The 72,089-nt window shown below is 43.2% G+C and overlaps 2 protein-coding genes across 20 annotated transcripts in view; one reads left to right on the top strand and one right to left on the bottom strand.

The window, feature by feature from the left end:
- LOC146565164 (disks large homolog 2-like) overlaps positions 1-15,055 on the top strand; it is a 190,237-nt gene extending 175,182 nt beyond the window's left edge. For all 10 annotated transcript variants that reach the window (XM_085288055.1, XM_085288054.1, XM_085288052.1 and 7 more), the window contains 11 exons: positions 736-850; positions 1,205-1,381; positions 5,974-6,049; positions 7,538-7,634; positions 9,058-9,108; positions 10,245-10,346; positions 11,057-11,080; positions 11,712-11,884; positions 12,113-12,222; positions 12,315-12,406; positions 14,732-15,055. In XM_085288055.1, coding sequence (XP_085144181.1) covers positions 736-850; positions 1,205-1,381; positions 5,974-6,049; positions 7,538-7,634; positions 9,058-9,108; positions 10,245-10,346; positions 11,057-11,080; positions 11,712-11,884; positions 12,113-12,222; positions 12,315-12,406; positions 14,732-14,838 — 1,124 coding nt within the window. In that variant the 3' untranslated portion in view covers positions 14,839-15,055. The remainder of the gene's footprint in view (positions 1-735; positions 851-1,204; positions 1,382-5,973; positions 6,050-7,537; positions 7,635-9,057; positions 9,109-10,244; positions 10,347-11,056; positions 11,081-11,711; positions 11,885-12,112; positions 12,223-12,314; positions 12,407-14,731) is intronic.
- A 9,700-nt stretch (positions 15,056-24,755) lies between these two features.
- Positions 24,756-68,232, bottom strand: amot (angiomotin). 10 transcript variants are annotated; one of them, XM_085288041.1, is made up of 14 exons: positions 68,166-68,230; positions 60,054-60,113; positions 58,593-58,650; positions 55,237-56,227; positions 52,377-52,998; positions 51,893-52,037; positions 48,754-48,846; positions 45,814-45,959; positions 37,589-37,738; positions 34,894-35,090; positions 33,478-33,606; positions 32,233-32,465; positions 31,882-32,136; positions 24,756-28,203 (listed from the first exon to the last, which is right to left on the bottom strand). In XM_085288041.1, the coding sequence occupies exons 1-14, from the start codon at positions 68,190-68,192 to the stop codon at positions 28,070-28,072; spliced, it is 3,240 nt and encodes a 1,079-aa protein (XP_085144167.1). In that variant the 5' UTR covers positions 68,193-68,230; the 3' UTR covers positions 24,756-28,069. The 10 variants fall into 10 exon arrangements, with proteins under 10 accessions (XP_085144167.1, XP_085144168.1, XP_085144169.1 ...); XM_085288042.1 differs by lacking the exon at positions 68,166-68,230 and adding an exon at positions 67,332-67,584; XM_085288043.1 differs by lacking the exon at positions 68,166-68,230 and adding an exon at positions 64,175-64,254.
- Between the last annotated feature and the right edge of the window lie 3,857 nt (positions 68,233-72,089).

The raw sequence follows: 72,089 nt of genomic DNA, 5'->3' as shown, positions 1-72,089 counted from the left end.
GTATTATACAGCAGCTTGTGACACTGTCCTGCTGCTGATGTGCTGAAATGGGATAAATGCCTTTGTTTCTATTTTCGTAGGTCAGGTATGAATGCATGCTGCTAATAAGAACCCACTGCAAAGAGATAGGTGTTTCCCTTTCTGTCTACTGCTGACACACAGATTTGAGATGTGTGTAGACACCAGGGAGAAAGAAACCAAGACAATATAAAAAAGTGGAAACTGAGCATGAGACTGAACGTGCAGACAGTTATAGAATATCTGTTAGTCAGCAACAGCTGCTGTACACTTCTCTTCTTGTTTCTTGGCCCAAAGCTTAACTCCTGAACCTTTATAACTAATAAACACTGATGGCACAACATCAGTGTTTATTAGTTATCAAGTCCTCAGACAAGATACTGTGTGTGTTTCTGTGTGTTTTAGATGAAAGCGCTGCATAAAAGTGAGCGAGAGACAAAGCGTGACACTGATAATGCAGGATAATGAGGGCAGCTGAAGATATATACACAAGAGGTGATTATAGAGAGGGAACAGCAGGTAACACAGCTGCAGTGATCACACAAGGGAACCAAGGGAACTAAAAGGCCTGATAATAAACAGAGCAGACGGACATAACCTTACAATGACAGTTATACCTTAAACAATATCTAAATGCAAATTCCATTAAAGATAATTACTCAAGACCTTATTGGTGTCAGACTGTCAGTGCTGATCCACGCTAACCTTGTCTTGTAGAGTACGGACGTTTTGAGGCCAAAATCCGCGACCTGCGGGAACAGATGATGAACCACAGCATGAGCTCCGGGTCAGGATCCCTGCGAACCAATCAGAAAAGATCACTCTATGTTAGGTTGGTCTGTTTTGGATTTTAGATGGTTGTGGTGAATTCAAAGAATGCAGAAAATGAAAAAACATCCATTCTGCAGTCAGACATCCCAGGCTAAACAGCAAAGCTGCTTTTGCGTCGTTTACTTTTGTAAGCTTGTGTGTCTTCATGCACAGATGTCTGACCCTAACTAAGATGAAGATTTATGCAGATATTTGAGATGTGTGACTGAAACAGAAACACATTCACTATTTACTATAGTAACTATAACTGCTGAAATCCTGCATCTAGTTTCTCTTTGCTAATTTAGAATAAAAGTCACTTACTGCAAAGAAACAGGGATTATTATTTTATTACTGCTCTTCTTTCGTGGAATAGGGCACTTTTTGACTATGAAAAGTCAAAGGACAGCGGTCTTCCCAGCCAAGGGCTCGGCTTCAGGTTTGGGGACATCCTGCACGTCATCAACGCCTCCGATGATGAGTGGTGGCAGGCTCGCCGTGTTACTCCACATGGTGACAGCGAGGAAATGGGCGTCATCCCAAGCAAGAGACGGTAAGAAGTGAATACACTAATGTGTGAACATACTATTGACTAGTTTCTTCTAAACTAGTCATTATCCAAAAACAGCCTGTTTTTGATTCAAGTTTATTTATAAATCACCAACAACAATAGTCCCCTCAGGGAAGTCAAAGAGCTGAAGACCTTCGTGATAACAAAAGCCAAAACGTAACGTATCCCAGTCCTGAATAACACTGGCGCAGAATCAAATTCATCTGAAAGGCGTCGATACAGCAAACAAAGCAAAAGTGCCAAAAAGGTGTTTTCATTATCAAAGAGCAGAAACCATTTGTCAAATGTGGGATTTTTGTTTCTTCGCTTTAGGTTTGAATTGTGATTCGTGTCACAAATATGTCGTATGTTCCCCCAGTCATGTCTGTGTTTGCTCGCTTCTGTGTGTCTCGTCTCCTTTAGTCCATGTTTCCCTCCTAGTGTTTCATCCTCGTCTCCCCGTCTCTCTCTCACACATGTGTGTTCTCCCCTACTTGTCTCTCGCCCTCTCTGTCCTCCCTCTGTGCCCTGGGTTTCGTCAGTCTGCATCTCAGTGCGTGTTTCTCGCACTTCCAATTTTACTTTGATAGTCTCCCCCAGGTGTTTCCTCTTTGCCCTGATTCCCTCTTCGTTTACTGTCTGTGTCTCCCTCCGTCCAGTGTCGTGATTGACCCTTCTCTCAGTGAGCTACATGATGTAGTCACCTGACATGGGTTCACCTCACAGGTGAGCCTGTCAGGGTTCATCTGTAGAGTTTCTTGCCTTCTTAATGACGTTGGGACCATCTGTTGTGTTGTGCAGCAGTCAGGTTGGTGCACAGCTGACAGGCCTATTTGACAACTGCTAGAATTCATATTATGGCGAGAACCAATCAGCTAAGTAAAGAGAAACAACAGTCCATCATTACTTTAAGAGCTGAAGGTCAGTCAGTTGGAAAACTGCTAAAACTTTGAATGTGTCCCCAAGTGGAGTCACAAAAACATCAAGACTACGATGAAACTGTCTCACATGAGGACGCCTCAGTAAAGGAAGACCAAGAGTCTCCTCTGCTGCTGAGGATACATTCACCCGAGTCACCAGCCTCAGGAATCACAATCACAAGCAGCAGCTCAGATCAGAGCCCAGATAGATGCCACACAGAGCAGCAGCAGACACATCTCTACATGCTCAGAGCAGACTGTGTGAATCAGGCCTTTATGGTCAAACAGCTGCTGAGAAACCACGACTAAAGAGAAGAGATTTGTTTGGGCCAAGAAACACGAGGAGTGGACATCAGACCATCTGTGCTTTGGTCTGATGAGTCCACATTTGAGATCTTTGGTTCCACCTGCCGTGTCTTTGTGACACAGAAAAGGTGAGCGATGGTCTCTACGTGCATGGTTCCCACCATGAAGCATGGAGGAGGAGGTGTGTGTGTTTGTGTGTGTGTGTGGGGGGGGGGGGGGGGCTTTGCTGGTGACGCTGTTGGGGATTTATTCAAAACTGACGGCAAACTGACCCAGCATGGCTACCACAGCATCCTGCAGCCACAGGACAATGAGCCCAAACACACCTCCAGGCTGTGTGAGCTGATAGCCCGGCCTCCACAGTCACCTGTGGGTGGCTATAACTTGAAAGCAATCCAGGCATGAAGGGGGGCGACTTTGAGGAATCTAAAATATAAAACATGTTTTGAGTTATTTCACACTTTTTTGTTTACTACATAATTCCTCATGTGTTCATTCATAGTCTTGATGCCTTCAGTAAGAATCTATGACAGTGCTGCCCAATCCCAGTCCTCGAGAGCTACTGTTGCCCCCTATATGCTATCCTGCAGCTTTTAGATGCATCCCTACTCCAACACAGCTGAATCAAATGAATGGCTTGTTATCAGGCCTTTGCCAAACATGATGGCATGCTGAATAGGTAATCAAACCATTTGATTCAGCTGTGTTGGAGTAGGGATGCATCTAAAAGCTGCAGGATAGTAGCTCTCGAGGACCGGGATTGGGCAGCCCTGATCTACGATGTAAATGGTCAAAGAAACATAAAGAATTAAACGTGTCCAAACCTGACTGCTAGTGTGGGTGTTAGTACTAAAGATCTCACACGAGTTTGGATCTCGGTGACTTCGGCCTCAAGGTCTGCCTCAATTTTCTGAAAATCTTGTGAGTGTGAAAACTCTAGAACAAAGACACGGGAGTTTGAAAGTGATGCAACTGGTGTGTCCACCAAAAACTTGGTGACCTTGACCTCAAGGTTAGAGGTCCTTTTGACAAAGCATATAGTTAGGCCTGGATCAGGTGACCGTGAATCGGCCCTTAGTTATGCTGCAATAGGCTGCTGGGGGACTCCCATGATGCACTAAGCATTTCTCCTTGTCTCGCCCATTTTCACTCATCATGGGTTAATAAACTATAATTAAGCATTAATGATTCTTGATCTCTGGCTCTCTTTGTCTTGTCTCCCTTCCCTCACCCCCCACTGTCACAGCAGATGGCCCTGAGCCTGGTTCTGCTGTTTCCCTCCCACCGTGTATCGTCTGATTGTTGGGATTTCTCTGTGTTATTTAACGGTCTTTTCCTTACAATATAAAGCGCCTTGAGGTGACTGTTGCTGTGATTTGGTGCTAAATAAATAAAATGTAACTGAATTAAAAAAAACAGAAGTCATTATTTTGAACTTGAGAACAAAGCGATGTAGGTTTTTTAAATTCATACAAGGTGAATGTGGATGCAACAACTAGGAGCTTTTCTGTTAGCTTTGAAGTGCTCCTGTAATTTCATTCAGCAGTGTACAAATGCAGGGCCATGATACTGTATTTGGACAGCTATTAATTTGTTGTCCCCTGAAGGAGCCTTTGTTAAAACAAGCTTAAAACTGGGGTTTTTTCAACTTCAAGTACTTGCAGGTGCTCAGTAAGCATCAGGAGTGAGGTACTGGTAAGATCAGCAATACTGGAGAAAAGTAAAAGCATTTAAAGTGGGCTGACAGGATGAAGCACACAATGAACCCAATTCAATAAGCAGTCTGTTACCACACACCTGATGTTTGCTGATGTTTAGCTGTGGTCACTGGAAAGGGCAGGAGTACGTGTAAAACGTATATGATTTACTCATGAAAGTGGCCACTTTCTCATTACTTTCATATATTGTTTTAGGAAGTATCCAAAACATACAAGTTTCATTATATAATTTTTCGAGGGATCTTATATCTGTTTTCACTCTTATACGCTTTTCATACAAGTTTCACACAAGACAGACTTTGTAAGATTTATATATATATCTTTTCCATATGGGGTAGAAATTGTTAAGACTTCCTTCTTCTCCTCACAGTTGCTAAACTTTATACATACCAGTGTAGAATAAAAAGGGGATGTTTTTTCCTCTTCTGGTTTCATTATTTTAATAGGGCACTATTAGTTCATTAGAATCATATAACCAGCTTTGCATTAAATATATACTGAAGTTTTTGATCTTGCATTAGCCTTTGTATTACAGTGATTGTTATAACTCTAGTTTGATTTTCTACTTACAGGTACCAGAATAATATGATCTTTCATTGCAGATGTGACCATGATCAACTTATACATATTGCAGTTTGTTGCTTATTATAGAGTTGTGCTCAAGTTAATTAAGGGTTAAAAGCTACAGTCAGCATGAATGTCTGACTGATCTATGGAGGGGAAAGGCTTCGAGCATAGAGGGCCGCACGCGCCTACATACCACTGATATCATATTATTCTTTGTGGTCTTTTATTCAATTATGTTTTTTTGCTAAGTTTAAAGTGGTAGTTAATTAAACAACATTGATTGAAATATTAAATACCTGAGTCAGTTTCCGGGCTTTTTAGAGAATCAGTGAAAAGCATAAATCATCACTTTCATGTTTAATAATTAATGATTGAAATGAACTGAATAGCGTTTAGAAGATTTGTTAATTTGTTTGTCTTTTGTTAAAAGAGTGGTTTCAATAACTTCAGACACACCTTGCAATTGTGCTTATGATGAGTTGGCACTTGGTCTTTTGAAGGTCATAAGCTTCGTTCGGCGTGATGGTCCGGACTGATATATTGCAGGTTTTGACTTTGAGTGCAGAGGGCTAAATGCAAACATGCTTACAGTACATATAATACATATAATCTAGGAATGTGTCCGGCCTGAGGCCTTAACTCATTTGGAGTCTCACTATATTTTACTCTACTTGGTAACAGATGACCAGAGTCAATAATTAGCCTCAGAGACCCTGAGGGCTTGAAGTTTATTACCATGTTTGGAAGGTGTTATAGAAAGGAGAAGTTCTATGTCTGTTTGTAGCCATTAAAGATGTACAAGATGTACGATTAACTGTGACTAATGTCTGGAACCTATTTTGATCTGTCATTACGCATGAAGGGGCGTTCTAATACCCTGATTTTTACAAAACTATGGAGATGTGTTTTTTGTGATGAGATCTGAGGCTGTCTGCATACAGTTTCCATCTCCCACGGGTGTGACCATTAAAATCATCGTTTGACTTGACCTGGCCGGACCAGTGTTGTTATTGTGGTGTTTCTCCTGTCTCCATCCCCAATATTTTGAACCATAACACCAGCTGACTAGTTATTTCCTCAACAGGGTGGAAAGGAAAGAGCGGGCACGTCTAAAGACTGTTAAATTCAATGCCAAGCCAGGGTCGTTTGAGTCAAAAGGGGTGAGTACCTCGCAAAGTGGAAATTTCTATTAGTGCGATGATCCACAGGCTAGTTCAGATAGAACTGAACATGTATGAGAAGCTTAACCTGCTGTTTGCTTTGCCACACAAACAAAGTTAACACAGACAAACATTTTTATGCCTTCATGAACAAACAAGTAATCACTTCCAGTGCAGGCAAGTAAAGCTTAACTTTGGAAAAGTCCATCAGATCATTTCTTCTGTAAAACGTCTTCATTTGTATTTGTTTCAGTTCTCTTGATATTTTACGTGTGTGCTTTGATTTGCACCCTTGTTTAATCAGCCAACCTCTACTAAGCTTCAGGTCATGGACTTCCTGCCCCGACATTCTCCTGCCACATTTCATTTTTGGTTGCATCCAGTGATGACAATGTGCGCAGGCCCAGGGTTGTCTCCACCATACTTTACAGGTTTGTAAAGGTTTGCCAGGCTTTTAACTTCCAAATATAACACTGCGCATTTTCAGCTCCCCACAGAGCTTTGCTCAGTGTTGTAGATCATGCAGGAGTCTTTGGCTAGGTGAAGTCAGGGGCTTACTCATTTTTCCAGCCGGCACTGTGAGTGATTACTTGACATGAAAAACAAGCAGTTTTTTGTGTATAGTTGACTTCACACATGGTCAGTCAGGTCACCTACTGATCAGAAGGTTGGTGGTTCGATCCTTGCCTGCTCTAGTCTGCGAGCCAAGTATCCCTGGGCAATAACCCCAAGTTGCTCTCCGATGCATCCATCGGAGTATGAATGTTAGCTAGAGAGCACTTACATGGAAAAGAGTGAATGAGGCAAGTTGTGTAAAGTGCTTTGACTGCTCAGAGTAGAAAAGCGCTCTATAAGAACCATCAGTGCAAAAATCCTGACAATGCCACAAACCCTTTCTTACAGCTGTAGATGTGCTTCATTTATTAATCTTACCTCCCACAAGTCAAACCTGCACCACCTGTGAATTATCAGCTCAACTTCATTTTGGAAACAGATGTGGTATATTTACAAAGCATCAAGTGCAATATATTCTACAACCACAGACACACATCATACAGGCAGGTTATTTCAGCTGTCATCCTCTCAAATTCCATCTTTTCCTTCTATTACTGCATGTTTTTACGTGTTCTTATGGAACCTCTTTCTTATATTTTATTTTTCATGGCATGTTCTGGGTAACTGTCTTTCACTTTGCTTTTATTTTAAACGGGTGGCATGTCAAGAAGTGTGCAATCTCATACTGATTTATTTAGGAATACAGCAGAAGAAGCTCGGTCGTTTTATATATCGCTGTTGTTGTCTGACAGTCTTTGGTTGATCTCATCTATCTGTGGCCAGCTCGGCTCAAAGCTTCACATATTATTAGGTCAACTTAAAACACGCAGCAGTGATTCACACTTAACTTCTTGACATTCTACTTCCTGCAAACAGTTTTGTCTGCATGACAATGATACACCTGTTTGCCCCATGCTTTCTCTCCCTTCGCAGTCATTCACTGACAAACGTAAAAAGAATTTCATCTTTACACGAAAGTTCCCATTCTACAAGAACAAAGATGGTGAGCAGGATGGCAGTGATTCAGACCGTAAGTAAGCTCACAGACACATACGTGCTTTCATGCAGTCAGTGTAGGTCACACGTCAGGCCAGAAGGGAAACCACAGGTGTGTTTCCAAGTGTGGGAACCTCACGGAGACTCTTTGCAGTCATCCTTGTTTTCTGTCCTTTTCTGATGCAGAAATGCGATAATCACTGCTCTCATAATCACTGCTGTTCATTTTGTGGTGATATTATATGACCCAGTTTCCCTTCAGAGATCATCTAGGTACAGTCCAACATTTGGTATTTTGGCTCTCCCTGCTGGCCGCTCATTGTTTTGAGAAGGACAGATCTGTGGGCCGCACCCTCTGTCCTCATTTCCTCCACCTTTTGCTTATGTTGTGGCTGTCCTCCTTGCTCTCTTTCTTCTGCTCTGACTCTCTGTGGACGGCCAATAGGACATCCTGGGGATAGGTGATGATGGGTATGGGACAAAGACATTAAGTAAGTTGGTTGTTCTTCTGCCTGCATTACTGCATGCTGCAGTTGTTGGCTTTATCTTGCTTCTTGGTCCACTAAAACATGACATGTGGCAGAGGTTTAAAAATGTTCAATATCTGTATAATGTCATGTAAGGATTTCAAGTAACCATCTTTTTCTTGTATAAGACTTTAAGAATCGTTTAAAATGCATCAGAGGACAAATATTTAAATTAAACTACTGAAATCTTATTATACATATATTGGGTTAGTTTTTATGCTTTCGGTGGCTTGTGCCATTTATACCTTGGCACGTCTGTAATGTTTGCATTATCTGAGAACTGCATGATTTGTTAAGGGTCGCAGGTTCTGCAGGACACAGTTATGACCTTGTATTCGTCCTAAGGAGGAACCACTGGGATCTCTCACGACTCCACCAGCATGATCTTTGTTATTCCAGCCTCACTATGTGGATATTGTTTCATGCATGTTTGCATGGTGCTTTTGTTTTCGTTTATGAGCATAGCAGCTTGAATGACAGTCTTAGAGGTTGCCACGGTTACATCTGTTTGTTTGGGCCTTCTACAGTAAAATGTCATTTGCTGTTGGAGTTCATGTTTCAGCGTTGCGGGTATGTGTTTATGTCCAGTAGTTTGATTATTGCGAAATACTGAGAGTATTTAATTATGCGTGTTTCAGTACCTAAAATTCAAATCAAGACAGGTTTTTATGTTTTTAAGAGTTTCCTAAATTAGCTAATTATTAGCACTGACAACACAAACGCATCACTGAAACCACCGTGTACTTTTTTTGAAGTTCTCATTTGTAAACTAGAAGATACTAAAATATCAGTAAATGTAAAACATGAATAAAATGTTGATTATTACAGAGTTATCTCGAACTGTTACATGTATTTTGATGGGTTTTTCTTTGTTGCCCACAAATTCTGATAGCTAAAGGTAGCACTATATTTTGTGAAATATCCTAACAGGAAGTCAAGAGGAAGTGATTCTCTCATATGAACCAGTGATGCGTCATGAAGGTAAGCTAAAACTTTTTTATTATTAGTCTTTTATTTATCCAGGAAAAAACCTCAGTGAGATTAAAAATCTTATTTCCAAAAGAGATCAAAAATACATGTACCACATAAGTACATAACAAATACAAAATCCCACACAAACATGTGAAAAATACACAATAACAGATCAGTTAAGAGCGACATTAAAAACAATCACACGGACTAACAGAGTTATTCTCTCGTTCCTTAAAGATGGACTTAAACTCCATCAACATAACCAACTCTGACAGTTTCAGATCCTTCTGCAGATTATTCCAGGAAACAGGGGGCAGCAGATTTAAAAGCCCCAATTCTGTTCTGATTTTTGGGGACAATTAGTTGTATGATGTTGTGAGAACAAAGGCTGTATTGGTTGTGGGTTTTTTATTTCAATTAATTAATTTATTAATTCTTTTGTGTCCTTAAAGCAGGCGTTAGACACATCAGCCACTGAGCATTAATGAGCTTCACTTTCAAGTTGTTGATTTAGATACAAACACGTCACAGCTATCTCGGGCTTTGGGAATTTTTGCACATGCCACATTCACAGACAGTCACACGGGTGGATGCATTGGGGATAAGCCCACTCTGACAGCCCACAGCCCACGCTGACAGCCCACAGCCCACTCTGACAGCCCACAGCCCACGCTGACAGCCCACAGCCCACTCTGACAGCCCACAGCCCACTCTGACAGCCCACAGCCCACGCTGACACCTTGATTGTTTTTTTGGTTTTTATGACTTCTTGAAATGATATATTTTGTTAAAATTTAGTTTCGTATGTTTTTTTTTACAAACTAGGTTTTTCCAAATAGTTTTTGTGTGCCAGCCTAAACTCCATATTATTCCTCTTTTCTGTTAAGCAGCCCGACAAAGTTAGGGATGGTTTTAATACGTTTTCTCACCACAAACTGCCCCGCATGTGAAATCGAAACGTATAAACTTTGCAAGAACTGTACAGTTTCCCAGTTGCTGCTGTCTACTCTACAGATTTTCTATTATTTATTCATTTTTCTATTACAAGAATCGATATATCCTTTGTAGATGATAACAACATAACTAAAGCTATGCTACGGTCCTCTAAGAGTTTACTTTTTATGAAGTCTGTGTTTCTCCTTTAGTTAACTATGCCAGACCTGTCATAATCCTGGGACCCATGAAGGAAAGAATCAATGATGACCTCATATCAGAGTTCCCAGACAAGTTTGGATCTTGTGTGCCGCGTACGTATTTGACTTTGCATTGCTAATGTAAGGATGAAGTGGGAAACAGGACATTACAGATTAGTATTCCAGCTTAATGGAAGAAATGTCTACGTCTGCATCCATTGGAGACCTTTCTGTGTAGAGTCTGCATGTTCTCCCTGCTACTGTCTGCACTCTCTCAGGCTCCCATCCACAGTACAAAGACATGGATGTTTGGTTAGCATGCATGTCTGTGGCCATTCTACAGTATGTGTGAATGTGAGAGTGGGTGGTTGTCTGTCTCACTCTGCTGGTGCTCAGGTAGATTCCACCTTTGACCCTTGGACAGCTGGAATAGGCAGCAGCTCCCTGCGCCCCTAAATTATACAAACAGTTGAGAAAATGGATAGAAAACTGCAGCGATTCAATCAGTAGCTGAGGGACAGCTCACACAGATTCCACCAGCCTTCTCATTGTAGTAAACCAAGTATATATGGTCTCCATTGTGAGAATAGATCTTGTAATCTCCTCCACACAGGAACACCGTGTTAAATATTACTTAATGTAATGACAGTGGCTTGGGTATTGCTGGTTTGTAAGAGAAAGCTGTCACAAGCTGACCCAACAGGATCAGCCTTCGTCTTCTTCAGTTGTGTGTGTTGTGTTTGTCATCAGCTGCAGCAGTTTTGATTTTGCATGTTTTTATTTACCCATCTCTTATTTGAATTTACCCTTTAAACCATATAAAGCTGCTAACCGTTCAGGTTATCAAGGTAAGTGAGCCCATGAACTGATTCTCTCAACCTACTGTTTAGAAAGTCCTTTAAAGTGAAGTAGTTCCCATAAACAAGTCCATTCATCTCTTTGGAACCACAGTTTGTGTATAATGTGGAATTTCTGTCATTGATATTGTTATTATTATTATTATATCATTATGGTGCACTAATAATGTAGAATTCTGTGCCACATCCTCTCCATATATTAACAGAGGCGCTTACCTGTGAGTTCAAAAACATGATCACATTTATGTCACAGCTTGGTAATAACATGGTAAGAGTGGTTTTAGTATTAGTGTGATAATAAAGACAGAACATGCAAGTAATACCATTTACTTACTGAAGTAAAGGCCACGCAGTACCTTGGTATTAATCACAAGTATATCAGTATTTTACTTGTTCATTATTAACCTGTTATCCCAGCATTACCGTGTTATTACTGTGCGGTGCTAGCAGTATTATCCCATGTTTCCAGTTTAGCCCTTTAATCTCTGTCGGATAGCTTTAAAGGTGAATTTGTTACAGTTAATGTGAGAATTGTAAAATGTGAGTGAGGTACTTATTCATTTAGATAGAATTATAGCAAATGTAAAGTTACTAAGAGTTAATGTTCCTGCTCATACTGAAGATACCACTCGACCAAAGAGGGACTACGAGGCTGATGGGCGAGATTACCACTTTGTGATGTCGAGGGAACAGATGGAGAAGGATATCCAAGAGCACAAGTTCATTGAGGCTGGGCAGTATAATGATAATCTCTATGGAACGAGCGTCCATTCGGTCAAATACGTGGCTGAGAGGGTAAGATTTGATCTGTTTGCCAGCAGCGTCACTGAGAAGCATTTTAAATATAGTTAAATATAATAAGTGTGCAGAGTGCAATATATTCTCTGAGAAATCAAAGCAGCTGCACTGCACTTTGAAAAGCAAAGACGATTTAGAAACACATAAGAGTTGTTTTAAAATGATCTTAATATGAGAGCTAGTGTGATTCTGTGTGCTACAGCTAAAGCTGTGCTTCTGTCTCAGGGTAAACACTGCATTCTGGATGTTTCTGGAAATGCTATCAAACGACTACAAGTAGCACAACTCTATCCCATTGCCATCTTCATAAAACCGAAGTCTATTGATTCATTAATGTGAGTATTCATGTGGTCTTTTGTCACACACTAACAATAGAGGTATTGTTTGATGCGCACATTTCTATTCGTGTGTGTGTGTGTGTGTACAGGGCCATGAATAAGAGACTGACAGAGGAACAAGCCCAGAAGATCTTTGACAGGGCGATGAAGCTTGAGCAGGAGTTTGGTGAATTCTTTACAGGTACAGTGTTAAAACAAACCATTTATACTGAATCACTGTAGCTCAAACGTTGTTTGAACCGTGTCTAAATCCAAAGCTTAGGCATCAGTGACAGTATTGGTTTAGTCAGACAACTGAAAAAGCTTCTACTCCTCAATAAGGAGAACAGCACGCTGTAAAGATTTTAGCATGTATAACTTTTCTACCTTTGCTGAAGTTTTGAAAGATGTACATCAAAAACAGAAAGAAACTTAAAAAATCATTTAAAGACTAATTCTATTGGTCTGGTCTGAGCTCACGATGTCACCAGACGCACAAAATTAGGAATTCTAAACCTGTCTCAGTACAGCTGAAAGGCGTTCGGAGCCTTCAGTCCTCTCTTCTGAGGAACCAGCTCCCAGTTTGGATTTGGGAGACAGTGTCATGGTGAATTGGGTTAAAGGACTCAGGTGCGAGACTCCTTGCAGAGTGACAGTGAATTTATTCACAGTGAAAAAATAAGTCAACAGTTCGAGTCTGTAATCCAAAAAGGGCAGTGCAGTGATACAGTGGCTTCTCCCCGTGGTGACAGTGCAGTGACAATCCAAAACAACTCCTTGTGCCCGCTCCTCCTCCGATCCCTGGATCCTGGAGGCAGATGAGAAAAACACACAGTAACGAAAACGTTCTCTCTCCTTCACAAACTAGGTATGCTAATCGCGACTACGCTACCCGGTTTAGCTCAACGTTCCAGCGTTGGTTGTGACTCGACCGCACCGTTAAATAGGTCTGCTTCGGATTAGGATGGAGAGGAGAACACCACAAAGTACACGCAAACACAACAAAAATTGGCAAGGCGACCGGTGAGGACCGTCTAGCCGTGACAGACAGACGCCATCTCTTACTTTATGCTCGCCCTCTGACTGTTGGGGTTTTCTCTGTATTATTCTGGAGTATTTACCTTACAACATAAAGCGACTGTTGTGATTTGACAGTAGATAAATAAAACTGAATTAGATTGACATGAAAAATTAAATTGAACTGAATCTGAGGTTTAACTAATGGATGGAGTCTCCTCGTCCAATACTCTGACATCAACCTTCCCGAGGAGGCTGAGGAGTGTGAGCTGTACGCTCGAAAACACTCTCCATTCCCCTCCTTGAATAAAGATGGAAATGAAAATTATCAACCTACCGAAGACCAAACTCTCATTCCAGCAACTCAACATGGCACTGGGTAGTATTTTATATGGCCCCCACACTCGTATGTAACCTCAGCAGGGTCCAGGTATCAGCTCATGCTGTCAGTAGTGACCCTGGACAAATGCAAACTAGTAAAGAAAATGGTCAGAAAAAAATGTCAGTGGCCTCCACAGGTTAAACCGTTCCTGTTTGAGAGTCGTGTCATTGTTGGGCCTTTGGTGCACACGAGGCTAATTCATTAACACCAAAGTAGCTGAAACAGATCAACAATGCATTCTGCTAAATATTCTGATTAAAAGGTGTTCCTGTAATTGTTTGAAGCAGTGTAATGCTGTGAATGCTTTATTGTGATATACAGGACATTCATTGCTTAGATGCAGTATGTTGTGCTGAAGAAGCCAAGACCATCCAACTCCATTCAGTCTACAAATTGCATAAATAAAGAAATTAAATCATGTAAAAAATAAAACTGTGGGCACTGATGTCAGTCTAGTGTTTAAAATATATGAATCACTCTGTCTGAAGTCTATGTATCACAAGGTTATGTAATATTTACCTGGACTGTTGATGCTTTCTGTTTACAGACAGCACTGCTGGAATTACATATTTCCACAAGCAAAGCCAATAACTGAAAAATGTGCCATATGAGCATTATATCATGCTCCCCCAGAGGAATGTTGGCATGAATCCACCGGTACACACAGTATAAGGATCAAGGCTGCCTTTCACTGTAGAGTGCTTTCACATTCCTCTTACTCTTCTTCTGTGATGGATAGGCTAGGAGAGTGAATGCCAAAGCAAAATGTCCTTTGGAAACACGTGTCTCTTTAGCAGTGGGCCAGAAACATCCAACAACCAGTTTACATTTGCTCTTCATCTCCAGTACATGGACCACAAGACTCATAAAAAAGCTAATTGTAGAAGCTAAACAGAGACGCTAAATAACTCACCAAATCTAATAGCAATTGGGGAAAAGGAAATGCTGTTGAAATCCCCCAGTTTGAGTCAACTTCATATAAATCTGGGATTGGGGTTGTTGTTGTTGTTGTTGTTTTTTCAATCCTACCAGCGTATGTCAGGAATCTTCAAATCCTGGCTTCCTGAATAAAAACATCAAACTTTCATGTATCTGTGAAGGTTCATTCATATGTTTTTTTATTTGCAGCACTGGTTCAAGGAGAAACCTTGGAGGACATTTATACCCACTGCAAACAGGTCATAGAAGAACATTCAGGACCCTATATCTGGATCCCCTCAAAGGAGAAAGTATAATAGCTCATTATGCTGGAAGGCAGTCTGGACTTTTAGGATCTAGTAATATGAAAACTGTTTGGCAACAAATAGTGTTTATAAATACATATTGTGAATAAGTTGGCTTTTTTTATTTGTTCATTTGATCTTGTGTTTGATTATTGTTTGTTTTTCACTTAACCTAAATGTTCCTGAATGTAAACCACAAAAATGTTATAAAGTTTTAGCTCACAAAGTATGTATATTTGCTTTTTTCTTATTTAAACAAAAAGGATAAAAACAAAATAGATTTGGGATATATAGCTGCATTAATACAAAGTGGAAGGTGGCATGTACGGTGCAGATATCTTTGCTTTGTCAGCAATGGAGAGAAACCCGGTGACTGGACTTTGACATCCTTACTGGCACTGCACACTGCAACTAGTAAATACTGCTGAACACTGCTTTGCTTTGTGTTTATTTACAGTATCATTTCTACCTTAAATGACTACCTTCACTCTTTTGACATGACAACATTTGTGAGAAAACTTTTGTTTCTTGTTGTCGGCGGGAACATTTATCCAGATACTGCTGTGCCAATGCTGAATCAAGAAAGACAGCTGTTTAGACTTCAGAAAGCTAATACTTTATTTTCCTAATAAAATCGCTTCCAAAAGCAGAGATTTATTTGCTGTAAATTCAACTGGGATTCAAAAGTCCTTTATAGAACATATTTAATTTAAGAGATTAGTGTAATGTGATCTATGGAGCTTGGAAAGAAAAGCAACTGGACTTCTTTAAGTTTCGTGAAGACATTTCACTTCTCATCCAAGAAGCTTTTTCACTCCTAAACCAAACAGTGGAGAGTCTCAGGTATTTAAACCCTGGTGGGAGTTGTTGTATGTATGTAGGGGCAATGAAGAAGGTGCCTAAGAAGTACAGGAACCTGTCCATACCTGAGGCCTTGGAAACTGGAAAGCAAGCCTTGGCCAGCCGCTTGAGGAGGTACACCAGAGAGATCGAAGGCAGGAGAATAAACCAGCTGTTCTCCACAGAACCAGCCAAGGTGTACTCTCAGTGGCAAGGGAACAATAAGAGAACAGCACCACCAAGGCTGGAGACGGAACAATACTGGAAGAGCATATGGGAGAAGGACGCAACCCATAACAGCAATGCTCAGTGGCTAGTGGATCTGATGGCAGACCACAGAAACCTCACTTACAGGGTCCAGTAACCATCACAGTGGCAGACATCCAAGCAAGGGTCTCCAGTATGAAGAGTTGGACAGCACCAGGGCCCGACATGGTTCACGCCTACTGGCTGAAGAAGCTGACTGCACTCCACGAGCGTCTGGCAGCACAAATGAACCAGCTGCTAGTTAACGAGAGACACCCGGAATGGCTAACCGAAGGCCAGACAGTCCTAATCATCAAGGACCCCCAGAAGGGACCGGTCCCCTCCAACTACCGACCAATAACCTGCCTCAGTACTACATGGAAGCTCCTGTCAGGCATCATAGCGGCTAAGATGAACAGGCACATGGGTCAATACATGAGCGGGACACAGAAAGGAATTGGCAAGAATACCAGAGGCGCAAAACACCAACTACTGGTAGACAGAACAGTCAGCCGAGACTGCAAGACCAGACTGACCAACCTGTGCACTGCCTGGATTGATTACAAGAAGGCCTATGACTCAATGCTCCACAGCTGGATACTGGAATGCCTAGAATTGTACAAGATCAATGGGACCCTAAGAGCCTTCATCAGGAACTCAATGGGGATGTGGCGTACAACACTAGAGGCCAAGTTCAAGCCCATAGCACGAGTCACCATCAAGTGTGGGATCTACCAAGGAGATGCTCTGTCCCCACTGCTGTTCTGCATAGGCCTGAACCCCCTCAGTGAGATCATTAACAAGACTGGCTACGGATACCGCCTATGGAATGGAGCAGTTGTCAGCCACCGCCTGTGCATTGATGACATCAAGCTGTATGCCAAGAGTGAACAAGACATCGATTCACTGATCCACACTACCAGGCTATACAGCAATGACATTGGAATGTCGTTCGGACTGGAGAAGTGTAGTCGGATGGTAACAAAGAGAGGGAAGGTAGTCAGAACTGAGGGGATTGAACTACCAGAAGGCAACATTGCAGACATAGAGGACAGTTACAAGTACCTGGGGATCCCGCAGGCGAATGGGAACCATGAAGAGGCCGCTAGAAAAGCTGCAACCACAAAGTACCTGCAGAGGGTCAGGCAAGTCCTGAGGAGTCAGCTGCATGGCAAGAACAAGATCCGGGCTATCAACACCTACGCCCTGCCCTGATCAGGTACCCGGCTGGAATAATAAGCTGGCTGAAGGAGGAGATAGAAGCCACTGACATCAAGACAAGGAAGCTCCTGACCATGCATGGAGGGTTACACCCCAAGTCCAGCACCCTGAGGCTGTGCGCTAAGGGGAAGGAAAGAGGCCGGAGACTAGTGAGTGTCAGCACCACAGTCCAGGATGAGGCAACGAACATCCAAGAATACATTGGGAAGATGGCCCCAACTGACCGAGTGCTCAGTGAATACCTCAGGCAGCAGAAACCCAAGAAAGAGGAGGGAGACGAGGAACCATCATGGAAGGACAGGCCCCTGCACGGTATGTACCACCGGCAGATAGAGGAGGTGGCTGATATCCAGAAGTCCTACCAGTGGCTGGACAAAGCTGGACTGAAAGACAGCACAGAAGCACTAATCATGGCAGCACAAGAACAAGTTCTGAGCACAAGATCCATAGAGGCTGGGGTCTATCACACCAGGCAAGACCCCAGGTGCAGGCTGTGTAAAGATGCCCCAGACACAATCCAGCACATAACAGCAGGGTGCAAGATGCTAGCAGGCAAGGCATACATGGAACGCCATAACCAAGTGGCCGGCATAGTGTACAGAAACATCTGTGCCGAGTATAACCTGGAAGTCCTGAGGTCAAAATGGGAGACGCCCCCAAGGGTGGTGGAGAATGACCGAGCTAAGATCCTGTGGGACTTCCAGATACAGACGGACAAAATGGTGGTGGCTAACCAACCGGACATAGTGGTGGTAGACAAACAGAAGAAGACGGCCGTAGTGATCGATGTAGCGGTTCCCAATGACAGCAATATCAGGAAGAAGGAACACGAGAAGCTGGAGAAATACCAAGGGCTCAGAGAAGAGCTCGAGAGGATGTGGAGGGTGAAGGTAACGGTGGTCCCCGTGGTAATCGGAGCACTCGGTGTGGTGACTCCCAAGCTAGGCGAGTGGCTCCAGCAGATCCCAGGAACAACATCGGAGATCTCTGTCCAGAAGAGCGCAGTCCTGGGAACAGCTAAGATACTGCAGGACCCTCAAGCTCCCAGGCCTCTGGTAGAGGACCCGAGCTTGAAGGATAAACCGCCCGCAGGGGTGAGCAGGGAATTTATTTATATATATATTATATATATATATATATATTTATTTATTTATGTATTTGGGGTGCAACGATACACAAAATTCACGGTTCGATACTTTGGTGTCACGGTTCAATATTTTTTCGATACAAAAAAATGTTCATGCCTTTTTAATTTGTCATTTATTAAAATTACAAATATGTATTTTAACTCAAAAGTACAGTTTTTAAATTTTGTGTTGCTGAAACAACAAAGTAATAAAAATCCCTCATCTTTGGAAAAGAGAGTTTATTAGAGAAATGGCTCTTTCCAAAATAAAAGCTCTACTATACGCTTCTTCTGGGCTAAATTCTCAGCAGCATATTAAACATATCAGGTCCCCATAAGGAGAATCCTGTGCTAACGGCTGTCTAAATGACTCGGTGTTAAATCTTCTGATCAAGTTAAAATTCATCAGTGTTACACAGGGGCTTCATTATGAAGAAATACACTACCAGTCCTGTCGTTGGGTGCATCCATGAAAAACATTATCTTTATTGTTTATAAGCATAGAGATGATTAGGCCCAACCAGAGAGGAGGTCAAGTTAATTCCCCCTAGGAAAGAATTGGTCACATTTTGGATTTTCTTTCTTGAGAGATTGTTTCCAGCAGGTTTCCACAGGACCTTTTAATAGTGGTTCATATTTTTTATTTTTATGGGTTTAAACCATTTTTAATCATTATCATACTTTATTTGCATGATGCAACACTTATTAAGCAGTTCAGGTTTATACCATCCAATCCTTGGTGAAACCTCATTATCTCATATGTTTTAACTCTTTTCTATTCAGATAGACATTTAAAATTTTGTCTGTAATAAGTACTGTTAGGACCCTGGTGAAAGTGTGACATAGAGAACACAAGTAAACACAAAATGCAGTTTCTAAATAAAGATGTTTATGATTAAGGGGGAAAAAAATGCACATGTACATGGATGGCCCTGTGTGAAAACCTGATTGCCCTCCCCTGTTATAAGATAAATTAACTGTGGTGTATCACATCTTTGGAAAGCTGAGTTCAATTTCTCTAGCCACACTCAGGCGTTATTACTGCCACAACTGTTCTTCAAGAAATCACTTAAATAGGACCAACCTGACAAAGTGGTGTAGACCAAAAGATCCTAAAAAGCCATGCAATCTGCCGCAATCCAAGGAACTTCAGGAACAAAGAAACAAAGTAATTTCTCAGTCTGGAAAGGTTATAAGGCCATTTCTAAAGCTGTGGGACTCCAACAAACCACAGTGAGAGCCATTATCTACGGGATGGGCCATTTATATGGATACACCGTAATAACATGGGAATGGTTGGTGATACTAAAGTCCTGTTTGTGGCACATTAGTATATGTGAGGGGGCAAACTCCTCAAGATGGGTGGTGACCATGGTGGCCATTTAGAAGTCGGCCATCTTGGATACAACGTTTGTTTTTTCAATAGGAAGAGGGCCATGTGACACATCAGACTTATTGGTAATGTCACAAGAAAAACAATGGTGTGCTTGGTTTCAACGTAACTTTATTCTTTCATGAGTTATTTACAAGTTTCTGACCACTTATAAAATGTGTTCAATGTGCTGCCCATTGTGTTGGATTGTCAATGCAACCCTCTTCTCCCACTCTTCACACACTGATAGCAACACCACAGGAGAAATGCCAGCACAGACATCCAGTATGCGTAGTTTCAGGTGCTGCACATCTCGTATCTTCACACCATAGACAATTGCCTTCAGATGACCCCAAAGATAAAAGTCTAAGGGGGTCAGATCGGGAGATCTTGGGGGCCATTCAACTGGCCCACAATGACCAATCCACTTTCCAGGAAACTGTTCATCTAGGAATGCTCGGACTCGGCACCCATAATGTGGTGGTGCACCATCTTGCTGGAAAAACTCAGGGAACGTGCCAGCTTCAGTGGATAAAGAGGGAAAAATATCATCATGTAGCAATTTCAAATATCCAGCAGCCTTGAGGTTTCCATTGATGAAGAATGGACCCACTATCGTTGTCCCCATATACCACACCAAACCATCACTTTTGTTGTTCCAACAGTCTTGGAGGGATCCATCCAATGTGGGTTAGTGTCAGACCAATAGCGGTGGTTTTGTTTGTTAACTTCACCATTCACATAAAAGTTTGCCTCATCACTGAACAAAATCTTCTGCGTGAACTGAGGGTCCTGTTCCAGTTTTTGTTTTGTTCATTCTGCAAATTCTGTGCGCCGATCTGGGTCATCCTCGCTGAGATGCTGCAGTAGCTGGAGTTTGTAAGGGTGCCATTTGTGAGTAGCTAATATCCGCCAAAGGGATGTTCGACTAATGCCACTCTCCAGTGACATGCGGCGAGTGCTACGCTGTGGGCTCTTGCTGAATGAAGCTAGGACAGCCACTGATGTTTCTTCATTAGTCACAGTTTTCTTGCGTCCACATTTTGGCAAATCCAACACTGAACCAGTTTCACGAAACTTAGCAAGCAGTTTGCTGACTGTAGCATGGGAGATGGGTGGACTCGCAGGGTGTCTTGCATTGAAATCTGCTGCAATGACCCGGTTACTGCGTTCACCAGATATCAACACAATTTCGATCTGCTCCTCACGTGTTAACCTCTTCGACATGTCGATGGCTGTGAACAAAGAGAAACTTGTAAATAACTCATGAAAGAATAAAGTTACGTTGAAACCAAGCACACCAATGTTTTTCTTGTGACATTACCAATAAGTTTGATGTGTCACATGGCCCTCTTCCTATTGAAAAAACAAACGTTGTATCCAAGATGGCCGACTTCTAAATGGCCACCATGGTCACCACCCATCTTGAGGAGTTTGCCCCCTCACATATACTAATGTGCCACAAACAGGACTTTAATATCACCAACCATTCCCATGTTATTACGGTGTATCCATATAAATGGCCCACCCTGTACAAATGGGAAAAATATGGAACAGTGGTGAACCTTTCCAAGTGGCCAGCTGACCTAAATGATAAATGGACTGAATCTTATGAGGCGATTTTCTACTCATGCAAAGCATTCAGTGCGTTTTATACAACATTCCACATTCACCCACTAGATAGAAAGCATTATGCTTTAAGTGCCAGTTTGAAAACCATGCATCAGCTACCAGTGCAGTATAGAATAACCTTAAAATTATGTGGCCTCCCAGTACATGTCTGATTTTCTTATGGTGTCCAACCCAGTTCAGATTTTTGAACTGTTTCCAGAATCAGATCCAAGTATGATGAAGATTCTTTCAGTTACAGTGGTCCTGTTCTTTGGAACAAGCTACCTGCTTACATGAGATAGATGACATCTGTACGTACATTCAAAAGCAGATTTCAAACCTCTCTATTAACACAGGTCTTCTTCTTCACTCATCGTTCTTACTATCTGTTTATACGCTGCTCTGCATTTAGCTATTAGTCTTTTTCCTGTCTTCCTTCCCTCACCCAAACTATTAGCAGCAAATGGCTGCCCCTCCCTCAGCCTGGTTCTGGTTTGTTTTCCATTTGAAAGAGAGTTTTTCCTTCCCACTGTTGCCAAAGTTCTTGCTCATTAGAGGTCATATGATTGTTGAGGTTTTCTCCTTTTCCTTGTATTTTTGTGGTCTTTGAGTCACTATGAGGCAACAAATTGATTTTAGGGGTAAAAAATGCACTGTGGAGAAAAAACATCAACAGGAAGCTATGATTCAATTCAATTCAATTCAATTTTATTTATATAGCGCCAAATCACAACAAAAGTCGCCTCAAGGCGCTTCATAGATACAGAGAAAAACCCAACAATCATATGACCCCCTATGAGCAAGCACTTTGGCGACAGTGGGAAGGAAAAACTCCCTTTTAACAGGAAGAAACCTCCGGCAGAACCAGGCTCAGGGAGGGGCGGGGCCATCTGCTGCGACCGGTTGGGGTGAGAGAAGGAAGACAGGATAAAGACATGCTGTGGAAGAGAGACAGAGGTTAATAACAGATATGATTCAGTGCAGAGAGGTCTGTTAATACATAGTGAGTGAGAAAGGTGACTGGAAAGGAAAAACTCAATGCATCATGGGAATCCCCCGGCAGCCTACATCTATTGCAGCATCACTAAGGGAGGATTCAGGGTCACCTGGTCCAGCCCTAACTATATGCTTTAGCAAAAAGGAAAGTTTGAAGCCTAATCTTGAAAGTAGAGATAGTGTCTGTCTCCTGAATCCAAACTGGAAGCTGGTTCCACAGAAGAGGGGCCTGAAAACTGAAGGCTCTGCCTCCCATTCTACTTTTAAATACTCTAGGAACAACAAGTAGGCCTGCAGTGTGAGAGCAAAGTGCTCTAATAGGGTGATATGGTACTACAAGGTCATTAAGATAAGATGGGGCCTGATTATTTAAGACCTTGTATGTGAGGAGCAGGATTTTGAATTCAATTCTGGATTTAACAGGAAGCCAATGAAGGGAAGCCAAACAAGTCTGGGCTCATCCATTTCTTATGAGAAGGGAACTGTAGGGAGAATTTCATGGTTTAATCCAGGAGCTGAAGCAGTACCACGGCAGTTTGTGTCCATATTTGTCAGCAGGGTAGTTTGAGCTGTTGTTAGCAGAGTTGGGACCACATCTGAAGAAATCCTTTGAGAGAGCCGATCGACCTGGATCAGCGTCTAGCTGTGTGTCCAAGGTAAAATACAGTAGTATTAGTTTCCCATTTGAGATAAAATAAACCTTTATTAGTTCCACACGTACTTTCAGCCGTGACCAAAACATTCCCACAAGAACAGTGAAAAAGAAAAACAATAGAATAGAATAAGATAAACAGAATAACATATTAAACAAAATAGAAAGAATACTATATACACAATAGAATAAGTATGCAAATGCAGTGATCTAATTATTAAGATCTGCTTATTCGGATAAGAAATATCCGGAAAATTGAGCTTGGTTGGAAAAAACATTGTTGCAAATTCGGCCATTAAAATTGCGAGATTGCTGTGATTGGCTGCATTAAGCATAGGTGAGTCTGAAAAATGTTTTTAATGCACAAAATGTATACACAGATTTTAGGTGTGTCAAGGTGAAGCTCAGGGAGGGGCAGCCATTTGCCTTCATCGCGTGGGAGAAGGAAACAGGACAAAAGACCCACTGTGGAAAATAATAACTAATGATTAAATGCAGAGTGGTGTAGAAATGATCTAGTGTTGAAACTACCTTTGCTTTGCTTTGTAACGTCACCTGAGATGCATTGCCAGTTAATGTGTCATTTTATTAATGTTATATTTTGTTCATATATCAACACAAAGTCATTCACTTTGTACTTTATCAGATTCAGATCCATTAGTGGAAGAAATTTAACGTCAAAAGTTGCAGTTTTACTGTTTTTGTGCTACATTATGCCAAACCAGATAAATAATTTTCAAGTATAAAAGCATTAAAAAGCTTATTCTGAGAGAAACTATGAGTTAATGTGAGGCAACAATAACTGGATTTGATCTTATGTGATTACAGTATTGATGGTGACTAATGTGCACTGAATAGAAGGTGTTTCCATGTCTAAGGAGCTTGGAAAGAAATGTGTCTGAACTTCTTTAAGCTGCTTGAAGATGTTTCACCTCCGAGAAGCTTCTTCAGTTCTAGGGTCAAAAGGTGGAGGGTCCCAGATTTAGGCTACGTCCACACTAACGCATTTTTGTTTTAAAAAACGCACCGTTTTCTCTCCGTTTCGGCCTCCCGTCCACACTAAGATGGCCGTTTCGCTGATGGAAAACGCATCGTTTTCTCTCCGTTTCGGCCTCCCGTCCACACTGAGATGGCCGTTTCGCTGATGGAAAACGCATCGTTTTCAAAACGCTCTCGAAAACTGTGCTTTCGCGTCGCAGCGTGGACAGCGAAAACGCAGACTTTCTAAAACAATGACACGTTAGTCATGTGATGCAGTCATGTGACCAATTAAACTAAGATAGCGGAGGGCGTTACACAGCAGTTGTTTTGTTTGCTCTCAGGTTTGACAGCCCTATTAAAGATTAATATCAGTCTGTGCGTGCTCCAGAGAGCTTTTCCTCAAATTCTTTACCTCTCGCTCGCTTTTGCAACTTTATACTTTTGTGTTACTCGCAGCAACAACTCCACCTCATTGTGAGTCCATTTAAAAACTCGGTGCTTTTCCTTGACATTTTGCCGTGATGTTTCAAAGAGCTGGAAAGTGAATAAGCAGCAGACAGAAATGAGGCAGGCTGAATCTTCTTGCGTTTCACGCATGCGCAGGACTGGAACATAAGCGTTTTCGGCCGTTTCAATGTGGACGCACAACTCTGTGAAAACGATGGACGCGGAGCGTTTTCAGAGGAAGACGCCGTTTTCAAATTTATCTGGGCTAGTGTGGACGTAGCCTTAAGCCCTATGGGAGAGTCCCTCCAAGAGGGACAATGGACCTCCTGATGATCCTCTACCTAATCACAAGGTGTGAAAACGGGTGTGCGTCACAATCAGGATGACCGAGAACCTTCACAGACAAGGTGTGTCCATGTAAAACATCCGAAACAACCTTGAAGCCTCAGCATTAATTTATTTAACAACAGTTAAAGTAATACTCACTTCATAAAAGATAATAAAAAAACATTTGGAGAAGGACCAAGTTTCAAATCCAAAAGTACATAAATCAGTGACTTCATACCAAGATACAATATAGAAGGAGAGAGTTATATTCTGTATATTTTGATTGTACAGCAATAACAAAATTAAGGAGCGCGTAAAAAACGGCCTAAAAAGAACGTCAAGAACTACAATACAAGACATTTTGTTACGTGTGTTCTTTGCCAGGCATTTGTCACATTATGGGAGATTTATAATCACAATGTGCAATAAATGTGACAGCCACTTCAGTCTTTGAAGGTGTTACATGCAGAGATAATCATGAATTAATAAATATGTTAGGGCATGTGCCTGGTACAGACTGCAATCCTTAACAAATTGTACTTTATTTGATGGAAAGTGCAGAGGAACTAATGTAACTTGAGATTACTAACTAAATATGCTGTAGGAGGAAATGCTTTCAAAAGATTTGACTTGTTTAAACAAAAAGCAGCTATGAACACAGTGGAAGCTTTGGAAATACAGGTGGGGCAGGACCGAGGACATCCTCAGATGGGATGAGAGACGCACATCCTAAAGACTGAAGAGCACAGATCCCAGCTGCAGGAGCAATGTTAACAGGCATCTCTGCAATAAATGAGCTGTCACTTACTCACAGTTCATTTCTAAAAAATTTTTCGATTCGAGTGATTTTTAAGGATCGTTCGAAAATGCTGGTTTTCTTACTCTTCTCTCAAAGTGGAGAACTACTGGTGTTCTGATGAGAACCTTTGGTATTCTCCAGTGTTTTCTGAAATTCCTCGAGAGTCCTGCGACTATAATTGTAAAACCAGAAATTAAACTGGACAACACTGAAATTTGGTAAAATAATAGAACTAAATACTTATTAGGCATCCAGGACTTGAAAGGAGACATTCATAATATCCTGAAGTTCTCAGTGATCCCACCTGAGGGCCCACAGGGTCCTTTGTCATCAAACTTTCAACTGAGCCCACATGAAACATCAATACTTTATAATGCATGCATAATACTATACTAATGGTAGAAACTAATAAACACGTATGCACCAACACTGTGTTGTGTTTTAGCATCATTTCCATAACCTCTTTAACACCCGATGAATAACATGAACCAGTAACAGACCTTTATGAGCCGCCTGACAGATTTACTGCGACAGAGTTCACACCAGACTGAACTCTGTCGCAGTTTAACATCTTTCATTGTTCTACACCAGAAAGCAAAGCAGCTTGATTCATACACGAGTTCACCTCATGACAGGGCGAAACAAAGACGTGCAACTTTACCAAATGTGAAACGAAGAAAAGAAACTGTGTCATGAGCTAGTTTTGGATGGTCCCAACGTGTAGACGTGGATATTACAGACAGATTACAATTCAGGAATCTCAAACAAGAGGAAATAAGTAAGAGTGGAGAGTAAATATCCTAAAATATTCTGCAATGGTGGGAAAAGTGTTCATTTAACCTGATGATATTAACTATTTGTAGTGAAATGATATTGCCGTCCCACTGAAATGACGTTATTTTGCTTGCCATTCTTTGGTACAGTTTTATTGGATACTGTTAGATGACAGCTTGAATAATAAAACTACTTTTCCATAATTGTGATATTAGCCGTGTGAATCAGCTCAGTTACTTACATTGGTGACATCAGGCTGTAGCAGCACTACAGTAACATGGATACAAATGCGGACAGTCATACTGATGGAGACCAATATGTCTGTGCATTTACTCGAGCAGCAGCACTCCTGCATATACTCATATCTAATGAGGCTGAAGAACTTCACAGAAGATAAATAGTTGGATACTTTTGTCTTAAAATATTATTTTTGCTGAACATAATTATCTGAATCAGATTCTTTATGTGAGGAAAGTTTATTTTCAGAGACTGAGCATGTGCTGCCTGCTGAAGGTTAAAGTTTTATGTCATGTATACAAAGCTTTTTGTTTTACAGGTCGAGTTCAAATCCATTCAGTTACTTTTGTTCAGGATGATGACACGGTGGGTGGAAACTAGCTCGCTAATACAGAGCAACACACTCGTGTGCAAAAACCAGCCTGACAACTTACCAAAGTGATACATAGAGACATTCAGTGCACTGATATTATACAGTGCCTTTTCTGATTCACCCAGTAACACACACATCTATACAGTGCTTTCATCCAACACCTGATGGATGCACTGGGGGCACGTCGGGGGTGAGCTGCTTGCAGAGGAGGAGCCAGGCATCGAGGCACTGACCCTTAGTGAGTCATTTGGAGAAATCTGGTAATAAAAGTGTCAGAAATGTAAAGATTCTCAAGAACTAAACGCTTGTGTCACTTTTTTGAAATGATATGCAACGTACTAAAAGAAAGCTCCACATGTTCTTACAACACAGACCGTAACATGGTGAAGGAAATTCCTCCACAGAGGGAGGTCGTGAAAGCTTAACTAAGCTGTCCCACCCTTACTGCTGAGGTCAAAGGCAGACAGGTGTGCGTGTGAAACCCTGACTCGAAACAGTGATGTGCACGGCATGGACGCAATCCAGGGTTCGCCTGTTTGGATGAAGCACAGGGGCACCGTGTGGGCCAGTTTCAGAGTGAAGGGTGTTTGCTGACCTGCTCATGTCGGTAGTTTAAAGAAGAAAACTCACTATTACACACATAAATGTTATATAGATGGTGCATTAGTGGCTGCAAGAGGGAAAAAAGTTACACGTTAAGCTTGGCAATGTGCTGAAATACTACTGGTGCCATACACAGTGACGTATTGACCTATTAACAGTAACACTGAACCCCCAGGGCAGAGTGACAACAAGTGAAATATTTACCTTAGAGGTGCAGCTATAAACACAGTTATGTACAGTCAGGAACAACATGTGTCATTCACGTGCATGGACACAACATGACAAGGATTTATGCTTACTTAGTCCATAAAGCTATTTAACTTCCATGCAACGCCATCACTGTGAACACAGGAGCACGAATGGCACGGACAAAAGGAATCACATGATCACTGACATTCTTAAATTCCAGTCACCACTTAATTTAAACTCACATTCAAGAAAAAGCGCTTGGGGGTGCTGCAACGGGCTGATTTCCTTTAAAGATATCGATGAACACTGATTCAGCGAAGGACTGGAGCTGATGTAAAAGTGTCTGAATGAACATGCCTGTAAACACAAAGGTATGAAAACGAGAGCTGCAGGTCGTCTGCGCTGACGGAGCTCCCACACAGCTGTGCGTTTCTCAGGAGATGAAGTGGTCAGATGAGGATCTCCACCATATCTGTGTCTGCTTCTTGTTGGCTCGACTGTGCTGGAGGAGCTGACTGATGCTGTGGGTGGGCCTGGATGGGAAGTCTGCGCTCCAGCGTGCTGGTGTGAAACGCCTGAGCATCTACACAAATGTGACAGTGAAAGACTGATGAGAACATTTCTCCTCTGATCCTGTCTGCTGTGTACACCTCGAATCTTATAGATCCTTCACATGTTGACATTACATCACGTTACACAATATCACAACAAAACGTTACATTAACTGTGATAATGTTGCCAGGAGTGTGTGTTGCATACATACATACTTTTAAATGATTTCTAAACCGTGAGCCACTACCGGTATTTTTACCTTCATAAAGCACCTCGTAACAGGTTGTTGTATACTCTCAAAGAGATTACTTGCTTCATGTTCACACAATACAACATGATGCCAAAGTGGAAAAAACGCTTGCTTGGAATTAGTTAAAAATAAAGCCCCAAATATAACAGAAGTATTCACGCTCTTTGCTCAGTACTGTGCGCTACAGCCTCCAGTCTTTATGATTCTAAGCTTGGCAAATCTATTGTTGGGCACTAGGGCTGCCACAAACGATTATGTTGATAGTCGACCAGTCACCGATTATTTTTGCGATTAGTCGACTAATCAGATCATCATCCATTGGACGTAAAACTACAGCTTATTGCACCAGCAGCATCTGCTCTTATATAACTATCATTAGCTTACAGCTTTAAGTGTTTAAGGTGCTAACTAAAAATAAAGAAAAGATGATAGTTTATTAAATTTGAATGAAATTTGCAGATTGTTTCGGTGAAGTTTAATAAACTCCTTGCTATCTAAAATATAACAGGACACCGGAGTAAATTCTGGAGCATCTCACACTTCTGATAATCAGCTGTCTGCTTGACTTAATTCAGCTGTGTAAAAACTATAACTTTGATCTCAGCCAAACCGATTTACTCAGGAACAAATAAAATACAAAAAAAGCCAAACAATAACATTTTTAAGTTATCTAAGTGACTCATATATCATGTTTAACCTGAGTAGCGAAAGACGGCGGTGGGTTTGAAAACGATTTGCCGGGAGTCCGGTGCTCTCATGGCCCCCGGCTAGCTATCGAGCTAGTGGGTAACAGACGTCTCCGAAAACGTCGGAGCGCTTTTGAAAATATGCGGTGTCCTGATAAACTGAGCAGATATTTGAGGTTTACACAGCTACATTCTCGCCTGAAAATATGTTAAACGTTTATTTTGTGACCCATAAAGAATAATAAGAGTAATATTAAAACTAGCTAGCTGCCGCCATTGTTGGAAACTGAGGTGGGCTGCGCTATGAATTCTGGGACACAGCTTCTTCTTCTTTGGGGTTTAACGGCAGCTGACATCCTTGTACATGCAGTGCTGCCATCTTCTGTTTCAGTCCGTTATTACACTCTTAAATCCTGCTACTTATTCCTGCGTCTTTTGGGATCTTACAAAGTTTCAAACGACGCGTCGACTATTAAATCAGTCGTCGACTAATCGTAGCAGCCCTATTGGGCACTTTCCCCCCATTTTTCTTTGCAGAACCTTTATCAGGCTCAGTTCTGGGCTCTGGCTGGCCCACCTAAGGACATTCACTGAACAGCCCAGTGCTGCAGCTGAGAAATATCCCCACAGAACCACGCTTCATTGTAGGGATTTTATTGGCCAAGTGATGAACGGTGCGATTAGCTCTGCGATTTGACAAAATATATGCAAGGTAAAGACCCTACAATATCACAAAGAAAACAATCAAGTAACCCCCTCCGAGCAAGTGCTTTGGTGACAGTGAGAAGGGTGAGTGGACAAAGTGACCTGGTCCAGCCCTAACTATATGCTTTAGCAAAAAGGGAAGTTTTAAGCCTAATCTTAAAAGTAGAGATAGTGTCTGTCTCCAAAATCTAAACTATGTATCAGATGACGTCTGTTGGTTCATATGTTTGCTCTACTGTTTATTTTGTTTACTACAATAGCCCCGTTTCCATTAGTATGACTTGGATCGACTTGCCACAGTTTTCCTTTAGGTGATACCTGGTACCAGGTACTAAAAAAAGTGATCCGAGCAGGTACTAAAATGTGATGTCATCAGACTGCATGCCACTGATTGGCTGGTTAGTGGCATCACTCCATGAGTCATGAGAGTGTCTCGTTCATGAAAATCTAAACTTTTATTAGATGGGTAAAGAATTGTGCTTCTCGTGGTCTGAGAATCCTTTAGGTGCTTTCTGGGAAACTCCAGGTGAGCCGTCACCTTCTACTGAGGAGTGGGCTCAGTCTGATGACTCTACCATACAGGCCTGATTGGTGCTGCAGAAATGGTTGGACTTCTGGAAGGTTCTCTGTCCACAGAGCAACACTGGAGCTCTGTCAGAGTGACCATCAGGTTCTTGGACACCTCCAGCTCCAGGTAGAGTCCTGGTGGCTCCAAATGTCTCCCATCTATGGATAATGGAGTCCACTGTACTCATTGGGACCTTCAATGCTGCAGAATCTCTTCGTACCCTTCTGCAGACCTGTGCCTCGATACAATCCTGTCACTGAGGTCTACAGACAATTCTTTGGACTTCATGGCTTGGTTGGTGCTCTGACACCTGTCCATGGTTTGGACCTTACAGAGACAGGTGTGTACTTTCCAGATCAAGTCCAGTAAACTGAATTTACCACAGGTGGACTCCAGTCAAGTTGTAGACACATCTGACAGATGAACAGTGGAAACAGGAAGCACCTTAGCTCAGATCTGAATGTCACAACAAAGGCTGTGAGTGCATTTCTTTGGCCTGCAGGAGAAACCTGAAGAGAACCCATGAAGCCTCACAGAGAACATGCAAGCTTCACACAGAACGGCCCAGCCGACTGGTGGATACAAATCCAGGTCACCCTTGTCTTGAGGCGATGGTGCTAACTCTGCGTCACTGTGTTGTAGAAGAACAAGCAATATTTGCTCCTCAGCCCTTCTGAGATTATGATTTTTGTCAATTTTATAGTGCACTACGTAAAAACAATTAAAGGAACACTGACCAGAGTACAGCAACTGGTCAGGTAAACTTCTGTGACGTTGATCTGGTCAGTGGTTGTAAATCAGGGTCAGCTGCTTTGGTGTCAATGAAATTAACAACAGGTGCACACGTAGAAGGACAGGGATGGTTTTCCCTCCTCGTATTTATGCTGGTGCAGCAGGTTCTGGGTTCCTCCTGGTGCACAACAATCTCCAGCCTCAAGTGACAGTGTCATCACTTGAGGCTGGAGATTTCTTAATCCTCCAAATTGATGACCAATGACTGACTCACCTTACCTAAATCCAATAGAGATCTATATCTGTATCTATATGGATGTATTTTTGGCCTTTATTGAATGGGACAGTGAAGAATCGACAGGGAGGGAGAGAGCAAAGGGCAAAGGGCCGTCTGATGTGTTAATGTTTTTTTAATATGGAAGAATGAGACGTCTCAGAGGTCCAGTTGACCCTGAACCACAGGGGTGGCTTTGCAAAGCCAGCGAGCTCGTCCAGGCTGCATGTGGCGTTATCCTTGGACAGTCTTAGGTAATGTGTGGCAGATCTAAAGCATTTACAGGTATAGAATAAAGCGCTGTAAGCATGTGACTGTAAATGGGTGAGTGTGGCTTGTAGTAGAAAAAGCTCTTACATGCTCACTACGAGTAGAAACGCACTATGAAATACTCGTGTCTTTACTTTCCAGTGCACAAAAAGGAAGCATGTGGACTGACTTCTGTTGTGAAGGTAAAATATAGCTGGCTGTGAGTCTGTCACAAAGAGGCTGACCTGCTATGCGGTCAGGGATGTAGACGGGACTGGGACTGGACAGGCGAGCTGGCAGCGTCATGCTCTGCAGAGCCGGAGTGCTGGGCTTGCTGGTGTCCTGACTGTGGCCCTTGTCGGTCTGCGTGTAACTGTCTCTGCTGCCTGTCTTTGAGTGTCCTGCAGTCATCGGTGTAGAAGGAAGGACCGGGGAGGGAGACGACGACATCGACTCCGTCCTGAGAGACTCCATGCGAAACTCGGGACCGAGCAGAACCCCTGGAGGAACATGAGAACAAGTGCTCCTCAGAATGAAGTCATGTACATGAAATAGTCACATGGGCTAAAACCTCTGCACCGACTGCTGCTTCTTACCCAGACTGCCCTTCCAACTCGTGTCCTTACGTTCTTCAGTGATTGGAGAGCTACTCAGTCCCAAGTTGTGAGAGAGCAATCCAGAACCACCCGTGTTGGAGATGGACATCAAGGACTTGGAGGGCCTCATGGCAGATGGTGCATCAGACTTAACAGGCTCCTTCCTAGAGCGCTGGTGAAGCACCTTAATCATGGCGTCCTTCTCAATGATCTGGGCGTGCAGATTCTTTATCCTGGATCAGAGCAGACGCAGCCACAGTTAATGTCTGGCTGTGACTGAAACTAAATCATGGATTGATTTTTAAAATAAGAAATCATTTATCATAAAATTACACTAAAAACAACTTAGCTCGATAGAATAAACACAATATATTGAATTTATATAACGCTTCTCTAGTCTTACTGACCATTAACCCCCTGAGACCCAAACTCTTTCATGCATTTTTAATTTCTCTTTGCTATTTGGGCTGATTGGGGCCTGACGAATGTAAAACAAAGAATTATCTTTTTAACCGATTTTTGTTTCTTAGAAAAATTAGTTCCACCTATGAGGACATTTGATTGCTGTAGCTCAGGAGGCAGAGCAGGTCACCTACTGATCGGTGGTTCGATCCCTGGCTCCTCCAGTCTGCATGCCAAGTATCCCTGGGCAAGATACCAACCCCAAGCTGCTCTCTGATGCGTCCATCGGAGTGTGAATGTCGTTAGAAAAGCACTCAGTTTAGAGTCAGTGCTTGTGAGTATGGGTGTGATTGGGTGAATGTGGCGTGTTGTATAGAGCGCTGCGAGTACTCCGGGAGAGTAGAAAAGCGCTGCATGAGAATCAGTCCATTTACATTTGTTTTACACAGCAGTGGCAGGATAACGTCCTCGTAAGTGGATCTCAGGCCCTTGTAGAGCAAAATTTAGTATTGTGGTCTAGACAACCCAAACTGTGAAGTCCACATGTGGACGCAGGTCCAAGAGGGTAAAAGACACAAACCGCTGAGAAAGTTAACAAACAGCAGAATAAAGAATGAGCTTGATTACATACAAGATACAAAAACAAGTGCAGCCTGAATATAATACGATGGCTTCAATCTACGATGAAAGCAGGTACCGTGGTATGAAGTGGTAACACTTTTCTATACCCGAATGCTTTCACACCACAAACACAGCTCTGCACAGAAGCAGCCCATGACGCTCTCTCCATCTGTTTGCACACCCTGACATAATCAAACAGCCCTTTGCAGAGGAGCAGTTTACCTGCTTTCCATGTCCAGACAGCGCCGATTGGCCATCAGAATCTCCTCCTCTTCCTTCTGGATTCGAGCCTCCACTGATGTGTCGTAGCTGCTGCTAGGAGAGTGGCTGATCATCGTAGCAGACGTATCCCTGCACAAACAAGGACAGGAGTGGCTCACACCCATCCTGGGGTTTCTCTTAAACAGACTGTTGGTCCTTATTGTTCCGAGGATGACGACTGGATGATCGCATCAGGAAAACAATGACAGCCACCTCTCAGGTGAGCAGCAACCTTCTTTGGATAGGAGCTCCAGAACAGGTGTAGAGCTACAGTTTTAGGATGGGCCCTTGTTGGTAATGATGCACACTTTCTCTGTGCAATGGCTTTGGCCATATTGTACCTTCCTCCAACAGGTGCGTAATAGCATGAACTACAGCAGTGATTACACTTCTGACATTTTTAACATCTCAGGCAGATCATATTTAAACATTAAATATTTACTGTTATGTATTTGCTCTGGTTTAACAGCTGCCACAAAGCTACGAAACCAGAGTTTGTTGTTAAAAATGAAACAAAAAGTGAACTAGCAGCTTAAAGTGTGTAACTGCCCCATCAAGCCTGAGGCTCTTATTTCTCTGACAAGAAAACCTCATTTCTGCTGTTCGATACCAAAGAAATTTAAACTTTTACAAATTCTGCCAAAAGCTAAACGTGACTCTGCTCTGCTTCACTTCTGCAGCATCAGGTAATGTTCACGAGTCATGGTTTTCTTCAGTTTGTGATCTACTGCAGAGTATTTATTTATTTTATTTATACATAGATATAAAATATGGATATGTAGTGATAAATGATCATAATTATAGTATTTCTGACTGAGTCAAAATCGAATCAGATCAGACCTTGTGAATCAGAGTTGAATGGGATATAGAAATCACTGATTCCCAGTCACAGCTGATGTTTGGTGGCCACAGACTGAAGGGGCAGCACAGCTGCTGCGCCTCTTGCCCAGAGAAGCTCAGATGGCTGTGAGTTTTGCGGGGCAGCTTTCCTATGGTCCCAGAAAATTGAGAGAAATGTTTTGTCCAAGTGACGTCTTCAGTCTCCGCTAAATGCAGATTTCCCAACCTTATAGTACAGAAACTGACCTCACAGCCCACTGTTCATTCAGTCAGCTGGTTTCAGTCTTTGTGCAAATGTCCTGTTTGTAAGGTGGAAACCTGCAGTCAGCTGAGACTGAAGACGTCACCTGGATGAGCGAGGAAACGTTTCTCCCACTGAAAACGTCCAGATGAACAGAATCAGCCTTTTGGGATTTGCTTACCTGGATGACTGAGCATGCACCACGACACATCTCGTGTTTCAAGATCCTAACAACTAAGACAAGCAATAATGTTGCTGAGAGACCGTATGAAACTACGAAAACCTGAAACATGTACCTCTGAGTAGCAACAGACGCTGCAGCATCCAGGGCGAACTGCCTCATTACACTTTCCTCTAAATACTTCTGCTCCCACTTGGTCATGTCAGCCTCCAGAGCCAGGATCCGTTCCTCCTTCTCCCTCAGGTGTTCCATCAGAGCTGTGGTGTTGTATTCTGACGAGATCACACCGCTGGTTTGAGCACCACCTTGACGCTGGAAGAGATGTATTTGTTTTATTTACACACACACACACACACACACACACACACTCTCTCTCTCTCTCTGCCGGTCAAAGGTTTTAGAAAACCCCAATATTTCCAGTTTTTCATTGAAAATTACACAGTTTAATGTTCCATTGCACTCTGAAATGAAAGCATGGTACAATTCAATTCAATTTTATTTATATAGCGCCATATCACAACAAAAGTCGCCTCAAGACGCTTCATAGATACAGAGAAAAACCCAACAAATAAGCAACTGGAGTGAAAAAATAAATCATGGAATCAGTTTATAGACCAGAGCGTATTTTAAACTTTGACTCATCAGAGTCGCCTCCTTTGGCAGATATAACAGCTGAACACAGCCGTGGCTTCTGTCTGCAACAGAAATCAAATCTTCTCCCATGTCTGCTGCAGACGTTCCATAAACGTGGACCTTGTAGCTGCTTTGCTTTCACTCTTCTGTCCAGTTCATCCCAAACCAGCTCGATGGGGTTTGAGTCTGGAGACTGTGCTGGACACTCCGTGTTTCCAAGCTTGGCACAGTTGGACTGTTTGGGTGATTATCCTGCTGTAGGATGAACCTCTGACTGAGCAGAGGCTCCTGCATGGAGCTGCAGAGGCTCCTGCATGGAGCTGCAGAGGCTCCTGCATGGAGCTGCAGAGGCTCCTGCATGGAGCTGCAGAGGCTCCTGCATGGAGCTGCAGAGGCTCCTGCATGGAGCTGCAGAGGCTCCTGCATGGAGCTGCAGAGGCTCCTGCATGGAGCTGCAGAGTGCTGTGAAGCTGTTCTGGTTCAGGGAGCCTCTCACTCTGTACGAGTCACAGACCCTGGATCAGCAAACAGCCCCAGACCGTCACACTTCCTCCTCCATGTTTGACAGTCGATGCCACACACTGTGGATCCATCCTTCCACCTACTCCACAGCAAAGATCCTGCATGATGAACCGAAGATTTCAAATGTTGATCCATCAGTCCATGAAACCTTCTTCCAGTCTTCAGCAGTCCAATGTTTCATGGCCCAGACGGGCCTCTGTCTTATTCTGATGTCTGGCTTTCTTGCTGCAGCTCGTCCTCTTAAACTTGCAGCTCGAAGTTTCTCCTCACAGCTGAAACTGAGACTTTCTCACTACGACCACTATGAAGCTGCTTGAAGCTGATGTCCTGTGAGCCGCCATCACACAGCTGTTAACTCCCAGGAACGTGTGTCTGAGTCAGTCGTGTCGTTGGGTCTGCAGACCTCTTCCTGTCACAGTTTGAAGGAAGCTGGACTCACTGACGCCTTGACTTTCTTTGCAGTTTCTCTGTAGGACAGACCTACATTTATAAGTGTTACGATGGTCTGTCTTCTACTGTTAATCGCCTTTTTGGAACAGCTGTAGGACTTAGCAGCACCAGCTTTCACGGCTGGATCAACCTCCACTGTTGCAGAGCAGCTTTAAATTGTTAACCTGTTTTTGTTCCCTGAAAAAGGCCATTTTCTGAAATGTGCATTATTTTTCAGTTTTGGGTAACCTTACCTTTTTTTAAACCTCTGGGAGGTCCCCACTTACCTTTTTACCATTTCGAGCTGTTCATTGGATTTGAACAACTTGAACAGAAATAAATAACTGGAAAAACTGGGTTGTTCTAAATCTTTTGACTGCGGGCGGTTTATCCTTCAAGCTCGGGTCCTCTACCAGAGGCCTGGGAGCTTGAGGGTCCTGCGCAGTATCTTAGCTGTTCCCAGGACTGCGCTCTTCTGGACAGAGATCTCCGATGTTGTTCCCGGGATCTGCTGGAGCCACTCGCCTAGCTTGGGAGTCACCGCACCTAGTGCTCCGATTACCACGGGGACCACCGTTACCTTCACCCTCCACATCCTCTCGAGCTCTTCTCTGAGCCCTTGGTATTTCTCCAGCTTCTCGTGTTCCTTCTTCCTGATATTGCTGTCATTGGGAACCGCTACATCGATCACTACGGCCGTCTTCTTCTGTTTGTCTACCACCACTATGTCCGGTTGGTTAGCCAACCAAGATCCTGTGGGTTGGAAGTCCAATCTCGCTCATACTGTATGTGAGGTATGTGTAGATTTAGTATTTAACAGACTTGCTGAAATAAATATATATATATATATATATATATATATATATATATATATATATATATCCTGCACAAAAGCCACCATTGCTCATGACAGCTTCAAGATGTCTCGAGCAAACTTTAAATGCGCCTGTGTGGTATGGGTTACATTTTATTTTAGAAAACTGTACCTGCTGATTCCAGGACCACTTGTAGCTCTTCACAAGCGGTCCTCGGCTCTCGACTAAATATTTTCACTCTTCTTAAGTATTTGTTCTGTATTACAGCGGATAACCAAATAGCATAGTTCACCATTAAACAATTGCTCAATAAGATCTTCATCTTCCAGTCATAAAGGCCATAATAAAGTGGTGACAAATTACCAAGAACTCAGCAGGTGGGATGGTGAGTCAGCACATGTGCTGTGTTACCTGTTGCATACGGAGTGACTCCAGCTCTCTCTCCAGTCTTGTACGAAGTCGGTGTTCAAGCTGTTCTCGCTTCTCACAGGCTGCCTGGAGCTGAGCCAGAGCCTGCTGCATCCTCTCCACCTTCTCCACGTAAACCTGCTTTTTCTTCAGCTGTGCACACACACGCACACACACACACACATTATGTTCCACCACTATTACAACCCTGTAATATTTTAGATTCTCATTCCCTGCATCATTATGCTCACTGCACATTCTGGTCCTCTCAGTGATTTACATGAAACAATTATTCCAATCATATGACATCACTGAATCTCCAAACAAATGTAAATCTGATCGATACACAGCCCATAGCAACAGCAGCTCCTGATCCATCACAGTTTACAGGTTTGTTTGTTGTGTGTGAAGCACAGAAACACAGTGATACGTGTTCTTGCTGCTGGTTGGCTGTAGTGCACAAACCAATGAGAACTAAAATCCAGTCACACTGTGGACATCATCATCATCATCATCAGTATCCAATGTCATAAAAAGCAGAAAAATAGGTGAATGCATGAGCATGTCATAGCAGTGGCTGTGACACTCGTGCTCATGTTAGTATAATGCTAACATGAGTGCAGCTGGCCCCCCTGGAAGCCCACAGTAATAAATTTAAAATTATGAGTTTGCTAAGTTACATATTTATAGAAATGTATTTATTAGGGGTGCAACGATACACAAAATTCACGGTTCGGTTCGATACTTTGGTGTCACGGTTCGATATTTTTTCGATACAAAAAAATGTTCATGCCTTTTTAATTTGTCATTTATTAAAATTATAAATATATATTTTAACACAAAAGTACAGTTTTTGAATTTAACCCTAACCCTTGTGCGTGTTTTTTATTTTGACAGCGAATGCGCACCTGCGGACCACTTATGTGCAGCCCTGGTTATTTAGCTCGTCATATCGCAGCCACAGAAATTCTTTTGTCCATGAAACCATAAAGCTGCACTTTCTTTTTGCCTTATAGTCTGATTTGTCATAACTTCTCCGTTTTGTGGTAAGCTTTTCTTTGGCTGTCACTTCTTCACCCTGACCTGTCTTATTTGGCTCAGCAGAACTGAAATGCTTTTACACACACTCACATAAGCTCAGCGATTCTCTGCGATCAACCTCTCACATGTTTAAGCTGTGGGAGATTTCACTTGTCATGTTTGCATAGTAAGCTAACGATTGATAAGACGATGTCAGAGGAATTGGTGCGCAAATTATCATCACTCACAGATCAGTGCTGTCGCTCTCTATACACAGTTCGCACGATTGCAAAGTGAAAGCAAAAAAACAAGCGCAAATTCAAACGCGACTTCAATATGTCACATATTGACAGTGGCTCACCGATGCCAATGACATAATTACCCAGCTACATTTCTGAAAGAATGCAAAAGCATTGACATATATTTTTCCTACAATAGCCCGACGGGCAGGGAAGAGATAGATTTTGGTAGCTCGACTGAAAAGATCGCTAGCTCCGGGACGTCGGGCTAGCGATTTTGCAAGCCTTGTATCTGATTGAGGAATCACTCATCTTTGGAAAAGAGAGTTTATTACAGAGAAATGTCTCTTTCCAAAATAAAAGCTATACTATCCGCTTCTTCTGGGCTATATTCTCAGCAGCATAAGGAGAATCATGTGCTAACAGCTGTCTAAATGACTCGGCTAAAGTTAGTAGCATGCTTGTTGTTTTTGTCTTTGCACTAGGATGATGTCGGTGTAAATGTGCAGTCATATTCGTTGTGTTCCCACTAGTGCTTTCAGGTTAATCTCGTTGAAATGACCTTAACGCCACAACACGGCAAATCTCCGTTAACGAGCTACCGCCGATCGCCCCGTGCATGGGGCTAGACGGCCAACACGTTAACGAGCTAACTGCGCTAACACACTAGTTCACATCAATGTAATTAAGCATTGCATGGCACATCCAACATACTGTTTTACCTTAGTCCATGACTCGCTTACCTTCAGGGTCATACGTCACATGAAAACCAAAATAATTCCAAACGCCAGATCTGAATGAGGGTGGGGGAGGTGCCCTGCGCTCTTCCTCCTGACGATGCTGTCTGTGTTGAGCGCTCAGTGGATCTGCGCTCGACAGTGCAGCCTAGGCGGAGTAGTCGAACGCAGATTCACTGAGCGCTCAACACAGACAGCATCGTCAGAAGGAAAGTTGATAAAATAAATTACAAATGTTGTATTGTTCGATACATATGCGTACCGAACCGAAAGCACTGTATCGAACGGTTCAATATCGATACGAATATCGTTGCACCCCTAGTATTTATATAAAAAGTGAATTAAAACTGGTAATTGGAGCTGGTTAGTTAGTGAGATCGCTCATTACTCTGACCTGAAGTCACTGCTCTCGTAGGGACGTTTGTGCCCCAGTGGCTGGTGGCTCACACACTGGCCTGGTAGCCATTGATAGTCAACAGCCTGTGATGGGTATGTTTTCTGAATAAAACGTTTAGTGGTGGGCAGACACTCTGCGATTTTTGGCCCATTGTGAGCCGATTTTTCAGTCGTGCGACCGTTTTGGTGATCGGTGAGTTTGGCCTTCATCGTGCGTCGTGTAGTATACGCCGGGTAACGAGAAGCGATTAACACCTCACGACCAGCTCCCGATCATCAATCGCTTGGTCGTGAGGATTTCAAACCGTCGTGAGGGTGTCACCGCAACTGCTCACACTGCGCACGTGCAAAGACATAAACGTCGCCTTTGTAACAGGGACTCAGCCAGCAGAGCCACTCCCTCCACGGTCAGGACCAATAAGATCATGAGCAGCTCCTGACAGGATACAAGATTTATCATTTTGTGCCTGCAAAACTTCTCCTGTTTGAGGTGAATATTTCTCTGTAATGAGGAGCAAACGTTCTGTGGAATTTGTGTGTGAATGTGTGAAAATGGAAAGCGTGCTCCTAAAACGTGTCCAGGGTCAAATGTGAACCTTGTTACTCATTAGATGAGCTCTGAATATTACCAGGCTGTGCTCAGAGTGTGACCTTAACCTGCCACGTTCTCAGAAACTCTTTCGTTTAGCTACACAAGCTTTATAGCTTTTTATGCACCGTGTTTAAGCTACAATTCAATTCAATTCAATTCAATTTTATTTATATAGCGCCAAATCACAACAAAAGTCGCCTCAAGGCGCTTCATAGATACAGAGAAAAACCCAACAATCATATGACCCCCTATGAGCAAGCACTTTGGCGACAGTGGGAAGGAAAAACTCCCTTTTAACAGGAAGAAACCTCCGGCAGAACCAGGCTCAGGGAGGGGCGGCCATCTGCTGCGACCGGTTGGGGTGAGAGAAGGAAGACAGGATAAAGACATGCTGTGGAAGAGAGACAGAGGTTAATAACAGATATGATTCAATGCAGAGAGGTCTATTAATACATAGTGAGTGAGAAAGGTGACTGGAAAGGAAAAACTCAATGCATCATGGGAATCCCCCGGCAGCCTACATCTATTGCAGCATAACAAAGGGAGGATTCAGGGTCACCTGGTCCAGCCCTAACTATATGCTTTAGAAAAAAGGAAAGTTTTAAGCCTAATCTTAAAAGTAGAGATAGTGTCTGTCTCCCGAATCCAAACTGGAAGCTGGTTCCACAGAAGAGGGGCCTGAAAACTGAAGGCTCTCCCTCCCATTCTACTTTTAAATACTCTAGGAACAACAAGTAGGCCTGCAGAGCGAGAGCGGAGCGCTCTAATAGGGTGATATGGTACTACAAGGTCATTAAGATAAGATGGGGCCTGATTATTTAAGACCTTGTATGTGAGGAGCAGGATTTTGAATTCAATTCTGGATTTAACAGGAAGCCAATGAAGGGAAGCCAAAACAGGAGAAATATGCTCTCTCTTTCTAGTCCCTGTCAGGACTCTTGCTGCAGCATTTTGGATTAGCTGAAGGCTTTTCAGTGAGTTTTTTGGACATCCTGATAATAATGAATTACAGTAGTCCAGCCTGGAAGTAATAAATGCATGAACTAGTTTTTCAGCGTCACTCTGAGACAGGATATTTCTAATTTTAGAGATGTTGCGCAAATGGAAGAAAGCAGTCTTACATATTTGTTTAATATGTGCGTTGAAGGACATGTCCTGGTCAAAAATGACTCCAAGGTTCCTCACCGCGTTACTGGAGGCCAAGGTAATGCCATCCAGAGTAAGAATCTGATTAGATACCATATTTCTAAGATTTTCAGGGCCGAGTACAATAACCTCCGTTTTATCTGAATTAAGAAGCAGAAAGTTAGCGGCCATCCAGGTCTTTATGTCTTTAAGACATTCCTGCAGTTTAACTAATTGGTGTGTGTTATCTGGCTTCATGGACAGATAGAGCTGGGTGTCATCTGCATAGCAGTGAAAATGTATGCTATGTCTTCTAATGATACTGCCTAAGGGAAGCATGTATAATGTAAACAGAATTGGTCCTAGCACTGAACCCTGTGGAACTCCATAATTAACCTCAGTGTGTGAAGAGGACTCTCCATTTACATGCACGAATTGGAGTCTATTAGATAGATATGATACAAACCACTGCAGCGCAGTACTTGTAATACCTACAGCATGTTCTAATCGCTCTAATAGGATATTATGATCAACAGTATCGAACGCTGCACTGAGGTCTAGCAGGACAAGCACAGAGATGAGTCCACTGTCAGAGGCCATAAGAAGATCATTTGTAACCTTCACTAAAGCTGTTTCTGTGCTGTGCTGAGCTCTGAAACCTGACTGAAACTCTTCAAATAAACCTCTGCAGATGATCTGTTAGCTGTTTGACAACTACTCTTTCAAGGATTTTTGATATGAAAGGAAGGTTGGAGATTGGCCTATAATTAGCTAAGACTGCTGGGTCTAGAGATGGCTTTTTGAGTAAAGGTTTAACTACAGCCAGCTTGAAGGCCTGTGGTACATAGCCGATTATTAGAGATAGGTTGATCATATTTAAGATCGAAGAATTAATTAATGGCAGGACTTCTTTGAGCAGTTTTGTAGGAATGGGGTCTAAAAGACACGTTGATGGTTTGGAGGAAGTAATTATTGAAGTTAACTCAGAAAGATCAATTGGAGAAAAAGAGTCTAACTTAATATCAATGGTACTAAGAGTAGCTGTAGATAATATTACATCTGTGGGATGATTATTGGTAATTTTTTCTCTAATGATAAAAATTTTATTTGTGAAGAAGTTCATGAAGTCATTACTAGTTAACGTTAAAGGGATGGTTGGCTCAAAAGAGCTCTGACTTTTTGTCAGCCTGGCTACAGTGCTGAAGAGAAACCTAGGGTTGTTCTTATTTTCTTCAATCAGTGATGAATAGTAAGATGTTCTGGCTTTGCGGAGGGCTTTCTTATAAAGCAGCAAACTATTTCTCCAGGCTAAATGATGATCCTCTAGATTTGTGACACGCCATTTCCTCTCCAGATTACGAGTCATCTGCTTTAGGGTACGTGTTTCAGAATTATACCACGGAGTCAGGTACTTCTGATTTGAGGCCTTAGTTTTCACAGGAGCTACAGTATCCAGAGTCGTACGTAGTGAGGAGGTGAAATTATTAACAAGATAATCGACCTCTGTTGGGGTAGCGTTCAGATAGCTGCTTTGCTCTGTGTTGGTACAGGGCATTGGAGATGATAACAGTGGGTGGATTATATTCTTAAACTTAGTTACAGTGCTTTCAGAAAGACATCTACTTTGATAAAGTCTACTCTTCACCGCTGTGTAATCAATTATTGTAAAAGTAAATGTTATCAGGAAATGATCAGACAGGAGAGGGTTTTCAGGAAACACTGTTAAATGTTCAGGTTCGATGCCATATGTTAAAACAAGATCTAGAGTGTGATTAAAGTGGTGGGTGGGTTCTTTTACATTTTGAGAGAAACCAATTGAGTCTAATAACAGATTAAATGCCATGTTGAGGCTGTCATTTTTAGCATCTACATGGATGTTAAAATCACCCACAATAATTATTTTATCTGAGCTCAGAACTAAATTAGATATAAAGTCTGAGAAATCAGACAGAAACTCTGTGTAAGGCCCAGGTGGACGATAGATGATAACAAGTAAGACTGGTTTCTGAGTTTCACAGCTGGGGTGGACAATGTTAAGCATCAGGCTTTCAAATGAATTAAAAGTCTGTCTTGGTCTTTCATTAATTAATAGGCTGGTGTGAAAAATTGCTCCCACACCGCCCCCTCGGCCTGTGCTTCGAGATTTCTGGTAGTTAGAATGGCTCGGGGGTGTTGATTCATTTAAACTAACATAATCATCCTGCTGCAACCAGGTTTCTGTAAGGCAGAGTAAATCAATTTGTTGATCAATTATTAAGTCATGTACTAACAGAGACTTGGAGGAGAGAGACCTAATATTTAATAATCCACATTTCACTGTTTTACTCTTTGGTTCAGATGTGGATACTGTATTGTTCTTTCTTTGTGATTGTTTATGTTTAAGTTGTTTGTTGCTGGTTTTTAGTTTGTTTTTTGTCTTTTTGGAAGCTGACACAGTCTCTATGGAGATGGGTTTTTGGGGGGGTAGCAGGAGGAGAGAAGCTGCAGAGAAGCGTGTAAGACTGCAACTCTGCTTCCTGGTCCCAACTCTGGATAGTCATATTTTGGGGGGTTTAATAAATTTGTCCATATTTCTAGAAATGAGAGCTGCTCCATCCAAAGTGGGATGGATGCCGTCTCTCCTAACAAGACCAGGTTTCCTCCAGAAGGTTTGCCAATTATCTATGAAGCCCACATCGTTTCTGGGACACCACTCAGACAGCCAGCAATTTAAGGAGAACATGCGGCTAAACATGTCACTCCTGGTCTGATTGGGGAGGGGACCAGAGAAAACTACAGAGTCCGACATTGTTTTGGCAAAGTTGCACACCGATTCAATATTGATTTTAGTGACCTCCGATTGGCGTAACCGGGTGTCATTACTGCCGACGTGAATTATGATTTTACTGAATTTACGTTTACCCTTAGCCAGCAGTTTTAAATTTCCTTCAATGTCGCCTGCTCTGGCCCCTGGAAGACAATTGACTATGGTTGCCGGTGTCTCTAGCTTCACATGTCTGAGAACAGAATCGCCAATTACCAGAGTTTGACCCCCGGCGGGTGTGTCGCCGAGTGGGGAAAAACGGTTAGACACATGAACGGGTTGGTGGTGTACCTGGGGCTTCTGTTTAGGACTATGCTTCCTCCTCACCGTGACCCAGCCGCCCTGATTCCCCAGCTGCTTGGGGTCTGCCGGGGAACAGCTAGCGGGGCCTACGCTATTTTCGGCTGCACCAGCTACAGGGGCCTGGCTAGCTACGGGTGAATGAAGGGTGCGAAGCCGAGTCTCCAATTCAGTAATCCTGGCCTCCAGCGCTGCAAATATGCTACATTTGTTACAGATATCATTACTGCTAAAGGAGGCCGAGGAGTAACTAAACATCTGACACAATGAGCAAGAAAGTGCAGGAGGGACAGGTGAAGTAGCCATGGTGCTAATGAGTCGGCTACGAGCTAAGCTAAGCTAGCGAGACAGTACAGAGACAGTGAGTGAATACTTTGGCTATAAATTAGGTAGTGAGTACACAGAAAGTGTGCTTCGGAGGAAGCACGTGAAGATTATACTATGAAAGAAGAATGTATTTAAAAGTTGTTAATTAAATCGCTAAGCAAATAAGCTACTCAGAAACACCACCGTGTTTGAGCAGGAACAGGAAGTGATACTCTACCACAGAGCGAGCGAACACCAAGTGACAGCGCCACCAGCTTAGTAAACCTATCAGGAACAGATCAGTTACATCTGTAGGCTGATCCATTTCATCAATAGAAATAATTCCACTCTGATCGGCATAGAAACTCATTCCCAGAGGACAATCCTAACGTTTACATTTATAAATGACAAACTGCGTCTGCCACATCAGAAGCAAACAGGAACATCAGTCTGTACATTTATTTATCTCCTCGCACTGATCTAATGGCAACGTGAAGGATTTCCTGTAGAAGCTGTGCCTCATTGTACTCTTGGAGTTGTTTTTCTCAGAAAGTAATTAAAGGCTGATCTGCACCACTAAACTTACATGTCATATGTGTGTGTTGTTAAGTGTGTAATCTTCATACACAGCCCTAGAAAAGTGTTTACTCAACATCTATAAATGTAATGCGTCTAAGTCAATGAAAGCAGCGTAGTCAAAAAGGCCACACCTCCTCCTCCAACTTGACGACTTTGGCCTGGGCGTTGTTCAGCGCCTGGTCTCTGATCTCGATGTGCCTTCTCTGGTCCTCCGTGGTCGAGCGCAGTGCGTTCAGCTCCATCTCCAGCTTCTCCTTCTCACGCAGCGTCTCTTTGTCTGAGCGCACAGAAGGACATGAAACACTGAACACTGTCCTCACCACAGCAGACCTCAGATACACACTCAATGACACATAAATGACTGACAGTTAACATTTGATGCCACACTAAACACAATTATGTCAAACATGGATCAGCCCAACATCTTATGTACATTTTATATTTGTATAATCTTATATAAAATGATAACTCGTTGTAATTATCACTTTCTTTCTTTGTTATGACAAGAAAACCATCCAGCTTAAGATAAACTCCTGACATGATACGACTGGTTAGAGCGTGCACTGTCCTCTGATCAGCTGAACTCTGTTTCACAGCTTCACCAAGTGAGGCGACAGCACTGAAGTTTCCAGAAGCTTCCTTATGAGTGATCGTTGGTGTTGTTGCTATGATGATCACACGAACTTTAAGGATGCACCGTCAAGCACTGAGAAAACGCAACATGTGAGTCAAACGCAACATGTGAGTCTAACGAACACGTTCAAGCGTCCACTAGAAACGTAGTCAGTGAGCGCCAGGCTCCAAGCGCACATCTGTCAGCTGACAGTGTTTGCTGGCTCGTCCACAGAGAAACCCAACAAACCCGAGTAAAGTGAACAGGAGTCACTACTTTTGCACGTCCGTCGTTGTCTCTGTGTTCGGATACGCCCCAACCGAGGCAGGCACAGCAATAGCAAGCCCCTCCCACAGATAAGGGGCTGATTCAGTACAGCATGAAAGGGACGGTTTCACAACAAAACAGGAACAACACACATTTCTCAACTTCACACAAAGGAGTGATGTCAGTGTATTTGTCAGAAAGAAAGGCTCGACACACTTTGATATGAACCCTGTCAGCGCGAAACCTGACAGGTCTCAGACAAACGCGCTTTAAATGAAGTCCACATAACGTCCCAAACAAGAATAATAACACTTTACACACAAACTGCTTCCTGACAGTTAGACAACCGATAAAATGAGGAAGGTTCACAGAATTTGTGAGGCTGTCTCTGATGTGCCAGGTTGAATTTCACAGTTTGTATCATGTTCTTAATTATTTTGAAGTTAATTGTGAGTCCAGAAACCCCAAAAGTAAAAAACAAAATAAAAACTTAGCAGGTCGAGTTTCTGCCCCGAATAATCACCTCGCTCTACTTTTTAATATCCAAACAGGGAACGCCGGGAATGCTGTAACAGTTCTGAGACTTTCAGCACTGTGTGCTGTGATTCTTGTGCTGCCTGTTAATCATCTCAGCTGGAGTAGACTGGACCTCTTTTATTTAATGCGAGTCCTTTATGAGATGATTGAAGGTGGCTGCCATTAAAACCTGGTGACTTGCAGCATTGCCGTGTGAGCTCCATGGACTGCTAAAGATAATGTCGAATGAGTGAAAGCTGAGTGTGTTTGTGGCACCGATGAAGTGTAAAACACTGCTTTCACATCGGGGACATGCTGATGGTTTGACCACCAGCGAGTAGGGATGGGTATCGTTTAGGTTTTATCCGATACCGGTGCCAAATCGGTACTTTTGAAACGGTGCCGGTGCTCAAACGGTGCTCAAACCGGTGCTTAAAGAATGGAGAACACAAAATTGGTCCAAAAACCTCTCATGTTCAGCTGTTTTTTGTAAAAAGATAACAATGTTAGCCTTTTCTGCAGCTATGGGGCATATATGGTATCACTGTTGGCTGGAAGCAGTGCTTAAACAATGGAAAAAACACCAACTTTGTCCTAAACCTCTCATGTTTAACTGTTTTCCACTTTTTCTTTGGTCATTTTAGCCTTTTTGTCCAGGGTGAAGGGAGTATCTGCCATCAAACAAGAAGACAGCCGCATGTAGCTATGATGATGTTTGCTAGTTCACCTTACATGCATTAATGTAATAACGTGGTTAGCCTACTCAACGTAAATTAGCTACTCACGCAGAGAAGAACGGCTGCTGCTGCATCATCATCCTCATCATTTCTGCTACACTGGCAGGGCTAGGGGCCAGGACTCTCCTCTTCATGTTTTTGGGGGATGTTGCATAACAGGCAACCCACCCGCAGTAGATGTGCTCGGTGTGAGGTCTCGCAGCAAGCTATCAAATACGGCGCATTTCTGGGCTTTTAAAAAAAACGCTATGCGTCGCCAGGTGTTTCATCGGATTCTTGGTGTTACCTCCTTTGACAGTATCACAGTATCAGCTTAAAGCACTTGTTGCTGCTGAGTTTGCATCTTTTGCTGTGAAGTACAGCCAGACTTTTGACCGCTTCGCCTTGGACATTTTTAATCTGTAGCTCTGCTCTAACAGAACGTACGTACCTGGCCCCGCCTACTATCCTTGGAAACGTAAAATGATTGGCTAGAATCTAAAGTGTATCACAGCTCAGGAAAAAAAAGCACCGAAATAAAGCACCGAAATGTGCGCTGCTTTTCGGTCTGGTTACTACCGTTTATGTCAGAACACCGGTACCCATCCCTACCAGCGAGGGTCCGCAGGTTACGGCCCTTCATTTGGACTGTTTAATGAAAAAACTTACTGATACAGGTTGATGACAGAAAATAATCTGAGAGGCTCACCTACATAGAACAGCTGAGTGTCAGACACAGTCTGTCCAGCTCAACAAGCAAGTCGTCCCGACATAAAAGAGTTGACAAAACTATTGTCTGCTTAGTTTCCATGTGGACACCAACAGGCAACAGTGATGTGCATCATCCTCTAATAGCCTGCATTCTGCTGACAGGTGTTATATTAGAAAATAATAATAATAACTCGTCATTATTCCTCAGGAAGGTTGTTGGTTTGATGCTGTCTATGTGTGGCACTTACTCTGTGTCAGGAGCTGGGAGATGGTTTTGCGGTTGTCCTCCGAGCCGTCACACTCCTTAGCAGCGAGCTGCTTATTAGCGGTTTCCATGCGCTCTTAAAAACAACAGCACATAACACAAAATCTTGGTGCCTGGGTATACACACATACAGCACAATGCATTTCAATGACACTGGTATGGCGTTATCATTGTGCCTCTATTCTGAGCGCATGTAAAAAACCAAAAGAAAAAAACCAACAACACGCAAAAAATTATTTGGAGGGAAGAAAAGTTTAATGTCTCAATGCAAGAAATGTATTCCAGTTAGGGCTGGGCCATATCATACCGTCCACGGTAATACCGGTGTAATGTTGGGCAACGATAAGAAAATGAAATATGGCGATAGAGTATGGGTAAAACGCACATGCGCAGTGCCTTTGTTTACCTACGCACATGGAAGGAAAAAGCATGGCGGCGACGGAGAATAAGAAGGGCGAAAGTGGATCGTTGAATGAAACGATGAACCTGAACTGGTTTGTAAAAATGCTGCAGCTTCACTGGTGGAACTGGTTTAGCTTTGGTCCGTCAGATACACAACAAAGCACTATTTTTGGTAGCGCATGCTAGCGGGCCGTCGTTATTACCGTGTTGTTTGGAAAATACGGCGCACTTAAAATCAATCCTTTGATTTCTCTGAAAGTCGACAGAGCCCCTTATAATCCCGTGTGCCTTATGTATGAACTCTGGTCGTGTTTACTGACCTCGAAACGATTTTATGTGCACGGCGCTCGAAAATCTGTCAAATGTTTCAGTACGACTTTGCTGAGCTACGAAGCCGCACCGCTCGATGGATTGTGGGAGCATTACGGCTATCGTAGGCGGAGCCTCGCGGAGTGATACGTACTGTGCTTCAACATAATGTTACCGTATTGTGTGTGTATAACCTCTTTTTAAGTTGTGTGGATGTTATACATGGTTATGCTGAGGATATGTCGGCCAGTTTCCACTGGAAATGCCTTTTGGTTAAACTGTCAATGCACTGTTACATTTTTACATAACTTTAATGCACATAAAAAACAGCTGCTTGTTTAAGTGAAAATATATTAGTATAGTGTCAATTATATCGTCAGTTATATCGTTATCGCAAATTTTCAAATGTATATCGTGATAAATATTTTTGGTCATGTCACCCTGCCCTAATTCCAGTGTTTGCTATTATCCACACACACAATAACAGCCGCTCTCGCTCAGTTGTTGGTATTTGCGCTTGCTCAGATCTCTGCTCCCTGCACGCTCAACTCTCCGTACACCGTCATAAGTGTGCCACAAAACCAACCAATTACAGACTTGGATGCAAATATTCTGATTGGCTGTAACGGTCTCCAATCAGCTCGCTAGCTACTGCATTCTGGAAACACTGTCCAGAATGTAGCTAAATCCATTTTCGGTTAGGATGTTTCATTATTTAATTTTAAAATATATAAGGTTACATGGAGATATAAAAATTTGTTTATAGGCAATTCTTCTAGAGTTAAATAGTGGGGAAGGAAATGCAGGAGACTGACAAAACACAAATATGCCCAAAACACCAAATTCGCCCGAGACATAAACAACTCATCAGCAAAAGCTAGCAATGTTGCAACGCAAGCTAACACGAACCCTGGAGCCCCGAATGATTTGGTGAGCGCTACAGAATCACTCAGGTCGGAACTGAAAGAGGATCACGACAGTCTACAAAAGGATATTAATTCTCTACACCAAGAAATGGGCAACAAACTGGACAAAACAACTGAAGAAATGAAAGGAGTATCAGAGAGAGTGGCCACAGGTGGGGAAATGAGGGCGCGACTGTGGAGCTGAGCGGAGCGCTCACCGTATTCAAAACAAGCTGATCGAGGAGGGACAGTACCTGACTTTTTGGAGTTGGGGAAGAAGAGGAAGGGACGTTTTCAAACACCCTACACAAGAATATGAATCCACTGAGAGGACCAGGCCGTGTATACAGCACCGCACATGAAGCCAGCCTCAAGCTGCACAGTTTTGATTACTTCTCCACTCGGTGAGCGCTTCGCTCAGCTCCACAGTCGGCATTTTTGCCACCATTGCTATACAACACGCAATGTCACAGCCGCTTCAATTCATTAGAAGAGAGAAGCGGCACCAACAGCAGGAGTAAAGGCAGTGGACAATTAGGATCCTCTCCTTATGGAAGAGACAGGACACAGGTGATATTTCTACATGAAACATGTCAAAAAGGTTTGGATATACAAATTCCATCTTCAGCTCACATAAGAATAGCAGGAGAGGAGGTGCAACTACCCTGATATCAAGCAATGTTAATGTTGAAAAGATTGAGGAAGATGAGGATCAAGAAGGCAGATATGCAACTGCGAAAGGAAAGAGTGTCACAGTAGCTCGTGTGTATGCACCTCCAGAGGGGGACACACATTTGACAAGATTACCACCAAGTGTGACGGAAATTCCTGATGTGGACTGGAATACGACTTTAACAATATCGAGGACACAACAAGCTTTAAACAAAATAGAGAAATAATAAATCATTCTTATAAAAGAGACGGGGCTCTGCAGAGGGACGCACACCCACCAAAGCATGGTGGTGGCAGTAAAATGGGAACAGCAGACATATCTGACCATAATGCTATTTATTTAACTATGCATCAAAATAAACAGACGAACATTATGGAAAATGGCGTGTTTAACAAAAAAAAAGAAATCCAGGACTGCAGAGAGAACAGACAATAACATAGGACACAGTTAAGGTAGCAAAATGTCAAAATTTCTACACTGCTTTAAAACTCAGCATGACCCGTCTGAACTGGTGGATGAAAAAGAAATTGTAGATTATTTTGCTGGATTAGACGTCCCCTCTGTAGGAACCTTTCCAGTGACACCTTAACCTCACTGATCACTAAAGCAAAGCGTTATAAGGCTGTACCATTCGTTTGGCTACCCCAGTGAATGGTACAGCTAGCCCCCCTTTACTGGATTCATCTGTCCTTTTGGGGACAGATCCAAGTCCATCCAACCGATCCCGTATTTCTGTAAACGCTGGGAGCTGAGACGGGGTACAGCTGTTACAGGTCATCATTACATTTGAAGTCATTTGAGGAATGTTGGTCATGTTCTTCACTGTTTCTCACCTCTGAGGTCTCTGTTGAAGTCGTGCAGCCGGCGCACCTCCAGCTCCAACTTGTTCCTCATAGTTTTCTCCAGGGCCTCCCTCTTGGAGGAAGACTTTGCCAGGTTTTCATAGGCCTCTGAGACCAGCTGGATCTCCATTTCCAGCTGTTCACAGATACAGAAAGAGTGAAACTGTATACCAGTTACTGGTCCAAACTGGCCTTACCAACAACACCACTGTTCTATTGTCTGTTAGCGCTTTGAAACACATTTCAACCAAACTGTTCAGGAACGCATGAAGAAAACAGATTATAACCAAAAACATCTTCTTCTTCACACAGTGCTGCACTTGTCTTGCTGTTAGGCTGAACGTGTCAGCATCAGGTTTGAAGGAGTACTCTGGTTTCAAACAGGTCAAAGGTCATGTTGAACACTAACATCTGAAACTTAGTGGGCAACACTGTCTGCACATGTATCTAAACAGATGACTGCTAAACTTCTTACCTTGTGTAATTTAGTGACTTTCTCGCGACAGGACTCCATTTCCTGCCTCAACATCCTGTTTTCGTCTGTCAGTGTATCTACCATCTGCTGGGCACGGGCCATCATTGCAAAGGGCTCCCCCTGCAGGTGAGTGTAGGACTGTGAAAGGGGGAAAGGTCCAGAATGGACCGACAGCTGCGGTTGGGAAGGTCCTTGGAATGGCGGCTGCTGCTGCTGATGATGATGATGCTGCTGCTGCTGCTGCTGATGATGATGATGATGATACAGATGGGGAGGCTGCTGCTGCTGATGATGATGGTGCATCCTTGGTGTGGAGCCATAGGGATCTGGACAAAAACCATGACTCCTCTGTGGTGGGTGAAGCGACCCTGAGGTAAAAGACTCTGCCAACTGGTGGGAGCCGGTACTATGTGGACTACGAGGGACCGCCGTGAGTAAGGGCTCTCCCTGGTTCTGGGGTTGCTGATGAGGGAAGGAAGGATGAGAGGAGTGGGAGGCACTAAGGATGTTGCTAAGGATTGAGGACTGAGTGCGCGATAAAGAGCCCACTGAGGTGACAGAGGAGGTGGGACTGTGCTGTTGAAGGGGTCGCTGGGTGTGAACTAAGCCTTCCTTACTGGACCTGCAGAAAGCATGGTTACACATCTGTAAGTCAGTTGTTTTTGCACACTGTTGAACATTTATTAGCATACAGTTCGCTGAAACAGACACAGCATGTGTCCACAGCTATTTTATTGACCTTTTTTTCATTTTCATTTGAGCCCAAATGATTTGCTCCAATCACATTTTAACAGTAAACAAACAGTAAACAAACAGCGCCTTTCTAGTCTAGCTGACCACACAAAAGCTCACATTTAACCTGTGTCACTCACACACACACACACACACACACACACACACACACACACACACACACACACACCTGCCATGTTTGCAGCAGCAGAAAGTCCCCACAGTCACACACAGAGGTAGAAACATGTTGCTGTTTAAGGCTACAGGACGAATTCACTGCATTGAGATTTGTGGTTGAGACCGTTTCTTCTTTGTAAGTGAGCAAACTTCAAATTTCAGCAGGAGGTCAAATAATAATTTCCCCCAGCATGCACACTAGTTGCATTTACATACAGACTAAGGCTTTTTATCACGTGTCCTGTCTGATTCATTGGTTTGTCTGCTTGGGTGATGTGTGACTTGTTTCTGAGTAACATGGGAACACACCAGCTTCAGCTGAGTTTGTTCAGAAAATATCTTTTGTCTTCAAAGGAATGACATCAGACCACAGCAGGTCATGTCGTAGCACGTCCTGCCCTGACAATTAAAATCTGGTTGTATTCATGACTGTTTAAATCCAGTTTGCTCTGAGGTAAGTGCTAAACAGGCCCAACAGGATCCGTCTTTGCATCCAAGAAACCAGGGTCGGTTTTTGTTTTTCTACCTTCTGCTTGGAGAATTTTTACCCCGATGAAAACTAAAATCTTGTTTTTTACCGGCTGATAATTGTTTATTTGACTTTAGTTTAGCCGTGGAATTGAAAGCACAGCTGCATGGTTAGCATAGGAGTGCTGAATAATCCCAAACTAGAGGTTTCTGATCCATTTAACAGCTGAGTAGAGTGTTGTGCTAAAGGAAGGAAGGAAGGAAGGACTCGGATAGAGGTAGAGACAAAGTGTATGAATGCACACATACAAACACACACAGGCTCAGAGGATTGGGACGCTCATCTGTAACCGGAAGGTTGCCGGTTCAATCCCCAGCTCTCTCTGTCCTGCTTGTTGTGTCCTTGGGCAAGACTCTTCACCTACCGCCTGCTGGTGTTGGCCAGAGGGGCCGATGGCACAATATGGCAGCCTGGCTTCTGTCAGTCTGCCCCAGGGCAGCTGTGGCTACAACTGTAGCTGCCTCCACCAGTGTGTGAATGTGAGAGTGGAATTGTAAAGCGCTTTGGGTGCCTTATTATTTTTACTTCTAATTTATTTGTTGAACACACTAAGTGATAACTCAGTGTAAGCTGAGAAAAGTAAATCAGTCTCAGCTCATCAATATTTCTGGGACGTCTTGATCAACGGACGCCGCAGCTCCACGCTTTGAAGCTGCCATTCCCAAACCTAAAACGGATCTTTCTCCAATCATTCTGGTGCTGACTGACATGGGAGTCCTAGGCCACGGTCCTCGTGGACTGCTGCCTTCGCATGCTTCTGTAAAAACTCCCTCCACCATGCTACACAATTGGGTTGTGTAAACGGCCTGTATTTATATAGCGCTTTACTAGTCCCTAAGGACCCCAAAGCGCTTTACATATCCAGTCACACACACATTCACACACTGGTGATGGCAGCTACATTGTAGCCACAGCCACCCTGGGGCACTGACAGAGGCGAGGCTGCCGGACACTGGCGCCACCGGGCCCTCTGACCACCAGTAGGCAACGGGTGAAGCGTCTTGCCCAAGGACACAACGACCGAGACTGTCCGAGCCGGGGCTCGAACCGGCAACCTTCCGATTACAAGGCGAACTCCCAACTCTTGAGCCACGAGTATAAGGTAGTATTAGGATATTTTGGTGTACTTTTATTTTTTCTCTAGTTGTTTGCCGAAAGATTAAACTTGTGTTTGAGCTGTAAACAGCACAGAGTCACAGCAGAGCTGGAGAACACCGAGGTTTTTGATGAACAAGGAAAAGACCACTTGTCACTTTTTAAGATCCGGGAATGGTTCAACAACCAATACTTTAACCAATACTACACCTTTATTGGAATAGTAACTACTGTAGAAGTCTGTTTTCCAGCCTACTGAACACAAGTGTGCTGAAAGTTGTAGCTCATTCGTATTTTCCTATAACTGCGTGAGGGCGTGCTCCTTACCTGAACGAGCCGTACTCTGGTGGGGGTTGGTATCGGACATGAGGCACTTCCCTCGAGTGTTCCCTTCCTCTTTGCTCCTGGTAAAAATGGCCTCCCGACTCCTGCTGCTTGGTAGGAGAACCCATACCTTTGAATGGGTAGTCAGGAGGTGGGCCACGATGCTGCGTCTTGTATAAGTCACCAGCTGGCCCTGGAGGGGGCAGCTGGGGAGAAAGTGGGGCGCTAGTGACAGGAGCGTGAGCTTTCACGCCACTGGTGGCCAATGAGAGCTGCATAAGTCGCTCACTAAGCGACCGAACGTGTCCTTGCTTCAGGTCCTTCAGCCCATCGTCCTGGTGGACCTTCCCCATGCCGCTAACTCGCTGCACCGTGGGGCGCCCCTCAGTGCGCACCTTGGCGCTGTTCACCCCTGTGACATAGAAGGCGGCGCCCACAGACGCTTGTAGAGGAGGCTGCTGGGCCTGGTTATTCTGCTGTTGAGGTTGAGGAGGGGGGCCGTGGCCCCGAAAATATTGCGACTGCACTTTGGCCTCTTCATATGTAGGGAGGTCTTCAGAGTTTGGACACTGTCCTTGGCTGCTCCCTCCTCCGCTACTACCTCCTCCCCCTCCCCCTCCACTACTCCCACCTCCTCCTCCGGTTCTGGAGGAGCCCAGCTTCTCCAGGCCGCTGTCTGTCTGCAACTCCTGTCCCTGTGGCTCCTGCCGGGCAATGTGGGGGCTCATGGAATGATCATCAGATGGCCCAACCTGTCCCTGCACCGAGTATCCTCCTCCCCCTCCTGTTCCACCACTTCCTCCTCCACCTTGTTGTTGCTGGAGCACATAATTCCGGTTCATTTGTTCCTGTAAGAGACGCTGCAGGACTGTGCTGCCGCCGCCTCCTACACTACTGCTGCTGTTGGAGGACTCCTCGGCTGCGGCCCTCATCTCCACCTCGCGCTGGCCACAAACCTCGTGGAAGGATAAGCTTCGCCCACGGTCGATATTCCCTGAGAGGAGAAGGGAAAGTGCCACAGTGAGTACAGACAGGAATGAGTTTAGTGGGTCAAGAGATCGACAGTCAAAGAAAGAGAAAGTAAAGTTGATACGAGAGGAAAGAAATAACGTTCAGGTCAGACAGGAACAGGAAGCATCCATCACCACCACTGCCCCGCGCAAACAACAGAACACAAGTGGAGGAGGAACAATTCCTGAAAAACATTAGAAACCATTCACCCAAGCCCTCAACCCCCGATCACACGCTCAACTAAGGAGTTAAAACCACAGAAAGAAGACGGCGGCGGCCGTTGGGCATTTAACTGTAAACACTGTAAGAGTAACACTGTTACTGTTCACGTGCCCGTCTCAATAAGACACACAGGTCATTCTCCAATCAACGAGGGCTTTCTGCTCAAACTTATTTGCATTACAATTTCATGGTGCAAACGTTGAACAACAAGCTGTGAATGATTTGCTTTCAGATTTCATGCTGGATTGAGCAAATATGACAAATCTTCACACAAAAACAAAAATATCAGTAGACAGACCCGTTCAAATACAACACAATTCTAGAAACACTAGTTATAACTTGGAAAATAATCATTATGTGGATATTTTTTATATTTTCAAACCCTGGGTCACGTCCAAAGTCTTCAATTTGCCTGAAGGTGATATGATCCAAAGTTTGGATGATTCCTATGAAAAACTTCTATACGTTTTTTTATTCATTTATTTTTAAGTTTAAAAAATGCCATTAAAAATGCAACAATTGCAGATATAAAGTGATATAAAAGGGTTTAAACTGCAAATGGCACAGGGTATTTGCTACCTTTCCTTGTCATTGTAAAGATTCTGAAAACAGTTTCTGAGATTCATTTGCAAATCCTGCAGGACATCCATGAAGGATCGCTGTTACCAGAGCAGTCCGTTTCATCTGCAAGTAGTGTCCCAACACGAAAAGATCAGTCCTAACGGGACAGTGTTCACTGCATGATTCACAATCATGTGGTCCTGTACAATATGTTACCAAGGCACCTACTCATTATGATATATTTACTGACTCTCAATATTTGGAAGCCTGCTATCCATCTCAGGAAAGACACCAGGGGTCTCCTCCTTTCTCTAGAAATTCGTGGATAAAAGAGGTCCAACACACTCGAGATATGCCCTCCACAGGAAAGCATGAATAATCAGTGTAAAGAAGTAAACATGAGCAGAAAAAAAACCATGATCCATAGGTACAAAAAGGTAACAGCACGCCATGATTCATGAAAATCACAGAGCAGGGTCAGAAGATGCTTGAATGCACAGTGTGCAACTTTCTCAGAGTCAGTCACTATAGACATTTCAGATGAGCTCAAGAACAGCGTGTTAGAGTTAAACAGGACTTGGGCTCAGCCTCTTAGCTGCAGTCAAACTCCTAATACTTCACCATACCGACAAATTTTGGGCAATTTCACACCGCTAACAAACCTGACAGTTCCAACAGGACTGCACAACAGTGCACAAAGTCTAAAAACACACTGATGTGGAAGAACCTGATTGGCCAGGACAGAGTCCTGACCTCAACCCAAAAGAACATGTTTGGGATGAATTTGAGTGGAGAGTGCGAGCCAGGTCGGGTCAGTGTCAGTGCCTGACCTTTGGGAAGAACGGTCAAAATTCCCACATCATATTAAACACTATGAATTAAGAATGGGACATCACTCAATTTCATGTGTGTGAGGGCAGACGAGCTAATACTTTTGACAATATAGTGTAGCAGGATAGGCACAAGTACCTGGGTATCCCACACTCCAGTGATGTCCATGATGATGCATCATCTGTGGGGCAAAATACCTGAAGAGGCTAAGACCAGCGCTGAGAAGCCAGACACTGTGCTGGTTGGCAAGGAGCAGAAAACTGCTTTGATAGAAGTGGCAATCACAGATAACAACTCCACCAAGGAGCAGCACAAGAGCCTTGAGAAGTACTAGTTGAGAAAACAACCTAAGCAGGTGTGGAAAGTCTAGACGAGTGCCGTTACCTCCCAACTGGGAAAAGTGGCTTTTCCCAGTTGGGAGTTTTCTTTTTTGAATACAATCATCTAATCTCAATATTGCTCACAGTATTTATAACTGGTAAAGCATGGAAACTGGTAGTGTCTCTTCTACTTTCTTCTTTGAAAGTAATGGTGGTAGGCAGGGAGCTTCCTGGTGCACGGTCACCACTTTCAGGCACAAGTTCTACAAAGCAGCAATAAACTGAGGGAAAGTATATCAAAGGATTTGCAGCAAAACATACACAGTTTTTCTGTTGCATTCAAATTAGTATGGTTTCACTGACAACACTGAATGTGATCCCTGTTCGATAGAGTAGAGAAAAGAAAATCATTACATCTAGTTTCTGTTATCCTTCTCATTCTCAAGGAGGAAGATGCTTTTTTCCGAAACATCTGTTGGCAAATAAAATATGAGACAAAAGGAGAAATAAGTTAGTGTTGGTGATATGCCTGCACTTCAGCAAAATACATATACAACAAAACAAAAGAGTCAAAGTTAGAAACATTTGTATTCAACATATTAACGTTCCTGAGTCTGACAGCCTTCCTAAGCTATAACAGTGGCTCAATCCAATCTAATGTTATTTATATAGCACCAAATCACAACAACAGTCGCCTCAAGGTGCTTTATATTGTAAGGCAGACCCTACATACAGAGGCAAACCCAACAATCATATGACCCCCTATGAGCAAGCACTTTGGCGACAGTGGGAAGGAAAAACTCCATTTTAACAGGAAGAAACCTCCGGCTTCCTCAGACTGTGGTGCTGTCGTTTCGATTCATTTTACAGAGAATTTTTTGGGAACAAAACTCAAAAAGTACTTCTTATAAAGATGTATGTTCAGTAGCTACTTTTTCTATTATTCTAGAATTTAACAGTCAATGTCATTAACGAATATTAAAGCAACACAGAGGCAGCTTCCAATATCACGTACCACCTGGTTGCACTTTGGCATATCTACTTAATATCGAATGGCTGTTTTTCATGGTTCATTCACACAAGTGTGGATTCTGACATTTAATTTGAAAGCCTATCAGCGAATTGCTAATGTAACATAAATGAAGTTGTAAAAGTCATTTTTCACCCACATGTCACCTTGTAGTCTGAAGCTTGTGGCAGCTCTGACGTGACTTTTCACATAAACATGTTTATACTTGAACGAACTAGACTGCATGTTTGTCAGTGTATGTTCTGTCATCCAGGTTATACTAGTTTAAGGAACATGGAAGTGACTGGATTTCTCTCATCCCAGAGGAACTGAAGAAGCCTCTTGGATGAGAGATGAAATGTTGTCAGGAAACTTAAAGACATCCAGTCAGTTTCTTTCAAAGCTCTTTAGACTAGACTGCGTTTAAACACGACAGAGAATTGCAGCTGTTAGCTGAATAACTTGCTTTGTTCACAGACACAGAAGGGCAATGTCAGCTTTCTATTGGAGGAGAGACTCTCCCCTCTTCATTAAATCCAAATTCCAGTTGATCATTCATTTCGTGCCAGATTATACCTTAGTCTAGTGTATTAGTATGAGATCAACTCTCAAAGGTTTCTAGAGCTATCAAAAGCAGAATGGGGAACAGGACGTCTGGTTGCACTGAACTACCACCCGTCTGTTTTCAAGAAATCTGACAGCAATAATAATCTAAATCTCAGATTTGGTTAGAGCTGAATCAGGTGACCTTGAATCCTCCTTTATTATAGTGCTATAGGTGGTGGGCAGCTCCTCATAATGGAATGAGTCCTCTGAGCACCACGTTCCACGTAACCGTTTTTCTCTACTTTCTCTTTGCCCCTCACCTCCCACGTGGCCCTGTAGACGGCTGCTTCTCCCAAGCCTGGCTCTGTCAGAGGGCCTTCCTGTTAGAAGGAACATGGTCAAAATGGTGACTTTATGCGGACTCAAAATCAGTGCAGCAGACACCAAGATTCAAGGTAGACTTGTTACATATGCGTGTTATTTTTGTCATATTCATTTCAATGGATCTTCCTGTTGCAATCTGCATTTTAGTTCGTTTGAAACGTTTGACAACACAAGAAGAAAACATTGGTGTACACATACTGAATGACAGCCAAATCTGTTTCCTGTTTAAATACACACAAAGGATCTGGACAATGAACAAATATTGGATGACAAATCTAGAAACTGCTTATCTCTGGCATTGAAATCTTTTCAGGTTTTGGGAAAATATGTTTTAGGCACCAGAAATAAGCATGCATAGTAATTTAACTGCTCTTATTCTTACATGAAATACGCGCACCCATACTCCACTGCAGCACAGACATGTATAGTTCGAGCATACTTCAATATTGCCATTTCCTGCAATTGCAAACATGTTTTAAGAGGCAAACTGGCCGTTTCCTCATCAGCAGCAAGTGGTTAGGGTCTGTTGGGTCATCCGTTACTGGAGTCAGATGCCATTTAGACAAGAATCAGTGTTTATTGTGTGCACATTAAAATTGTGCACATTGTACGACAGGTAAGCAGCACACCATATCTTTTCACAGTGCTGCGGCCTAGCTTCAAATCAGCAATCCAAAGCGATCCACTCCCACATTAGTAACGGGGAGTTCATCGGGTGGAAGTCTGTCTTCTTGGCCAGTTTGTTCCAATGGTTTGCCTTTAGTGTTCCAGCAGATTATGCATCCTGACAGAAAGTTCCTCAGCGCCGAGTTAGCAGAAGGAATCCAATATTTCTGTTGCAGCTCTGAGAGCATATACAGTCTTCCACAGTGTCCAATCTTCTCGTGTGTGTCCTGCAGTGTGGTCATACGCACGTCCTTTGGGATAATGATTGGATGCTTCATATGTTCTGGCATCGCAGCAGCAGCGAGGCCACCTCCAACTCTCAATACTCCATCCAGAACCAAGCTGGAATTATAACTATAACAACTTTAATTTGTATAGTTTCAAATATTAATTTAATGTTGAATCTGCCAAATTTGACAAGAAGACGTCAAATTCACAAAAATGGGAAAAAAGCTGAAAACACAAAAAACAGCATACTGTAAGTGTCTAGAGTCGCCTTCAGCTTGTTATCATAATCCTGGGTTTGCCCATGGATCTCCTCTCAGTGTAACTCACCAAGAGATGTCCAGCTGAACCATTTCAGCTGACCCTGTTCTATAAAAATGTTCAACAGTCTTATGGCGGTTTGCAAGAAGCTTCCACAGCCCCGCACAGCGTTGTACCTCAGGCCATGGTACCGTCTGCCGGAGGGCAGGAGTCTGAACAGGCTGTGGTTGGGGTGTCCCCAAGTGGAAGCCCATCACTTGACTACGCCGAGAAATTCTGTCCATTAAAATAATAAAGAGGATGTGGGCCAAAGGGCAGCCCTGACGGAGTCCAACGCATTGGGAACAAGTCCGACTTGTTCCTGGTAATGCAAACCAAGTTCTTGAAACAGCTGTACAAGAACCAACAACAAGGGTCCAGACACTCCACGCAGCACGTTCCATAGAACATGACAAACGTAACAAAATTTTGCTAACGCCAAGATCAGAGTTTATGTGGAAAAATGAATAAAATCTTATTCAGGACAGGATTTTTGAGGATTTGTTTCTGTAAACAACTTTGACACCAGTGTCTGGGGATATAACCAAAATAACAGTTGTCTCAAGATGTTTATTTTGCAAGGCGAATAAAGAAAACCCAACAATCACATGACCCCTCATGAACAAGCACTATGGCGATAGTGGGAAGGAAAAACTCCCTTTTAACAGGAAGAAACCTCCAGCAGAACCAGGCTCAGGGACAGGGGGGCAGCCACCTACCACGTGTAGTTGGGGTGGGGAGACAGGGCAAAGACACGCTGTGGAAGAGAGCTGGAGATTAATAATAACTAATGATTAAACGCAGAGCGGCGTATAAACACACAGTGAGTGAAGAAGAAACACTTTGTGCATCATGTGACGACCCCAGCAGCTTAGATTTACTGCACTGTTCCAGACATAACTAAATGCTTGGTCCAAAAAGGAACGTTTAAGTCCTTAAAGTAGAGTGTGTATCGGTCACCCTGAATTCAAACTGTGAGCTGGTTCCACAGAAGAGAGGCCCTGAAGCTGAAGGCTGCCTCCCATACTGTAGTCAGCAGCCTCCCGTACTGTTCCCATAAAAGCCCTAGGAACCACTAGTAAGCCCATAGTCTGAGAGCAAAGTGCTCCAATGGAGTAAAAGAGTACTACGAGGTTTTTCAGATAAGATGGGGCCTGATCATTCAAGACCTTGTGTCTCATCACTAAATATTGTAGCAGCCAGCAACCATTGGTGCTTCAAGGCACCAATTTGAGGACACCTTGTATATACCTCTGCGATGCACTGGAAATTTTCATGTCCACTGAAGCACTGTAGACTCAATAACTACCAATCACCTGGCATTATCTAAAATATCAGGAATTTAATAGTCCAGTCATTACTTGGCTCGACAGAAAAAAAGAGGAAGAAATCCCTAAAACAGTAAACCAGTGGGTGAAAGTGCTCAATGAGTACAAACTCCAAATTATTAAGGTGGCATGCCTGTGACCCTGACTTTAAGTCACCATTACAAGACAGAAGATATGTACAGTGGGCTCACTCTAGTATTACATCTACTTGTTCAATGACCAAAACATTAAGGGTCTCTGTCCGATTGAAGTTCCTCATGTTATCCAGATATTCATGGATGCTTATAGTTTCGGGAACAGCAATGGTCTAGTAAGTAAGCTGTACCAGAGTAAGGTTATAATGAATAAGGACTCTACAAACCATGTTAATGGGAAAAAGAAGCAACTCTCAAACCTGGAGGGACTTTTGTTGGAAAAAGCAGATCCACTTCTTTATCACTCCCAAGGAAAAGTCAAAGCAGAACTCAGCTGGCTCTTCATGCTCATCATATCCACCAGCCACATATCCCATATGGAAGGATGTTGCTGCAATTATTTCCCAAACCCTGGGTATCTTGGTTTATACAAGCTTTGGGTCTCCAGATCTCAGGTATATCCCGGAAAATATGGGTAAATATGCCTACCTTCTGAAAGTAAATGGACTGATTCTTATCTACTCTCCTGGGGTACTCAAAGTATTAAAATAATAGAAGAAAGTGAATGTTGTATTAAGTACTCACTAACATTCCCACTTGGATGGACGCGTCGGAGAGCAACTTGGGGTCAATATCTTGCCCAAGGATATTTGGCATGCGAGGGATCAAACCACCAACCTTCCAGTCAGCAGATGACCTGCTCTACCTCCTGATGTACAGACACCCTGTCATGTTTGCAGCAAAATTACAAAATGTTGGCTTCAGAAGCACCCCCCACAAATTTTATTAACATAATTAAACACCTTCATTTATTAGACCAAATGACTCCATCTGTTTACAAAAGGATTTGGGAGAAAAGCGATGGAAAAAAATTCCTATCTTGCCGGCACAACCGACCATTAACAACACCTGTTGACATACATGAGAGCAAAGACATAATCCAACTGATGCTACTGTAACACCCATGACCTCTTGTTTTGTTGGTTCTTATATCCTTTGTTCATGCAATGAAAGTGGAAACATGAACTTAAATCAAAAGTTAAAATACACTTATGTTTAAAATAATGTTGAAAAATAAGGAATCCATGTTTATTTAGTAAGCCTCCATTCTCCTGATGTTCTCTGACTGTTTACATCGTGCTAAATTATATTACAGAGTCCAGCGTATGCATTCAGTTTAGCACATTTGATACATGTACTGGCTAAAAGTGTTAATAGTTTCAGATGTAATGCTTCAGAGATCCCTGCTAGAGTGAAGCCTTCAGAAAAAATACATGCAACATTTTTCTTCCCACCTGTTGGTCTCTGCTGCATGGCAGTAAAGCGCTGATTTTATCTCTACAGCTCAAACCTGAATTCAGCTTCTGTCCAGACCTTTTCTTTGTTTTTAAAATGATATCATACCTGTGTGGCTCAAAGAATCCTTCCTTATAAAGCAATCCCAGTGAAAAAATGTCTGTTCCACTCACAGCGATGTGTACCTGGGTTTTGAAGGTTTGAAACAACGCACCTCTTTTCCCGTTTCTTCCCACACTCTGACAGGTGGAGCTCGGAGGTGGACCTGGCAACTATTCAGCTCCAAGCCACACCTTCATACCTGTGCACTAGTGTAATTGCTTAACCAGCATTGACTGTCAACCGTCTCTGTGATAAGTGTTTCAAACCATGACATTGTGACTCTATGAACAACAGGATGGACTGTGGGATCACATTTTTCCTCCTGTTGTCTTTAAAACTATAGAAAGACAAAATAGTGGGAGTGCTTTCATACTGCAGATGCCTTTCCTGGTTAAATGTACGCACTGCACTTTATTGCACATGTATTTACTCGGTCTAAGATAAAGCATGAAAATATTCAGGACTTGAAAAATAAAACCCATGATGATTCTAATAAAATAAATAAGAGTCAAGAACAATGTGTAGACTTGTCCTCGAGACGGCTCATGCAAACATGGAAACCACATTTCATGCTTCTGTCACCTGAGCTCAGCACAGTATAACATGCAACACTTCTTTAAAGATCTGTGGAGCACCAACATCCACTCACACATCTGATATTAAGTGAAGACCACCAAGATGTTTATGTGGAACTGTCTGAAGGCAGACGTCCTTATTCTGGACTTTCTATATCAGTATAACAGAAGAGTGCTGACTCAGTGTCCGTCGTTCATGTTGCAGATGTTTCTTAAGATCAGTGCAGATTGTTCACGACACATAAAATGAAAGAAGCAAGCAGAATGATGCTGAAGCAACCGCAGATATTTAAACTGTCAGATACAATATTCAAGAATCAGGTACAACACACGGGTGCAGTACGTGCTGGGGTATGTGGCTGGTGAAAACAAGATATAGCACATTAAAGGTTGGAGCCAGCCTTTTCTGATCTTGGAAGCTAAGCAGGGTGAGGCCTGGTTAGCACGAGGATAACAGAGGATAACGGGGGTAAACGGTATGTTGGGGGTGTAACCAGCTGTAAGTCGGACTGTGATCCCAGTCAATCAGCAAACTGTTGACATGTTAGCAAACTGGCTGCTACGGCTGATAAAACAACAGCAGCAGTGAAAATAAACGTCACAGTTTAACACGGAGTTTGTCTACACACAAATGATCAGGAGCAAAAGGTCGTAACCACGAGAACGAGCTCTGGTGCAGGGAAAACATTTTTCTAGCAGTGCTTCTTACTGTCATAACCATTCAGACCTTTACAGGGAAACGCTAGCTCGGTGCTCCATCAAACCACTGATCAGCAAACCTGTGAGCTTCTCCCATCCTCCACTGTTTGGTTTACTCAAGTCTACAGTAAAGATACAGGAGTTACATTACAATGTGACCTCTGACCTCACTTCCTTTAGGTTCTGTTTAGTTAAACTATGCAGAACTCTGACATTTCTAGCATGAAAACCAATGAGGAGTTTATTTTAAAGGACCTGTATTTTTCTACTGCTGATTATTAAAACAAAACGATGTCTCATCCAATTACTCGAAAAAGAAATGGAATACTTGTTTACTAAAATAATCAAAAGCTGCCGCTCGCGTCCAAACCGTCTCAGCCTCTGTCCTGTGCATCCTGCTCACTCGCAGTGAAAACTTGAACATCTCCTGTCTTTTTGATCTAAACACCATTTTGTAAATCTTCCCATTTTCTGAGCTGCGATCCTTCAGTCACAAATCCACCCGGCTGCTGGTCTCTACCTCTGCCGACCTCTCAACCCCAGGGATTAAAGTCATCTACCTTCACTACTTCTGCTAGTTGCCGGTTCAGTGTCACACTTGGGAACAATGCTTGTGTGACTGCGCTGTGCCAAGTGTACAGTTTGGTGGAGCGAGGATCATGGTGCGGGGCTGTTTCACAGGAGCTGAGCCCGGCCCCTTCAGTTAAAGAAACTCTTACCCCAACATTAGACATTAGCATGGACTGCCCCTTTCACCTCAAGCTGAACTCCAAATTTTGGAGCAGCAAATGTCTTTCGTTGAAGAGTGCTGTTAACAAATATCTTCAAATCAAAAGAAAGGCCCAGTGACTGTACAGCTACACCTTCTATTCCAGGGATGTCCAACTCCAGCTGTAGGCCAGGAACGCCGGTGTCCTGCAGGTTTTAGATCTCACCCTGGGTCAACACACCTGAATCAAATGATTAGCTCATTACCAGGTCTCTGGAGAACTTCAAAACATGGTCAGGAGGTCACTTAGCAATTTAAATCAGCTGTGTTGGATCAAGGACACATGTAAAACCTGCAGGACACCGGCCCTCGAGGCCTGCAGTTGGAGTCTTTGTGTTTAATGGCAATTCAAGCTTATTTAAAAGCTACAATTTCAAATATTTTACAAATACAAGTTAATCTAAATCATTAAACTCAATCTTGTTTAGTCTTAAATTAAATGAGAATTATCAGAATTTAGTCTGCGTGTGTCAACAGAGAAACTAAAGCCATGATGCTGTGTGGAAATGCCGAACCCCCTGTAAGGGTTGGGGCAGGCTCGTGGGACACGGCTCGTGCCCAATTTGGATAAACAGTTGGGAAAATGAATGGATGGATTTCCCAATTAAAATCACTCTATGGCTTTTTGCATAGAGTGAGTTTTCTTGTTTATCTGGTCAGTTAAAGATTTCCAGTTTAGTTTCTGTTACTCACTCTGAGGTCCAAACGTCACATACGCAGATTACTGTGCGCCTGTGATAACTGACAGTACACCGCTGTGAATGCAAAACAACTGTTGAGTCATCCACTTCAGACTGACCCACTCCAAGGACCCCACGTTCACATTCAAATGTCACACAGAGCTAACTGGAGTCCTACTGATAAGGCCAGGATGCAGTAAAGGCTACACCCACCTACGCGTCACGCTGTCAGTGAATTGGCACTGATTATTGAAGTTAATTCAAAGCACACATGACTGAGTCCGAAGCCAAACCAAGCTTCACGAACGACGCGCTGAAAGTCTGGTTTTTCTCAGCCGTTTAGTTTGGTGCCGTAAAATGACAACAGCAGGACTGAAACAGTGTGACAAAGATAAGCGGAGCATCCGGTTGATGTGCGCGCACACACGTAAATGATTTACCTGAAGAACCTGGTTTACTTTCCGAGCCCGTGAGTTCAGTGAAACATCCTTTTGTTCGCTCCCTGCTGCTCTGTCGTCTCCTCGGCACCAACTCTCCTGAAGTTACGAAACGCGCTGCTGCAGCCGCTCCATCTTGGACGTCACCGAGGGCTTTTTATTCTTTCACCGGGGAAAAGAGTTTGTTAGAGGCCAAGGAATCTTTTTCCATGTTGGGAGTAAAGAAAGAAGCGGTACATGAGAAGTGGCAGGAAGCACCCCCTCCCCCCCACACCGCCTGGCCTCAGTATGAGAGGAATGTCCATCCTCCCTCCCCCTCCTTAATGGAAACTGGATGAAAAAGTTTTTGGAACAGGGAAATCCCTCCTTCTCTCTCCTGCGCTCCAGACTGGGCTCTAACAAAGGTCTAACCAGCAGGAAAAAGTTACAAAGCACAACTCTGCGCCCGAAGTGTGTCATCAGACATGATCAGTGGTCGTTTATTAACCTCGCTCACGTGAAAAAGCTGAAGAAGGGGAAGAAGTGACAAAGAGGGCTTTGTTTCCCGGCAGAGCTCTGCTACATTTAAGTGCTGTCGGAATTTCGTGAGAAGGTGCCCATATGTTGGTTTTGCTTCACGTCAGTCGGCCCAAATCCACATGCAGTCATTTAGCACCATCAGTTTCAAGCCCTGCCTCGACCCTGTGCCGATAATAATGCGTTACTATCAATCTCCTGTATACAGAGGACCAGGACCCCTGTTGCTGTGAGCTAACAGTGCTAACCTCTGCTCCACAGGTCTATGGTGGGCTTCAGGGCTGCTTCATCATGTGATTTTCATCACTTCTTTTCACTTACTGGCGTTTTAGCTTTGCCATCTGCCATTCAGCTTCCAGCTCATTTCTGTGAAGTCAGTGAACGGGTGCAGGACTTGTGACCAGAGTGGGCTCTGTGACATCTGCACTGTATTCTTATATAGGTCAGTACATGTAGGCCATCTTCACCAGAAGGTGGCGCTGCTTTATTCAACTCTATTACATTTGAATTAGAGCCCTGGCAGATCTTTTCTTGGACCCATATCACTGTGTTGTAATGGGACAAATGCAACAACACATTCTCTCCTTGCGTCTTGGCTAACACACACACACGTTCACCAACCACAGTCAACATCAGGAGGAATGAACATATTTAGTCAAGTTGATGCTATAAGCCAGGCTACCACAGATTTAGCTTAGCTAGAGGGATTAAAAAGAAGCTGGTTAACCAGGGCTCCTCACAGGCTGACCGGATCACACTCATTCAACAGTTATTTCCAATAAACCAGCTTCTGTATATCATACACATATTATATTGAATATTTTCCTACTTATCTTATGAGGAACACTTTTTTTGGTTTACTTTGCTAAACATTTTAAAATGCCCCATACCATGTTATGGAAATTAGACATAAATGAATCTGCACAAACAGGTTGTCAATGTGAGGTTTAATTTGTCTTTGCAAAGGGGTCAGACAACAACAGTGCATCAGCAGACTGCAATGATTCACAGAAACAAGTTACAGTGCATCCAGAAAGGATTCACGGCGCTTCCTCATATTTTCATGTTACAGCTTAATTCAAAAATTTAATTCATTTCTCACTTCAAAATTCTACACACAAAATGACAAGTGAAAACAAGACTTTGATGTTCTTGCAAATTTATTAAAAATAGCGAACAAAAACATTACGTGACATTCAGATCTGAGCTAAGGTGCTTCCTGTTTCCACTGTTCATCTGTCAGATGTGTCTACAACTTGACTGGAGTCCACCTGTGGTAAATTCAGTTTACTGGACTTGATCTGGAAAGTACACACCTGTCTCTGTAAGGTCCAAACCATGGACAGGTGTCAGAGCACCAACCAAGCCATGAAGTCCAAAGAATTGTCTGTAGACCTCAGTGACAGGATTGTATCGAGGCACAGGTCTGCAGAAGGGTACGAAGAGATTCTGCAGCATTGAAGGTCCCAATGAGTACAGTGGACTCCATTATCCATAGATGGGAGACATTTGGAGCCACCAGGACTCTACCTGGAGCTGGAGGTGTCCAAGAACCTGATGGTCACTCTGACAGAGCTCCAGTGTTGCTCTGTGGACAGAGAACCTTCCAGAAGTCCAACCATTTCTGCAGCACCAATCAGGCCTGTATGGTAGAGTCATCAGACTGAGCCCACTCCTCAGTAGAAGGTGACGGCTCACCTGGAGTTTCCCAGAAAGCACCTAAAGGATTCTCAGACCACGAGAAGCACAATTCTCTGGTCTGATGAGACAAGGGTTGAACTCTTTGGCCTGAATGCCAAGCGTCATGGCACCACTCCTTGTCTGCCAATAAAATCGTTACAGTGAAGCACAGTGGTGGAAGCATCATGCTGTGGGGATGTTTTTCAGCAGAGGGAACTGGGAAACTGATAGAGTAGTCAGGGTCGAGGGAAAGATGAATGCAGTTATGTGTCCAGAGCTCTATGGATCGCAAACTGGGACAAAAGTCCATCTTCTAACAGGACAACATTCCTAACCACACAGCCAAGACAACAAATGAGTGTGCTGATGCATGCTCAATCATCCAGGTAAGCAAAAAGTTGATTCTGTTCATCTGGATGTTTTCAGTGGGAGAAACATTTCATCACTCATTCAGGTGACTTCTTCAGGCTCAGCTGACGGCAGGTTTCCCCAACCTTATAAACAGTACAATGCTGTGATTGCAACCACTGCCCAACTCTCTGTGAATGGTACTCATGGCCTTTGATCAATGGTTGTCGATCATGGTCATGACAATTTGCATATTAATGATCCAGAATCTCAGCTGCTGACGATAATTTTCACAAACTATCCAAAAGATAATACACAATCACAGACATGCAGAATTATAAAGTCTCTGGCCCCAACTCTGGAACCTTTTGAGAATCTCTTAAAAAGATTCAAATTAAATTGGCCCTACTACTACACTCAGTCTGCTTCTATTCTCCCAACTGGAGCTTACTCCAAAATGAAGCAGGTCTTCCAAACATGGGACAACCTCCCAATGTCATTAATAGGCAGAATCCACGCTGTGAACAACATTGTTTCTAAATTCATTTTCTTGTTCCAGAGACTGTCCCTGTTTCTACCAAATATCTTTTAAGAGAAAGTTTTTAAGCAAAGCATTACTTCCTTCCTACGGCATGGTAACATCTCAACAATAAGTAGAGCAGTACTTCAGCAGTGTGTCAATCTGAAGGAAACGGTACCCCAATCCAAGAAGTCTGGATTGGCTCTCTGTTTAAAAGTCCCAACCTCTGATGCTATGGGTCTTTGTGGCAGTACAGAGCTTAGATGGAGCCTGATAGGTGAGGGGATTAGCCCAGTACTGACTGCCTCTGTTATCCAGGTGTCTTCCCTGCCTCCTCTGATAAGAAAAAACGGAGACCTGGGCAGCCTTGCAAGCCTGGTCCTACCAGTCACACCTGTCCTGGCAACTCCCCTCTAGATTGGTGCACTTGATAACTGATTTGGTTACATTTAGTCGCCTGGAAATAACTCTCAAGGGTCTGTTACTATAAAAGGGCTGGAGCAACCTGTAAGAGCCATTTATACTCATGTAAATTTAACCTAATATCCAAGTGTTTCTTTGAACTCAGTCCACTAAGAAATTAGTCACCGGGAACATCCCTAATTATATATACCAGTCAAAAGTTTGGACACAGCCTCTTATTTAATGCTTTTCTTTAATTTTACTGCATCTACATTATATATACATGTTAAAGACATCTAATATATGAAGCAAGATTTATGGAATAATGTAGCAAACAAAAAAGTGATAAATAACTCAGCTGACAGGCCTATTTGACGAAATTTGATGAAAACTATATCACATGAGGATCGGCCCAGGAAAGGAAGACCAAGAGTCTCCTCTGCTGCTGAGGATACATTCACCCGAGTCACCAGCCTCAGAAATTACAAGTTAGCAGCAGCTCAGATCAGAGCTCCAGCAGCAGACACATCTCTACATGTTCAGAGGAGTCTGTGTGAATCAGGCCTTTATGGTCAAACAGCTGCTAAGAAATGGTAAATGGCCTGTATCTGTATAGCGCTTTACACATTCAGTCATCCACCCATTCACACACACATTCACACACTGGTGAAAGAAAGAAACCACGACTAAGGAAAAGCATCATTGAAAGCAAACTGAACCAGCATGGCTACCACAGCATCCTGCAGCCACAGGACAGGACAATGAGCCCAAACACACCTCCAGGCTGTGTGAGGGCTGTTTGACCATGAAGGAGAGTGATGTCTGTGCCAGATGGCCTGGCCTCCACAGTCACCTGACCTAAACCCAGTGGAGATGGTTTGGGATGAGATGGAGCGCAGTGTGAAGGCAAAAAGGCCAACAGGTGCTCAGCATCTCTGGGAACTCCTTCAATTCCATGTGTTCATTCATAGTTTGGATGCCTTCAGTGAGACTCTAAAACAGTCATGAAACTAAAGAAAAAACATTAAATGTGTCCAAAGTTTTGGTAGTGTACCAGCTGGAGAAGATGTGGAGGGTGACGGTGGTCCCCGTGGTAATCGGAGCACTCGGTGTGGGGACTCCCAAACTAGGCGAACGGCTCCAGCAGATCCCGGGAACAACATCGGAGATCTCTGTCCAGAAGAGCGCAGTCCTGGGAACAGCTAAGATACTGCGCAGGACCCTCAAGCTCCCAGGCCTCTGGTAGTCCCGAGCTTGGAGGATAGACCGCCCACAACGGCGAGAGCAGAGTTTTT

This window comes from Mchenga conophoros, linkage group LG10 (assembly GCF_057382185.1).
Source record: "Mchenga conophoros isolate Kocher_MC1m ecotype Shallow Benthic linkage group LG10, M_conophoros_male_GT1.1, whole genome shotgun sequence".
Taxonomy (NCBI): domain Eukaryota; kingdom Metazoa; phylum Chordata; class Actinopteri; order Cichliformes; family Cichlidae; genus Mchenga; species Mchenga conophoros.
This window is presented reverse-complemented; position numbering and strand designations above follow the sequence as displayed.

Coding starts and splice junctions, on each gene's coding strand:
- amot (XM_085288040.1), bottom strand. CDS start 63,427: ATGCCAAATATCCTTGGGCAAGATATTGACCCCAAGTTGCTCTCCGAC. Junction 33,607..34,893: donor GCGTCTGTTGCTACTCAGAG/GTACATGTTTCA, acceptor TTGTTTGTGCAG/GGATACGTCTGCTACGATGA. Junction 32,466..33,477: donor TGTCTGGACATGGAAAGCAG/GTAAACTGCTCC, acceptor GCTCTGATCCAG/GATAAAGAATCTGCACGCCC.